We start from the raw sequence: 72,089 nt of genomic DNA, 5'->3' as shown, positions 1-72,089 counted from the left end.
TCAGCCTGGATAGCTTGACTCCAGTGGTGTGGAGAGCCTGGGACTCACGTCTGAGTATACCCAGCACACTCGGGGTGAAAATTGCAAAAAACACAGTTGATGGACAGAATGTAGAACAATGTCATACATTCACCCCAGTACAAGGATCTGGGCTTAAATCCATCGTTTTTTTGCACTCCACACCACCCTGGGTTAGACACTGGCTATATGCAAATCAGCTCTGACCCTGTGCCTCATGGGAACAGTCCACTCCGAACTACCAAGCCATGTCTTTCCCAGACCGGAATCAAGCATCCAAGGGCCGGTTTCTGGCTATCAGCCTTCATCAGCCTGGATAGCTTGACTCCAGTATAGAGCCTGGGACTCATGTCTGAGTATACCCAGCACACTCGGGGTGAAAATTGCAAAAAACACAGTTGATGGACAGACAAGCCGGGCTGAAGACGGCTGGAATGCCAGAAACCGGTCCTCGGAAGCTTGTTTCCGGTCCAGGGAAGACATGGCTTGGCAGTTCGGGCTGGACTGTTCCCATGAGGCACTGGGTCAGACTGATTTACATATAGCCATGTCTGAACTGGGGCAGCAGAGTGGGCTAAAGAATGGTGATGGATTAAACCCAGATCTTTTGACTGGGTGTGAGTGCTTGATTGATACAGATGCTCCGTCCATCACCAACCCCTTTTGTACCACTTTTGGCCGCCATAAGTGTGGCAGGGTATGCTCAGACTCGAGTCCCTTGCTCACTTTGCCACTGGATTCAAGCAAGCCGGGCTGAAGACTGCTGGAATGCCAGAAACCGGTCCTCGGAAGCTTGTTTCCAGTCCAGGGAAGACATGGCTTGGCAGTTCGGGCTGGACTGTTCCCATGAGGCACAGGGTCAGACTGATTTGCATATAGCCATGTCTGAACTGGGGTGGCAGAGTGGGCTAAAGAACGGTGATGGATTAAACCCAGATCTTTTGACTGGGTGTGAGTGCTTGATTGATACAGATGCTCCGTCCATCACCAACCCCTTTTGTACCACTTTTGGCCGCCATAAGTGTGGCAGGGTATGCTCAGACTCGAGTCCCTTGCTCACTTTGCCACTGGATTCAAGCAAGCCGGGCTGAAGACTGCTGGAATGCCAGAAACCGGTCCTCGGAAGCTTGTTTCCAGTCCAGGGAAGACATGGCTTGGCAGTTTGGGCTGGACTGTTCCCATGAGGCACAGGGTCAGACTGATTTGCATATAGCCATGTCTGAACTGGGGTGGCAGAGTGGGCTAAAGAACGGTGATGGATTAAACCCAGATCTTTTGACTGAGTGTGAGTGTTTGATTGATACAGATGCTCCGTCCATCACCACCCCCTTTTGTACCGTTTTTGGCCGCCATAAGTGTGGCAGGATATGCTCAGATGTGAGTCCCTTACTCACTTTGCCACTGGATTCAAGCAAGCCGGGCTGAAGACGGCTGGAATGCCAGAAACCGGTCTTCGGAAGCTTGTTTCCGGTCCAGGGAAGACATGGCTTGGCAGTTTGGGCTGGACTGTTCCCATGAGGCACAGGGTCAGACTGATTTGCATATAGCCATGTCTGAACTGGGGCGGCAGAGTGGGCTAAAGAACGGTGATGGATTAAACCCATATCTTTTGACTGGGTGTGAGTGTTTGATTGATACAGATGCTCCGTCCATCACCACCCCCTTTTGTACCGCTTTTGGCTGCCTCAAGTGTGGCAGGGTATGCTCAGACGTGAGTCCCTTGCTCACTTTGCCACTGGATTCAAGCAAGCCGGGCTGAAGACGGCTGGAATGCCAGAAACCGGTCCTCGGAAGCTTGTTTCCGGTCCAGGGAAAACATGGCTTGGCAGTTCGGGCTGGACTGTTCCCATGAGGCACAGGGTCAGACTGATTTGCATATAGCCATTTCTGAACTGGGGTGGCAGAGTGGGCTAAAGAACGGTGATGGATTAAACCCAGATCTTTTGACTGGGTGTGAGTGTTTGATTGATACAAATGCTCCGTCCATCACCACCCCCTTTTGTACCGCTTTTGGCCGCCATAAGTGTGGCAGGGTATGCTCAGATGTGAGTCCCTTGCTCACTTTGCCACTGGATTCAAGCAAGCCGGGCTGAAGACGGCTGGAATGCCAGAAACCGGTCCTTGGGAGCTTGTTTCCGGTTCAGGGAAGACATGGCTTGGCAGTTCAGGCTGGACTGTTCCTATGAGGCACAGGGTCGGACTGATTTGCATATAGCCATGTCAGAACTGGGGTGGCAGAGTGGGCTAAAGAACGGTGATGGAGTAAACCCAGATCTTTTGACTAGGTGTGAGTGTTTGATTGATACAGATGCTCCGTCCATCACCACCCCCTTTTGTACCGCTTTTGGCCGTCATAAGTGTGGCAGGGTATGCTCAGACGTGAGTCCCTTGCTCACTTTGCCACTGGTTTCAAGCAAGCCGGGCTGAAGACGGCTGGAATGCCAGAAACCGGTCCTCGGAAGCTTGTTTCTGGTCCAGGGAAGACATGGCTTGGTAGTTCGGGCTGGACTGTTCCCATGAGGCACAGGGTCAGACTGATTTGCATATAGCCATGTCTGAACTGGGGCGGCAGAGTGGGATAAAGAACGGTGATGGATTAAACCCAGATCTTTTGACTGGGTGTGAGTGTTTGATTGATACAGATGCTCCGTCCATGACCACCCCCTTTTGTACCGCTTTTGGTCGCCATAAGTGTGGCAGGGTATGCTCAGACGTGAGTCGCTTGCTCACTTTGCCACTGGATTCAAGCAAGCCGGGCTGAAGACGGCTGGAATGCCAGAAACCGGTCCTCGGAAGCTTGTTTCCGGTCCAGGGAAGACATGGCTTGGCAGTTCGGGCCTGACTGTTCCCATGAGGCACAGGGTCAGACTGATTTGCATATAGCCATGTCTGAACTGGGGTGGCAGAGTGGGCTAAAGAACGGTGATGGATTAAACCCAGATCTTTTGACTGGGTGTGAGTGTTTGATTGATACAGATGCTCCGTCCATCACCACCCCCTTTTGTACCGCTTTTGGCCGCCATAAGTGTGGCAGGATATGCTCAGACGTGAGTCCCTTGCTCACTTTGCCACTGGATTCAAGCAAGCCGGGCTGAAGACGGCTGGAATGCCAGAAACCGGTCCTCGGAAGCTTGTTTCCGGTCCAGGGAAGACATGGCTTGGCAGTTTGGGCTGGACTGTTCCCATGAGGCACAGGGTCAGACTGATTTGCATATAGCCATGTCTGAACTGGGGCGGCAGAGTGGGCTAAAGAACGGTGATGGATTGAACCCAGATCTTTTGACTGGGTGTGAGTGTTTGATTGATACAGATGCTCCGTCCATCACCACCCCCTTTTGTACCGCTCTTGGCCGCCTCAAGTGTGGCAGGGTATGCTCAGACGTGAGTCCCTTGCTCACTTTGCCACTGGATTCAAGCAAGCCGGGCTAAAGACGCTGGAATGCCAGAAACCGGTCCTCGGAAGCTGGTCTCCGGTCCAGGGAAAACATGGCTTGGCAGTTCGGGCTGGACTGTTCCCATGAGGCACAGGGTCAGACTGATTTGCATATAGCCATGTCTGAACTGGGGTGGCAGAGTGGGCTAAAGAACGGTGATGGATTAAATTCAGATCTTTTGACTGGGTGTGAGTGTTTGATTGATACAGATGCTCCGTCCATCACCACCCCCTTTTGTACCGCTTTTGGCCGCCATAAGTGTGGCAGGGTATGCTAAGATGTGAGTCCCTTGCTCACTTTGCCACTGGATTCAAGCAAGCCGGGCTGAAGACGGCTGGAATGCCAGAAACCGGTCCTCGGAAGCTTGTTTCCGGTTCAGGGAAGACATGGCTTGGCAGTTCAGGCTGGACTGTTCCCATGAGGCACAGGGTCAGACTGATTTGCATATAGCCAAGTCTGAACTGGGGTGGCAGAGTGGGCTAAAGAACGGTGATGGATTAAACCCAGATCTTTTGACTGGGTGTGAGTGTTTGATTGATACAGATGCTCAGTCCATCACCACCCCCTTTTGTACCGTACTTGTCAAAATGGCATAAAGGCATTGTCCTGATGTGGGTAGATTGCTCTTGTATACCCTTTGACCAGATTCCACCAGCAGGTAATTGTATGTCACACAAGATGCAAACCGAATCATACCCAAATTCCTTAGTCCGTCTCCTGATCGTACAACATAACATGGCAAGTGCGCGATCTGTAAAGACCTCAAACTGTGAGCTGTATTCGCTCAAACCACTCAGATGTCCTAATACCATAACCTGAATCTTACTACCGAGCGTGTGCTAGTTGCCTCTGTGGAGAACCACGTTGCACCACTAGAAACATGTGCCATTTAACGTCGTGACTCGAACATATCAACTTGTGGGCATTTGTTTGAATACCGCTTCAGTGGTTCTTGTTATTAATAGAAGGATATTGACTCATACCTGTGTGACGAAACAGCAAGCTCAGGGGTTGACGGTACCTCGGAGCATACTATTTGAAATTACCATTGCTAACTCTCAGAACATTCAATTAATCAGTACCGGCAAAGAGAACTCTCCGATTTTGGTGAGAGGGGAAAACAGGCATCCTAGCTTAAAGGAATAGCTGTTTCTGATTTAGCCCGTGATGGAGGAGGAAGCAGAAAGGAGGAAAGCTACACAAACCCTGTTCAGTAGGAAACCAGGCAGCAATATTAACAAGAGAGGAGAGGAAAACACTAATACAACAATACAATCAGTGGAGGAGAAAATTAAGAAATTAGAGAAACTCAGGCGCACAGAAATATCGAAATGGTGGGAGGCGATCTCACTTCAAAATTATGTCGACCAGGCCATGGCACAGAGAGGCCTAAGAATTTTTATAACCCCCACTGTACGAAGCACCTAACCCAAAAATGTTACAAGAATGGTCTGAACATTCCGCAGCCAGTTCAAGGACAATGATTGAGATATTAATTAAAAATGCGTGGCAAGACAGAGAGGAGTTGTTGAAAACAATTAAAGAGATCATAGATGAAATAGCACAGTCAGTAGACAGCACAACACTGAAAAAAATAATGGATTCAATGAAAGAACGCCTCAATAAGCATGAGGAGGAAATTAAAGCCAGAAAACAAAGGAAAATGAATCGGAATTACGCAGACTACGAAAGTGGAAGAATACTAACTTTCAGTAGTCAGTATGATCATCTATACAAAGCCCAAAAAGCGACAACCTCAGGAGTAAACACTACTGTCTTGTCAACTGACGTCCCCATCATGAGTGACACAGAATCTGATGTCTCTGGAGGCAACATGTCAGGAGAGGATCGCATCCCTAGACAGGTCAATTTTTCGGGTGATGCAGAAAGATCGACAAAAAATGAGAGTGAAAACAACAATGAGAACAAAAGGAAGAGGTCGAGGACGGGTCAGAAGACAAGCAAATGATGAAACCGCAAAAAAAGACTCAAACAACGCTGGCAATACAGGCAGAGAAAGGGGCGCAATGGGAAACTGCAGAACATGCTCCAACAAGGCCTATTAATGGACATGGACACGGTAAATCGCACTGTTGTGAACCTATCTAACAGACCCCTAAGTGAACTAGAGAAAAGAACACTCTGTTTAGGCCTTTCATTCTGTCCTATATCTAATTTTAACTACACTGACACCCGCATAGACCTTTTTAAATTTATGAGGAAAGTAAAACTTAAGAAATAGCACATAACCAATTCAAAGAACACAACAGCAATGTCAATGAGAATGATTTTGTAATTGGGGATGTGGACAACTTGATTGCTATAGCTGAACTAGATACAGAAAATTATCCTAATACCACCGATATGGGTACATCACAGGCCCTGAAAGAGATGGGATTTGAAGTAGAGGCGGCTGCCAAAACTGATTTCAAAGTCAAATCTACTTTTATACCATTACTACCTCATGATAATATAGATACCTTTCACAACTGCACCACTAAGGCTTTAGGGGAGTTGAGACACAAGAACACACAAGTCAGAAACACTGCCAACAATCTAACATATGACCAACGACAAGCCCTCAAGTCCATCAAAGAGGATTCTAACATTGTGATACGTCCAGCTGATAAAGGGGGCAACATTGTCATCCTTAATAGAGATGATTACATAGCAGAGGCCTCACGTCAACTTAATGATAAGAAATTTTACATATTAATCACACAAGATATATACAATCAAAGAATCACCAATATATGGGAAAAGCTGATCACAAGAAGGGACAAGGGACTATTAGCTTGGGAGGAGTTATGCTATTTGAAAAAGATCATCCTATACTCCCATACTCTATCTGATCCCTAAATTGCACAAAAATATGTGGTAGTGTGAGCGAAAACATTTCCAAATACGTAGATCATTTTTTAAGGGAATTTGTGGTAGAATTACCCAGTTACCTCAGAGACACCAAGGATTTTATGTGCAAAATAGAAATCCTTAGTTGGGATCAAGAATTCCTGTTCATAGTGCTTGACGTACACTCACTGTACACAATCATTGATCACGAGCAGGGCTTGGAGGGATGTGAGTTTTACTTACAACGTAGGCCCCTCATACTACGCGAGCATAGCAAAATGATAATTTAAATGTCTGATTTTTGTCTCAAAAACAATATTTTTGCATTCAATGGCGCCCTCTACAGGCAGGTCAATGGTACTGCCATGGGTTCTTACTTTGCTCCCAGTTTTGCAAATCTATTCATGGGCTACTGGGAGCAGGAGATCTTTGGCAGTGCCACCCTGAAGGAGGATCTCCAAAAAATTGTCACGTGGCTACGCTACATAGACAATCATGTGGACAGGTACCAAGGGGGAGGCAGAAAGATTCATTGAGAAACTCAACACTAACAAGTATAACATCATGCTGTCAGGGAACATCAGCAAGGACAAAATAGACTACCTAAATGTATGTTTGGAGATCCTACAGGGCAAGGTTTGCACCTCCCTCTATCGTAAGTCCACTGCAGGAAATAGTGTCCTACATGCCCTCAGCAGTCAACCTGAGGTACTCAAATGGAGTATACCCTTTGGAGAACTGCTGAGGGCTAAAATGAACTGCAACAACACTGAGGCATAGGAGAAGGAGAGAGACAACATCATTGACAGGTTTCGGTCTTGGGGCTATAAGAATTGGGTATTGAAGAAAGCAAGAGAAAGAGCTGAGGTCATTGATAGATCAGATACGCTTAAAGACAAAGAACACACATACCAGATGAGGACATGGATTCAACACGGGTGATTCTCACTCACAACCTAGAATCACAAAAAGTCAAGCAGGTGCTCGTCAAACCCTGGGACATTCTCAGGAATGATAATATCGTGGGTAACATAATGCCAGACAGACCGAGCATTACATACAGACGCAATAAAAATATCTGCGATCTGATAGTCAGAAACTGCATCGCACATTATCCACCCAACACTGGACATGAACTTGAAGGTTTCTACCCCTGCGGTCACTGCAAGGCGTCTAGAAATAGCAAATACAGAAGTGATCTGACATACAATGGTGTAACCAAGAAAATTCCACAGTTTCTAACCTGCAGCACCAACTTTGTTATTTATGCCATTGAGTGTCCGAGTAAGCTTTGGTACATCGGTAGCTCTACCTGCAGTGCCAAGAAAAGGGTACTCGAATATCGCAGGGCTATCACCAATCAAGACCCCAAGTACCCGTGGCGCACCATTTTGGTGAGAAACACTTATCCAATGCCACAGATTTAAGCTTTATGATCATAGAACAAATCCAAAAGAACCCTAGAGGGGGGGATAGAGAACTTACCCTCAGGCAATGAGAATCCCGACATATAATACATTTTCAAACTAAAAGCCCAGGGGGACTCAATATGGATGAGGAACTTTCCATACATTTGAAGGAAGGATCTTACTTTTGTCTATGTAATGTTTGCTCTCTGTTGCTCTATAAGCAGTGTTCTAGAACATACTAACTGTTAAGAATTTTTATCTCCTCTTCGCAAGTGGATGTATTGCATTGTAAAGTATACATTGTGTTGGACAGCAATTTTAATCATTTTTTCTATATTTGTTTGCTTTTTAGGAGAAAAGGAAGGGGCCCACTCACATGTACACATCAGCACGGGCAACCTACACTTTTCATTTGATCTGAATGCACGTATAGTCACATCCCGTAGGTTTGTACACCAGTATTATTATGGCATCACTTATAGTACACGATCACTAATAATGTATGGGAATGCTTTATTCTGGCACTTGCCAACGTAAGATTCAGGTTATGGCATATAGACATCTGAGAGGTTTGAGCGGATACAGCTCACAGTTTGAGGTCTTTACAGATTGGACACTTGCCATGTTATCTGTACGATCAGGAGACCGACTAAGGAATTTGGGTATGATTCAGTTTGCATCTTGTGTGACATACAATTACCTGCTCATGGAACCTAGTCAATGGGTATACAAGAGCCATCTACCCACATCAGGACAATGCCTTTATGTCATTTTGACAGGTATAGCGCATGCATGCAGTGCAACTTACAGAGAGCTCCCGCCCAGTTGGCCTTGCAATACTTGTTGTTCACGCGATGCACGTTATCAGCCACATTTGCACAACCTCTAGTTTATCCCTTAACAGCATGAGATTTTGAACAAGAATAATACTGTAAGTAGCATATTTGCACACTTAGACTGGTACATGACCTTTCCCAAGATGTCTGCTGTCACTGAGAAATCGGGACACAACACAGCCCTATACCGTAACTTCTGAATATGTACTATGATCATGATGACATACGTATGCCAATCATGGCCTGCACAGCTCTGTTCTATTTTTGCTTTATAGTGATTTACTTTGAGTTATATTGCTTTTGCTGTTGGATGAATATACATATGACATATTCGTTTTTGCACTGTGGTAAATAACCATTTCAAGATGTCCGCCATTATCGAAAGAAAGTAATGTAACATTGTCCTTTGTCTATGTTTATTATTAACTCGTGAAACTTTACTAAGTGAATGTTATGACGTGCACTTTTACACTTCATTAAGGCTCTCCGCCGAAACGCGTTGTGTGGATTAAATCGGAAACTTCATAACTTTGGGCTGCCTGTTTATTCATGAGCGGTACAAACGGGGGTGGTGATGGACGGAGCATCTAAACCAATCAAACACTCACACCCAGTCAACAGATCTGGGTTTAATCCATCACGATTCTTTAGCCCACTCTGCCACCCCAGTTCAGACATGGCCATATGCAAATCGGTCTATTCCTACTCCTGTCTGTGCAACAGGAGAGAAAGCATTGAACTCAAGAGGGGTGCAATTAATTTATTCCTACTGCAACATGTGAAACAATAGGGAAACCGCTGGACACAGGAGGATTAAAATGTACTATTCCCACTCGAGTGGGTGAAACAGTAGGGAAAACGTTGGACTCAGGAGCGGTAAAATGTACTATTCCCCCTCCAGTCAGTGCAACAGTACGGAAAACATTGGACTCAGGAGGAGTACAATTTACTATTTATCACTCCAATATGTACAACAGTAGGGAAAACGTTGGACACAGGAGGAGTAAAATGTACTATTCCCACTCCAGTGGGTGAAACAGTAGGCAAAGCGTTGGACTCAGGGGGGGGGGGTGGTAAAATGTTCTATTCCCACTCCAGTCGGTGCAACAATAGGGAGAGAGTAGTTCACTTCAAACAAATAGTATATTTTAACAACTCTATTAAATAACAAAAAATATAAATTTTTAAATTGTAAAATTATATGTCTAAATGTTAACAAATTAAACAAATTACATAATTATTTTTTTTTTTAATAGTTAGTATCAATGAAAACAAATAATATTAATCAAATTAAAATCCCACACTATAATCTCTTAAATCTCACAATCATAACAGCCAACAATTAAAATGTGATTTAAATTGAAAAGCATAACATAATTTTATATTACAAAATGAATACCACAATTTGTTATGAAGGAATACATAATTTTAAATGTATTATCATTTAAATAAATTCCCACCCTATACCTGTACAAACTAAGCAACACACACCTAAAATATAATTTAACACATATGATAATTTCACAATTTACATAATTATCAATTAAATAACAGTTTAATAATTGATTAGCAAAAAATAGTTCTTAATTAACTTCCTACCCTGTACCCCTAAAACCCAACAACCCACACCAAAAATATATCTTAAAAATTATAACATTTACATAATTTACATAATTAATTATCCATTTAACAATGAATCAGAATTATCTAATAATTAATTCCTTATTTTAATTACATTTCCAACCTTTACTCCTACATACACAACAAACCGCACCTGTAATATAACTTAAACAATATCTTAATTATGCACCTTATATAACTAATTATCAATTAAATAGTTATTGTTAATTAATTATCAATTAATTAAAACATAACTTAAATTAATTTACTTTCTACCCTGTACTGCTACAAACCCCATAGCCTACACCTCAAACGTAACTTGAAAAATAAATTAATGACACACTTTACATAATTATAAAAAAAATATTAATAATTATTAATAATTAAAAAAGAAACCATAAATTAATTATAATTAATTTACTTCCCACTGTGTACCCCTACACGCCCCAGAATCCGCTATGACACTAAATAGTACAATAAACAATTAAATTAAATTTATAAACAACTCAAAATGTACAAACTATATTAAAAACATTTAACAATAAATATACATAGAATTTACAACATATACAATTAAAACGTACTAAAATCTATACACATAATTAAAAAATGATATTAACAACACTTTTTTGTAAATGATAATTACAACATATTTTTAACTCTGACAGTGATTAGGATGAAGGTAATGACCCAAGGCATGGACTTATTGAAAACATCTTTTCCTGTTGGTACATGACCTAAAGGAAAAAATATTTTAATAATCAAATGGGAATATATTCTTTTTTAGAATTTATGATGCTAATCCACTAATTACTTTCCAGGTACTGTTAGACCTGGCATCGCTGTGATGCTATTCTCCCAAACTTTTTGCCTTCATTCCTTCTATTTTGCTTTTTTTGTTATTGAGGTTGGCTTTAGGACTCTGCACACTTTACCACTGCTAACCAATGCTAAAGCGCTTCTTCTCTCTTCTTCAAACATGGTAAAATTGGCATATATCTGATTGTTACATTTCATTTACTTGTAAGTCCCTAGTAAATGGTACTTCCTGTACACAGGGCCTGTAAATTCACTTCTACTAGTCAGACTGCAGCACTCATTGATTCACCCACTAAAGTAGCTTTTTAAAACATGTCTCAGGCCTTCCACTGAAGACTGTAGTCCAGGCTTAAACCTTCCTGTTTTATTACATATGTCACCCCAAAGGAAGGCCCTAAATGCTCATAGGGCAGGGTGCATTGTCTTTAAAAAGTAGGACATGTGGGTTTAAGTGTCCTATCAATTAAAACCTCCTAAAGTCATTTTTCACTGTTATCTCTCCCATTGGCTAACATAGGGTTACCTTAGTACATTCAATATGTGATAACTTTGGATTTGAAGCTGATGGAAATATACTGTTTACACTCAAATATTTGTAATATAAACTCCCCTTTAATTGTCAAGTCAGATTTTAAGACACAATTCTGAAAATACCACTGTTAAAAAGTTGGCATTTTCCTGTTAAAACCATGTGTCCCTTCCGCCAGTATCCTGGCCACATGACTGTGAATGGCTCTGGTGTTGGGATTTTTGTATACCTTCCAGACAGAGACACAAAAAGGACTAGGTGTGGGCAGGCTAGGCTATCCTGCCAGAATGGTTGGGGGAAGAGGTATGCCCTGCCCCACATACAATTCAAAGGGTTTTGCCTTGTGCACACTGTCTTTTGTCACCCTAGACTTTTTGCAACCTTGACAGGGGAGGGAAATAACTTTCCGGGACCACATGAGGAGGTAGTATACGGAATCTCCTCACTTCAAAGGCTGGTCCAGGTATAAATAGTGGATCTCCACAGCCACTTTTCGATAAACTTCTGGATCTGTGGACTTTACTGAAGAAGTTCTGCCTTGCTCCCAAGAGGACCTGTCCTGTTGCTTGAGGCCTTCCTTGCTCCTCAGAGGACTGACCTGCCGCTACAAGAGGACTGTCCTGCTGCTTGAGTACTGCCTTGACCCCAGGAGGGATGCCCTCATCTCAAATTAGACTGGAGCTGTTCCTTTCAACTGAAACTAACCTGAGTGACACCAAGGGTCAGTTGGTTGATCTCCTGGGTGAGCTACAGTGACAAAACAAGCTGCGGAGGCCTCCCTGCAACTGCCAAACTGACCTGCTGCACTGGACTTGCATGAACCTGCAACTGGACCAGCCTGAGCCCTACTGTCCTCTGCTGGTAGTGAGTTCCTGATCTCCAAAAGGTGCGTCCCCAGGTCCTGGATCATTGGCTGGCATTGGTTGACCTGCTTGTGTGGAGAAGGTTAAAATACTGAAGTTTTGGTCTTTCTGTGAACGCAAACAGGCCCTTTCGTGCTGAGGTTCTGCCTTCTGTGATAGTGAGCACAACTATTCATGCTACAGTGACTGTTAAAGAGCAATGCAAGATCCACACTTCATGCTACAGCAGCAACAGCACACAATGACAGCCAATGCGGTGCTCCAGCAACAATCGTATGCGATGCCCAACCAGATCTTTGCGCTACAGCAACGAATGTTCATGATGCTCTCCCTGCTTCTCGCAGCCCACTCCACTGCAAAGAGATCTCTTGACGCCAGACTTTGAAAACGTAATTTGTTCAGCAGGACTAATCTGGTCCCTGCATCCGGCCTGTGCTCCATTGCCGTCAGCCTGAACTTGTAACATTCCCCAGTCTAGCATGACTAGATGACTGAGAGTAGCGCTTTGTGGTTTAAGGCACTAGATCTATTTGAGATTTAAAATCTTGGGGCTTATTAAGATGTAGGTCGGAGTTGCCTCTGTTCAGTCGCATATTCGCTTGTGTTACAGCTGTAAACCGGCCATACTACAGGCTCTTATAGAGAAATGTGAATGTGTGTAAAACCCTGCACCCTGTGGCAGGCACCCCAGGAGGCCTGCCACACAGTGCAAGGTTTTACAGGGGGACACCCTAGGTAACCCCTCAATCACCAGTCATAGGCCACAGAAGCTAGGGGGCCCTGCTAGGAGCCCCCAAAGTTGCTTTCCAACAGCCTTTCCATGATAGACAGGCCAGAACGGAAGGGCTGTGGAAAACTGTCATCGTAATCCGGATGGCAGAAACACCATCCATAGGGGATTGCGGTGTGGTTCTGATGGGCATGAAGATTCTGAGAGCTGGTCAGAAACATTTTTGAATTACCGACCGGTTTACATTCCGACTGCCGACATCATACTTGGGCAGTCGGACCGCAAACCAACTGTGTCGGTTGGAAAGCCTCTGACCACGGTCGGAAAGCTACCGACTAGCATTCGGAGGCTTTCCAGCCAAGATCGTAATTGGTTTCTATGGGGGTCATTAGGATGGCGGGCGGACTTTGCCCGCCCGCCATCCACGTGGTAATAGGGACCGCCCGCCATAAGGGCGGGGCTCCCGTGGACGGTATTAGGATGTGCCCACCACAGTGGCGGGCACATCCTGCATGTTAAGCATTGTGGCGGGCGGTGCTCTCAGCACTGCCCGCCACATTGCTTAAAAAACACTTTTGCATTTGCATAATCAAACCGGCAAGCACTGCGCTGTGCCTGCCGCTTTGATTATGCAAATGCAGGGGGGTACCACAGGTACCCCCCGTGTGCACCCCCCTACTCTCCTTTACTTTGGGAGACCGCAGGGGGCCCCCAGAGTGAAGTCCGCATGCGCCACGGAAAGGCATTGAAAAATGCCTATCATAATATGGCTGGCGGTGTCTGATAGACACCGCCACCATATTATTCCTTTTCCACCCCGGCCGCGAGGCGACCGGGGCGGAAAAGCGGCGGACAGTCTTTCCGTCCGCCGAGGTCCCCCCGCCATACCAATATGGCGGGGGGAAATCAAGAGTGGATGTCGGGCGGATTGCCCCCGCCAGGCTGGCGGTGGCCACCGCCAGCCTGGCGGGGGCAATAAGCCTGACATCATAATGGGCCCCTAAATGTCTATGGGTTTGCTCATTTTATTTTTGTTGTTGCAGTAATCATTCTATTTATTAAAATATGTTTTATTGTTCTAAATTGGTTTGGGATTTTTCTTGTATTGTGTTATCACCATATTACTGTTTTTGTGCTGCATCAATACTTTACACTTTGCCTCTGAGTTAAGCATGACTGCTTTGCACCAGAGAGTTAAGCACAGGTTAATTTAATGACTTTTGTGGTTCGCCTTGACAATGATTGTAGTCGTTGCTTGTGAAGGGCTCTCAACCAATTTCTTGCAGGTACTGTTGGCCATTATCTTCAAAGTATGTTTTGCATAATAGTATATAGTCAAAATCTGACACATAATGATGAGCATGCTATGCACGAATGTAATTGTTACAGTTGTTGATGTTTGATTCTCAGAACAAAGCTACATGTTTGAATGAAATATTTTAAAAACATATTAAGATGTCTGCCCAAACCTTCCCAGATAATGTTCTCCTGTCATCTTCTGGGGCTTCAGCAAGCCATCAGTAGATACTTTGTATTCTTGCACAGATAATGGTGATGGAGAGCTCTGCAGTGCAAGTTGCCTGGCCATTGATGGAATGTTTCTGAAAAACAATATTGGCACAATTCCTCTCAGTCACACAGTGATGGCAATGTAACTGAGTTTCACGTAAGCTACCTGGCACATGATGTATGTGTTAATATCTAGACTTGTACTTGAAGAGGTCACCTGTTGCACATCTGTTGAAATTGGTAGTAGTTTATGACTGCTTCTGAGCATAGTATCTTTATAAAATATGAGGACATCCCAAAATGTGGCCTTAGACTACTTGTGTTACTAATGTATTTGAAGGTGCAGTTGCTAATAAAAATGTAACACTGAATTTAAATCTTAGTAATAGGTGGATTCCTTTCTTACACTGCGTGGTAAAAGTCATATTTTATTTTTCATTATGCTGCATCATACTTTTTGATTGTGTACTTAATGTTGTCTTCCCTGTATGGTTTCATTTTAGACAAGTGTTTATACACATTGTTGACATATCCTTCTTCCTTTCTGGGCTTTTGGTTGTAAAAAAAATGGATTATACAGAAAATGTAACAAAGCACTGTAGATGTGGTTGTACACTAGGAGATGATAGTCATTTAAATTTTGAGTTGTGTTGACATGTATATTGTGTGTATCTAATGGAATTGGGTAAACAGTTTTTCTTTTTGTATGTGCTATGTCTGTTTCAGTATACATCAGTGTATTATTTAATTATTTTATGTGAAGGTGATAATATGCAATATTTGTATTCATGATTTTAATAACTTCAATTCGATTCAATAAGCTTTATTCGATTAAAACAAAGCAACCATAAAAGCACAATACATGATCAAAATACATCAACCAAAATCGATAAATAAAAGTCAGCAATCAAATAAAATGATCTAATTTCATTAAAACATCATACATCAAACAATTCCCAGCGAAAAAAACTTAAAATAGATGGTACCACATCAATTCTCTTAGTGTAAACAATAAACCCATAGCAGCAATTTATAAACATTTGTTTGGAATATACAGTTTTTAGTGGCAAGATCGAAACACATGGGGTTAGAAAGTGCAAAGTGCTCTGTTAATGTAACTATCCCCAATCTTGGGGGGGACTCGTCGATTTCATTAGAACATCATACTTTTCCTAGCATTAATTGAACTTAAAATAAATGTTGCGGCATAAAAACAAATCTCAGGTTCTCTTAGCGTAAACAGTAGGCTCATAGCAGTATTAGTGGTTTTAGCATCATATTTTTTAAACAGTGGTTTAAGATAAGCAATTCTAAAAGTCAAATACAGATCACATAAAAGTAAAAAGTGCAAGGTGCTCTGCTTAGTGTGCCCATCGCAAGGGCTTGGGGAGACAGGGCGCTGTTTCATAGTAGGGAACGCTACTAAATGGTGAGCAAGGCCTAACCTCATTCTTGTTAAGACAGAGGTGGGAGGGTCTCGTTACAAGTGATAAATAAGTTTGGAAGCCATCGGTATCTATATGCAGATGGTAAAGCTGGTACATGGCTTGCTTCCCTACTGTTTTCAGCCTGCATTCCTTCTTATGACAGGGGGAGATGCTTTTTATCTCCTGTTTGGAAAATCCTGATACTTCATTTCGGTTTTCCAGGATTGTTCGATTGAATAAGTCTCTATAAGTGTTGGCTAAATATTTGAGCCAGGGGATCCTAAGAAAAGTATTCCTATCAGTCATTAATAATAGATTTAGTAAAAATGGTCTCCTCCTTTGACCATATGGATCTCCATAACAGAAAGGGTCTTAATGCAGTTAAATCTGTCAGATAATTAAGGCCCACTTCACAATGAATGAGTTCGGAGGAAGCTGAAGCCGGCAGACATAAAAGCTTTTCTTTAAATGAATTTTCTTCAGTTAGCAAGTCATAACTTGGGTGGTGTCCCCATACACCAGCCCCATAAAGTGCAACAGAGGTACATCGTGCTTTGTAAATAAAACCATGTCTTTAATGCTGCGATCCCCCAATTTAGATGCAAACTTAAAAAGACAATACGCACTTTTGGTCATTTTGGCCCGCACATTAGACAATTCACGGTTCCTTTTCCCATCACAGGAGAAAGATAACCCTTGATAGCAAAAATTATCTACATTTTGCACTTTATTACCATCAATAAAAAAGGGTTTCATACTCTTGAGTTTCGGACCGCATACCATTGTGAAGGTTTGGGCCTTATTGATCATCAGCTTCCTCTTACTAATAAAATCAGCAAACCAATCAATTAGCCTCTGGAGGCCTACCGGCGTTCTGGATAGGAGCACAGTGTAATCCACATAAAGCAGAACTGGAACTTCCTTGCCCTCCACCCTAGAATCCTTCTAAGCTCAAAACTCAGATGAGGACTAACCATCGTCATTGGCAGAACCCTATAAGTGGTATCTCCAAATCATCTTAGCTTCTTACTGCTGTTAAGACCAAGGCTGCCCTGTCTCCTAAAATCACCCACATTACCAAAATGTGCATGCACATCTCTCCATACACCTCAGAATAGCTTTCCTGACTTACTCCTCTGTAGATGTTAGGCCATGGTGTGCATACCATTCCCAATTACCATGCTTTCATTCAGCTATCATGAACCACTTGCATGATGCGGGCATACCTATTTATACAGTCACTATGTCAAGTCAGAGGGTGGGATGAGTTGGGTTGGGGTTGTCTGTCTTAGATTAAATATTGCTGTTTCTCCTTATTTTTCTTGTAATACTCCGTACAAAACCCGCCTTCTGCTCACAGCGCATATATTGGTAATTGAGCTTTACATTGATTTCACCAATTTGTGGATTATATGGATACTATGTTTCACTACTCGCTGCCAGATGGTAGAGCTTGCTTGTATATGGAAATGCAATAAAGTTTGTGTTAAAAAAAACTGAGGATTAAGTAAAGAGTTCACCCATCTGTTTCTGCAATAATGGAAGATTAACACCTTGGCTGTGCAGGATATTCCTCTGCTGTGCTGGGCCATAATGATAATGGGTGTGGTCATGATGAGCTTAGCTCGTCATGAGCACACGAGCACCGTGCCTCATGACGAGCTGAGCTCGTCATGAGCACCGAAGGGGTTAAAAAAGCCAGAAGAAATTCAAGAAACCAAACGGGCTGGCTTCCCTCAAATGGTACCATATAGCTACTCTTCATTCTCATTAATCTACATGGCAATCTCCTAACTCTTCCCTCCTTATATAATTGATATTCCTCTAGTTATTCTATGTTATGTTATGTTTATGTTATGTGGATTCTTATGGCGCCGCTTATCACCCGTGAGGGTATCCAGGCGCTGGAGCAGGAGCGTAGACCTAGTGGTGTTTCTAGTTAGACAGCCAGGTCTTCAGTTTCTTGTGGATGTTGAGTGGTGGCGTAGCAGACCTGGTGTAGAGGAAGTTTGTTCCAGTGTCTGGCAGCAATGAAGGAGCAAGCATCCCATCCTTTCTTGCTTGTGGTGATGCAGGGGATTTGTGCGAGGTAGCGAGAAATGCAGAGTTGGTAGTTGGATTTGGTCGTTGAGGAAAGCTAGTCCTGTGTAGTGGAGGACTTTGTAGGCGTGGATGAGCAGCTTCAATTTGCAGCATTTCTGGATGGGTAGCAAGTGTAGTTTGGCGAGGAAGGAAGTAAAGTGAGTGCTTTAGAGATGCCTAGGATGAGTCTGGCAGCAGTGTTTTCGATGGTTTAGAGTATTTGCCTAAGTTTATTGAAGATGCCTCCATAAACGAAGTTGCCATAGCCGATTCTGCTGATAATGAAGGCCTGTGTGACCATGAATCTTGTGTGCTTGGGGAGCCATTTGAAGACCTTGAGAAGCATTCTGAGGATGTGGCAGCAGGATGTGACCACCGAGTTGACCTGTTTGTTCATTGTTTGTCGTCAAGGATGATGCTGAGGTTTCTGGCATGGTCTTTGGGGGTGGGAACCAGGGACGGTACCCACCAGCAGGAGTCACAGGTGAGCTCTTACTTCTGAAGATAAGGATCTCCGTTTTCTTTGTGTTGAATTAGAGGCAGTTCTCTCGCATCAAGTTGACCATGTTGGACATGTAGGCAGTGAAGTTGGTCCTGACGTTGTTGCTCATGTTGGTGAGGGGGAGAATGAGCTGTGTGTTGTTGGCGTACGAGACAATGTTGATACAATGGGTTCTTATGATGTGGAAGAGAAATGCCATGTAAACAATGAACAGGGCTGGGCTGAGGGAGGAGCCCTGGAGACTCCACGAATGAGCTTCTTGTAATCAGAGATGGAACTGAAGTGTCTTACTTGTGCCCTTTTTGTGAGGAAAGAAGAGATTCAGCTCAGGGTGGGCTCTTGGATTCTGAGTCCTGGTGTCTGGCGATAATTATGCCATGGGAGACGGTGTCTAAAGCGGCGGAGAGATCGAGGACGATGAGAGCTGAGGTTTCTCCTCTGTCCATGATGGATTGGATGGCATCTGTTGCTGCCAGGATGGCGGTTTCCATGCTGCAGTTGCTGTGGAAACGTGATTGGGTGGAGTCCAGGAAGTGGTGTTGTTGAAGATGGGCAGAAAGCTGCTTATTGATTTCTTTCTCCAGGACTTTGGCCGGGAAGGGTAGGGAGCAAGCTGGGCCTGTAGTTGATATAATTTGTTTTCAATAATATACTCATGTACCTATATTCCTCTCCTTCCACATTATCTGCTGCCTACCGGTATTAAAATCTAGGATAGTCCCAAGGCCTTATGTGTAAATACTCCCGATTTACTCCAACGCCCCCACAAAGAACAAGAGAATCAATGTGTCCATGTATTCTACTCCGTAAGCAAGGTTCGAGATGTTGCTGCTAAGGTTCATGCATAACCATCTTCCCCACTCAGGCTTTTCCTAGCCTTTGGATTCCCTCTGGAAACACCATATGGCGAGCCTCGATCTAACAGAAAGTTGAAAAAGACTCAACAGTATCAATACATCTCTGACTCATTTAGGCTTGTTTCCTGAACCTGGGGTGGAAAGTAAAAATTAGAAATACGGATAATTTACATGAAAATCACCCAGAATACACTAAATACGCTGAGGTTGTCTTCCATGTGAACACTGTACATGAGGTATGCACTTGCGTACAAGAATCATGCAATTGACATGTTTAATGTGTTTTACTTAACAGTTTCTTAAGTAATGAGGGCAGTGTTGTTTCCCGAACATATTCTGTCATATCACTTCACAGTTTATATAAACCATTTTCTTTCCACATCAGTCTCCGGTGTCCTAAATTACGCATACAAAAGTGTAAACAAATAAAAAGGCAAGAGAGAAGGTGGGAGGGGTGGACGTTTCGAGAAATATATTTCACCGGCTCTTAGTGATGATTGGTTTTGAAATGAATGCCTACAGATAAATGTAATTCCTTAAGTTACAAGATTACACCATGACTGCTCAGTATAATTATTGAATAGTAACCGTGCCTACCAAGCAGTAACTATGGAAGTATTGATTACCATAACTAATATCAAATGCCCAGGCTGGTTATCGGAATACAGCCTCGTCAATTCCAGAGATTAGAAATGGGAACTCCTTGCTCACACATTGCACATTATTGGAGGCTGCAGCTGTCTAAAGATTGCTCAGTTTGTTTGCTTCGGAGAATGGATAAGTTTCATATGCCTGTGCGTGAAACCGAGCAGCAGGATTGCAGCAACATTAGACATAATCAAGAAAAAGTGATAGTTTGCACAGGCAGACTGTTTCATTGTTTTCAATTAACTGACGCTAAAAGCAATTCTCACACGAAAGGCCTATAAGCCAGAACTACATTTTGTCTAATGATATGGAAAAAATTCCATAAAATGGCCACATGAGAAATGCACCTAATTTTCTTTATGTGAATACAGTCAGCGAGTAAAGAGAAGACTAACGTTTCCTATTAGACCAGCTGGATTTATTCGCTATATCTCCCATTAGGGTGTGATACTGCAAGTGGTGTTCTTCAGCAGTGGGATGGAGAGGCGAGTGCAGAGGCTGTAAACTCCATCCCAGGACTAGGCACATAGCCAAGGGCCTCTCTCTCTGTCTCACAGTGTCACGGTAGCCACTTAAGGGGCAGATTGCTGGGGCGCTCAGCATCCATTTTTGTCGCTTTTGAGAGAAAAACACAAAAGCCTCTTTGACCATGGCTTTCCCTGGCAATGCCCACTGCCCTTTCAGTTTATAGGCACAGCAAGAGAACCTACCTCTATATATTTCTCAAACCAAGTGAAAGCAGGTGCCAAGAATTACTGAGCGATTTTAAACACCTCCGGCATGCTTCAAAAACATGTAATTAGTTTCTAAACATCTACCCCTTATCTGGTCTCGGTGGAATTTTTATTCTGCTCGCCGAGTTGGAGGAATTTGGCAATTCCGCATTAGTCTTGTAATGAGGCGTTCCGGTCAAATTCCACTAATCGCCAAATGGGGTAATTTTGTTCCCGTTCCAGCAATGCGATGGCCATTGGAACAACACAAGGCTCCAGAATGTGAGCTAACAAACGTGAGCGAATTTTGGCATCCCCTAGCGCAATTTCTGGTTGCTAGGAGCATTTCTAGCAATATTTTCTAACACAGGCGGTTGGGAGTGGTTTCTGCCAGTGGGCTGCTTCTCAAGTAGCTTTTGTGTGCTGTGAATTTTGCACCATTTGATTGTCTGGATCCTAGTCTGCTGACGGAGCATGGCCAGCCAACACTAGGCATTGGAGGCCTCATTTACAAGAGGCCTCCCCCTCCGGTGTGTCACTTTTAATGACGCTCTGGTGGTGCAGGCCTCTCAACCATATCTGCGAGGATACAGAAATCCATCCTGCGTGGCTTTTCATGGCCTCGTAGATATGGAGCATGTCTCTGCGTTGCCTTATACTGCGTGGGGGAGGCGTGCCATGGGCGCTCCGGTGGGTGTTCCCACTCAAGCCCCATAGTTTTTGACACATTCCCAGATTTACAACATAGCATGAATCTGGGAATGCAATAAACTCCTGTGCCTCTCCAGGGGTCCTATAACGGTTGTTTTTGTGCAGAAAGTTGTCCCCCCCGCACAAAAACAATCTGATATCAATGCAGGTACCCTTGCGCCATGGTGCAAGGGTGCCTGTGTTGGTGCTAGGCAGCCATTTGTGCGCCAGCGCAGTGTAAGAGGATAGGAATGCACGATATCTCATAGGTAGGGCCATTATTTTTCTTTTCTTTTGATGCAAGTCAAATTGTTGAAAATTATGTCCTGAGTGTACTTTAAAAAACTTTTTCTGTGCTATATGTTTTTTTTTACATCTATTGAAATATGGATGGTCTTGGATTCAATGGAAATGTGATTTTATTTTGTATTTTATGTTTTTCTGCAGCATGTTAAAGTTTATTTTAATGGGGTAACTTAATGCCTTTGGATGTTTGTGGCTGTGGAATTTTTAAAGTTGACTTAATTTTGTTTTTGGAATTGCTGAATTTATGGTAGTGGCAAGAAATGGGGTTAATAGTTGATAAAGGTGATTACCTGCTCATGGAGAAACTAAAATCCTGGTCAAGGTGAATTCACAACCATACCCTACATTAACCTGTGCTCATCCCTCAGGTAGCTTGACACAGAGCAGTCAGGCTTAACTCAGAGGCAGTGTGTAAAGTATTTTAGCAGCACTTCAAACAGTAACACAGGAAACAAAGCAACACAAAACGTTCCCACACCAGTTTAAAAAAATAGACTACATTTTAATAAATGCAAAAAGACCAGATGGCTGTATGGAGATGGACCACCTCAACTGTTTGGGATTTTCACCCCTCATTTGCATTAACCATCTGAGGGACCTGTGGTCTGTCTGAACACAGAAGTGAGTCCCAAACAGGAATGGTCTCAGCTTCTTTAGTGCGTACACCACAGCATAGGCTTCCATTTTAATCGCACGCCACCTCTGTTCTGTGGAAGTAACCTCCTGCTAATGTAGACTACTGGTTGGTCTTGGCCATCCTCATTTAACTGTGCTAAGATAGTCCCTATGCCATGCTCTGAAGTGCCTGTCTGCACAATAAACCCCTTAGAGAAGTCAAGCTTTGAGTACCGGAGCTGCACACATCCCTTTCGAGTGTCAAAGGCTTTCTGGCAGGCCTCTTTCCAGATCACCTTTCTGGGCTGCTTTATAGAAGTTAGCTCCGTTACGGGGGCAGCAAAGGTGCCATATCCCTTAACAAACCTCCAATGGTATCCTGTGAGGTCCAGGAAGGCCCTCACCCCAGTCTCTGTTATAGGAAGTTGGAGGCCAGGATTTTTCCAGATTTGACCTGGAGGGGCGCATCTTGCCCACCATTTAACCCAGATACACCATAGAACCCTGCCCTATCTGGCACTTAGTGGTCTTGATAGTCAGGCCTGTCTGCTACATGGCCTGAAGCAACTCCTGTAGGTGGTACAGATGTTCCTCCGAGCTTGAGCTGAAGACAGATGTGTCATCTAATTAGGTGGCACAGATTACCCCCTTTCACACCCGTACCCTGTTGGCAAACCTCCAAAAGGTATCAGGGGTATTTTTCTAAGCCAAAGGGCATCAGTCTAAACTGGAAGTGGCCCTCTGGGGTCAAGAATGCAAACCTCTCTTGTGCCTCCTCAGTCAGAGCAATCTGCCAGTACCCTGATGTGATATCAAAGGTACTGTGGAACTTAGTAAAGCTCAGCCTATCCATCAGCTCATCAACTTGGGGGATGGGGTGCTCGTCAGTCCTTGTGATTGAATTGAGTCCCCTGTAGTCCACACAGAATCTAAGCTCTGGAGTGGGGCTGCCTTGGGTATCAGCACCAAAGGGCTCGACCAAGTACTGTTGGAGGGCTCACCTACCCCTAATGCCAGAGACTTCCTCCTTGATACTGGCCCTCACCTTATCTTACAGCCTGTAAATTTTACTTTTTACAGATGGACTGTCTCAAGTATCTATGGCATGGGTACACAAAATGTGTAAGCCCAGGGGGTAGGGAGAACAGAGAGGAAAATTGCCCCAGCAACTGGCCACAGACGCTCTGCTGTTGTGGGTCAGAGGATTTGGGGGAAGGATTTCTTTCCTTTTCTACTCCTTCATCTGTCACCAGGAGCATGCTGACTTCGGACCTCTTGAAGTGGGGTTTGAGGCTGGTTATGTGGAGCACCTTTAAGGGGTTTCTAGGAGTCTTGAGATCTACCAGGTAGCTCCTTCACCTCATATGGGCATGTACAGTGATCCTGGAGAGTTCTGGGCTCCACAGGCTCCATAATCCACATCTGCTGGCTAGGTTGAAACTCTACCAGAGTGGCCTTCTGGTCATACCAGAGTTTCACAACTTCTTGACTGGCTTCAAGATTGCTCTGTGCCTTTTTTCAGAAGCGATGCATCTGGTTGCAGAGTGCCAGCATGTAGCTGATCATATCTTGAGAGGGTTTCTTGGGAGTGTGCTCCCCCCCTTTCTCACAAGCCAGAGAGCTCACTTAACGGGGTAGCCATAGAGGAGTTTGAAGGGGAAAACCCCATCTCCTTTCTGTGGCTTTTCCCTGTAGGCAAACTGAAGGCATACCAGGAGGAAATCCCACTTATGTCTCATGGTTTCATTTAGGCCCATTATCATGCCTTTGAGGGTCTTGTTGAATCTCTCCACAAGCCCGTTTGTTTGGGGGTGATAGGGTGTGGAGAACTTGTAAGCCATTCCACACTCATCCCTCATGGACTTCATGTATGCTGACAAGAAGTTAGTACCTTTGTCGGACACTGCTTGTTTTTTTAACCCCACATGGGTGAACATCCCTATCTGGGCCCTGGCCACCACAGCTGCAATCAAAGACCTCAGAGATAGCAGTTGGGTAGCGAGTGGCATGGGCCCCAAGAACAGGATGAACCTGTTGTCTAAAACTTTCTTGAGATCCAAGGGACTGACAATGTAGATTCCCACACTCTCAAAGGGAGTGCCAATGACAGGTAATTGGGTCTGGCACCTTGAGATTTGTCCCCAAATTCCCACTGGCCTGGCAGGCGGGACAGAACCAGCAGGATGAATCTGAGACTGTCTACATCCGGGCCCAATACAAGTGGGTAACAAGCCTACCAAAGGTCTTGTCTTGCCCCAGATGTCCTCCCCTGGGGTATACCATGAGCCAACGTCAGTAGGAAGGTCCTTTAGCACTGTGGGAACCACAAGCACATGGGCTGCCCCAGGTCTTTCCAGAGGTATCATTTGCTGCCTGGGTCTCTACTTATCACCGAGCCCTCTAAAGTGGGACACACTTTCTGCACTTTGCAGAACTCTTCCCTCATAGGCCCACCTTCAACTTTCCATCCAGCAAGCTCAAGCAGCCCACCAGGGCTATGATGTCTTCCCCTGTAGGCTCAGGTCATCTTCCTTAGGTGCCCCATCAACCCAGACCGTGGGAACTTCAGGGGCTGGTTTACCACGCCCTTCGCCCTTACTCTTCTTGCCAGCTCCCTTGGCCATTGTTCCAGGCACCAGGCAATCCCAACATTTCAAGTGTGACCTGTGCTCTACCTCTTTCCAGATAGTGTGCTCCAGGTCATTGCCCAACAGACAATCTACAGGCATGGCAGAGCTCACAGCTACTTTTAGAGAACTTGAAACCCCTCCCAATAAAAAGGAAATAGAGCCACCGGTGGATGACTCTCATGTTGTCTGTGAATATGAACTGTCCGAATGTGTTGAAGAGGAGCTGCACTGAGGACACTGGCTGACACCTTACATTAGTCTTGCTGGCTCCTGTGTACATCAGCGCCTTCACCCATTACCCATTGATGTTAATTCACTGCCTACATTTAGTAGTATTTACAGGCATATAGGCTTTTGGCACCATCTCCTTATCCCTCAGGGACATTAGGGTAACATCTATCTGCTACCCAAAGCTATCTGAGACCATCTGCTACCCAAGTGCTACATTCGCCAACCCTTAAACACCACCAGTGGGGGGATGTGCCCTGGGGGACATTTGGTGTCATCCTTGGAGTACCCAGATTTGTAGCGCTCAGTAAATTGGAGGAAACACCTCCCTGTCTGTTTATCAAAGAAACCTTTCTTCTTTCGCTCAGAATGAGACTGGTTGCCACGGTCCCTTTGGGAAATATTTTTAAGGCCTTTTGAGGACTCCTTACTTTTCAGACTTTTCCTCCCTCTTTTTGTTCTGGTGTGACCCTTGACTGCCCTTTTCACAGTTCCTTATCATTCCAGATGCCTTTTTGGACACTATGATGCTGACCCAGTTGCTCGCCTCCCCAGTAAAGCTGGTGGCACTCTGTGAAATAAATATTGAGCATATGCTACCTGAGAATCAAGTTGTAGAGCTCATTGTAATAATTAACCTTGCTGCCCCTCATTCAGTGCCTTGTTTGAGTGATCCAAGAAGTTCACCGAAGACTGATTTGGGAGCTTGTGGCAGTCCCTGAACCTCTGGTGGTACTTCTCAGGCGTCAAACCAAATGTAGCTAGAAGTATGACTTTCATGGGAGTGTACCTGGCTTCATCCTCTACTTCTAGGGCCAGAAGTGTGTCCCTCCTTGCTGGAGGCATATGTTTCCACAGGCCCAACCCCAGTGGTTCTCTGGGATCCTGTGTACTCCTGGGGGCGGTTCACCTCATAAGCAGAAAAACACTTTTCTGTGTCATCTCCCACGTAATTGAGTACATAGTCTTTAAATATGCAGACCTTCTTGGCTCCTTCGTACACTAGGTGATTGCTGCCACCAATACTGCTGGAATCTGATTACTTTGCTTTAAGTTCCAGCTCCTTAAGGCCCCTTTCATGGGGCTTTTTCTTCTTCTCTGCCTAAATTTTAAGTCTGGACATCTGTAGCCTGAACTCCCTCTCTGCCTTCCTGTCCACCAGCTTCTCACGGGACAAGTCATGTGAGGATTCACTTCTTCTTGCTCAGACAAGGACCGGCAACTCAGGGAATGGGTTTTCCCCTCCCCTGAAGGCTGCAGTTCAGGGCTGATGTCCAAGTCCTGAACCTGCTCATCCATATCATCTTCATCATCCTGCTGCTCTGTGGCTGTTATTGACTGGTGAACCTCCCACGAGGTTCTCAGAGATTTCTGCAGGGCCAACTAATTGGTACCCTCCTTGGCGAGGAGTTCCCTCTCCTTGCAGAACTGTTTAAGCTCAGCCACAGTGTAATTTTCCAAGTTGGCTAACTCAAATTCCAATGCTGCAAGTATGGTAACAAACAGGCAGGTAATTGTAATGAGAGAAGATATGGAAAAAGAAAAGAAGCCAATCAAGAATAATTTAAAAAGCGCAAAATGGTCTGATATTATTTATATGGGTTTGTAGTGAACCACAAAATTACTGTATGGCACTGCACCAACACATGTCCAAATACTCATGGCTAAACATTAGTGTAAAAAATGGGTTACTGGTTGGGGTGGGGGTGGGGGGGGGGGGGGGGGGGTAAAACCCTACTCAAGCAAAAAACACAATCCTTGTCAGGTTTGTGTCACAATCAAACCCTGAATCAATCTTTGCTCAACCCTCAGTTAGCTTAGCACAGAGCATAAAGTCTTAACTCAGACGTAATGTGTAAAGTATTTGTGCAACAGTTCAAACAGAAACACAGTGAAAACACACCATTAAAGGATCCCACACCGGTGTAGAAAAATAGAATAAATGTTTATAAATAAAACAAGACAAAAATGATAAAAACCAATCAGTAGAACCAGAGATGTGCAGGTTTAGAGGTTGAAGCAAAAATAGCGCCAGAAAGCAAAAGCGCCAACTGTGGATATCTGTTTGCGCCGGACCGGAGCAAAGTCACAAGCTTAGGCTGACTGCGATGGAGAGCGGGCTGATTACAGGGACCCAGTTAGGTCTGTTGATTGAGAGTGCCTTAATCTTGGTTGTGGAGACTTCTGATGTCCCACACCAAGGTTGCGTTGTGCAGCCGAGGTGATGAGAGATCTGTGATGTGAAGGCCTGCATCAGTGAAGTATTACACAGCAGCGATTTTGATGTGGGTTGTGAGGTTGACGTGGAGCACTTGCACTGGGATGACCCTAGCAGCAGAGATAATGCGTCGGTTCAGCTTGGGATTGCACCGCACAGCAGAGGTGTTGTGTCGGTTCTGCTGGATCCGAAGATGGGCCTGCAGGGCACCTTCAGGTCCACTTCTGCCGGTCCTGGACTGGGATCTCACTACTTAACAGGGTAGGACTCACAGCTGGCAGAGACCAGGTGCTGGGTTCAAGTTTGTTGGACCCTTCTGTCCATGAGGCTCAAGTCAGGAGGCCAGCCAACGAGCCCATGGAGTCACTTTGGAATCATGGGTTCAAAATATGCAGGTCCAGTCCTTCTCATCCAGGCAAGAAAGCAGCAGGAAATATGTCCACACAGCAAGACAGCATTTCAGCAGGTCAGTAGTCCAGCAAGGTATCAGGGCATCAGACCAGCAGAGTGGTAGTCCTTTCAGCAGCACATCAGTCCTTCTTCTTGACAGAATATCCCCAGGTCCAGAGTGTACTGCAGAGTTGGTGTCTGAGATACTGTATTCATACCCAGTTCTGTCTTTGAAATGGGAGAAGCATTTAGAGGTTTCCCTTTGAAGTCCTACCTTCCCTGTCATGGCTCCAGACTAACTTCAGGGGGTAGGCAGCCCTTTGTGTGAAGGCAGGTCACAGTCTATTCAAGTGTACGTAGGGCTGTGCCCAGCCCGCCTCCCATCCTGCCCGTGATGGCTCATTCAGACACACCTCAGCTCTCGCTTGTGTGTGGCTGTCAAGGAGGAATACACAAAGGCCAACTGTCAATTGCACCCAGTCATGTGACCCAGAGACAGGCTACAGTCACTAAACGGCTAAGGCATGAAAATGCCAACCTACTCAAAGTGGAATTTTCAAAACTATAATTTAACATCCGATTTACCATAAGGGGTGTTGCAACGTATTTTATTCAGACACCCCAGGATTTTGTGGCTTTGGGTGGCAAATTCTGCAGCCAAAAAAAGAAACAATTGTGTCCCAAAACCTCAAAATGTGCTGTATTTTTGTGGTGGCCAAAAGATGTGCCTGCCACAAAAATACTGCAATACCTGGGCTGTCACTGCTTGAAACTGCTGTGTCACAATCTGTAACCTCACAGAGTCTCCAGCAGCACAGCGCCTTAAACTGGATGCCAAAGAGAGCAGGTTACATTGTGAATCTGCTCTTTCTGTCATCATGCAACCTGCGATCCTTGCGCGTATGCAGGACAGCTGAGGCTGGGAGAGAGGAACAGCAGTGAGGCATATAAAAACAATCCCATGTGGCATGCTAATAGTCTAGATCAGGTTCCAGTTGTACACTATTTGAAGGTGTGGGCTGAGGGAGAGGAATGCAGTGGAGGGTGGTGTGCATGAGGGCATTTAAATTGCCTGCAGATTCCGTAGGTGGCTTACAAACATGTGAGGTGGTCTGCAGGCTATTTCAACAGCAGTGGCAGACTTTGTGCATTTGAAAGGCAGGCAACTGAGGAAGTTAAAAGCTCTTATGCCAGCTAGCCTGTTGCTCACACTTCCTTTACTGATGCAGAGCAAGTAAAGACGAGTGAGTCAACCCCATGTTTTTTTTATTGCACACATTTTTTCGGCACTTTTGTAAAAATCGGGATTCCTACAAAAGCGCCGATTTCACAATATTTGTGCAACTTGCGACAACACAATATCCTGGGTGGTCTGTTTTTTGTAGTTTTATGATCTATTGTGTCGATCGACTAAAGTTTTCTTGGCTTGTCTATTAGCACTTGTCTCCATGCCCCAGAATTTTGCATGCTGGAGACATGCCGGGTCCCAGGAAGGCAAGCATAGAGTGCAGATTAGTTGATTTTGACTTGCTGCTTGCCAAACCACAGATTTCACTGACCTGAAAATCAGTGACCCATGGTTCTGAGTGGAGTTCATAAACTAAAAGATGGGTCAAAGCTGAAATAACTTTCATGACATCCCAACACAGGGAATGGGTTGAACTGATGCTGTACTGCTTTGGGACTGTTGCAATTCCCCACAGGAGATCGACTACCACCGTAGATGAATGTATAGAGACAGGAGGTGGGTTGACAGACTTGAGAGGAACAAGTTTGGAGGCTGATTGTTAGGGTTAGTTGAAACTCCTTGGTCATTCTTGCAATAGAACAGAGACAGTTATTAGTGGCTACAGATTCTACTGCTTTATTTATCTGATTTTGGTGGAACTCTGTTAGTAGCTCAAATTAACGTAGAGTGTACCCTCCCAAAAGAATTCAAGTGTAGTAATAGTCCTGTTCAAATCACGTAAGGAATTCTTTTGTGATTGCAATAAGACAAAATGTGCCTTTTTTTTGCCCATTAGGTTGCTTTTATTTGCCATAAGTGTTATCATAAATTACATCATTTGTGTTGAACTATGTTAATTTCATGATTTATCCCACATGATGTGCTCCCATTTTGGTTCATTGGTGTAATATACAAGATGTATTCAGATTGTGCCAAGTACCTTCAGGTTGTACCAACATGTATTTAACCGCCTTTAGTAGCCAGGGGCTTTATCAAGACTCGTTTAGACATTTGATTAATCCTCCAATTTTATTTATTCTAAGGGGCAAGCATAGAGAAATCTCTCTTGTATAGTTTGCGGATAGTCCTCTAGCTATATATAATCAGTCACAAGCACAATTCCCTTTGTAAACTCTATGTCTCTGCAGTGCTTTCAAAGATCTTCTAAAACAGGCGCTATTTTTGACAAAGGCAAATGACGTATTATCCGTACTTGGATTTAAACTGGTGTTCATAGCCACTAAAGGGGGCAAAACATGTAGTGGCACAATCTGAATGTCCTTGACACAATCTGAATACAACTTGTATATTTTATCAATCAATCAACATGGAAACACGTAGAAGTCGAATCCGATTTGGGAAAAAACGTTCTGAGTAGCCGTTCAGAGCGTTTTTCCCGTACGAATCGTACCCTGCAACGTCCCCCGTACGTACAACGAAGTACAATTCGTACCAGGAGCAGGACTCCGTACGAATCGTACAAAGACCGTACGACTCAAATCTCCGCACGAATCTCCCTCAGAACCCGCTGTACGCAACATCTGTACGGTTCGCGGCTGCTTTTTCCGACCCGGCAAGTACGATTTGTGTCGGGTACGCAACGGACGACCCTTTATCTACGGGAGCTGAAAACAGCCGTAAAAGCAGAGTTTGCCCCAAAACAGGAACGGAATGGCCCCCCTGGGTACGGTGCGCACACCCCATGATAGCAGGGGTACGGTGCGTACCCCTGTGATCACGGGCTATACGCACCGTACCCCACGTTCTTGGGGTGTATGCACCGTATCCCATGTTCACTGGGTGTAGGGTGCGTACACCCTGCGATCGCGAGGTATGGTGTGTAAACCCCAAGATCGCAGGGGTGCGCACCGTACCCCTGCGATCATGGGTTGTACGCACCGTACTGTGTGTAGGTGGTTGTGTGCTTTTCCATACGAATCGCCCTTATCTGACGTGGACCGTACAAATCGCGTCCTCATAACCCTGTCCGGGTCATACTCGTCGGGTTGTACGCTCTGTGTATGAGTCGTACGGTTCACTGTTTCAGCCTTGCAATACGTACGGATCGTGACGATTCGGACGGATTGACGGAATACAGATCGTACTACGTGACACAGACGGACGGGTACGAATCGTACGCCGATGGCTCCAGATGAAAATCGTACAACGTTTTTTTTCCCGAATCGGAATCGACCCCTTTATGTGGAATACCTCATGAAATCAATATTGTTTAACACAAATCATATAATTTATGGTAACACCCAGGGAGAATAAAAGCAACTTTATAAAAAAAGAAAAAGCCATATTTCGTCAAATTGCATTCACCAAAGAATTCCTCACGTGATTTGAACAGAATTATTACTAGATCTGATATTTTTTGAGGTAGCAACACGTGAACACATCACGTGGAATAAGTCATGAAATCAACATTGTTCAAAACAATTGACTCAATTTATAACACCCATTTGGCCACATGCATCAAAGTCCGTTTTTGCCATTCCTAATTTTCGATTTTTACCGAATCGCAAATAAGGAATCGCAAAACGGGATGCATGATTAAAATTGAATAAAATGTGCGATTCGGTAAAAATCGCAATTTTTTCCGAATCCCAAATATTATGCGAATTCCAATTTGCGATTTCGCAATTCCCATTGATTCCTATGGGCCAAAAGGCCCATAGGAATCAATGGGAATTGCGAAATCGCAAATTAGAATTCGCAAAATATTGATGCATTCCATGAGTGCAGGGGGGGGTCCTTTGGACTCCCCCCTGCACCCCTGATATTTATTTTGAAGTGCATGTTTAAAAAACACACATGTCCTAAGGACATGTGTGTCTGTAACATGACAGTGTTTTAAAATGCAAATTAGAGCATTTTAACACTTTTTCGCAAATTACCACGAGGTTCAACCTCGTGGTAATTTGCACCCCAGATTTGCGAATTCGCAGTTTTAAAATTAATCATGCATTGCTTTTAGGGAATCACAATTTTGCGATTCCTTAAAAGCAATCGCATTTTTGGAATTCGCTAAAAATAGCGGTTTCACCAAAAATGCTTGATGCATCCCAGAAACCTATTTAGGAATCCCAAACGGCCGATTTTACCGAATCGCACCGTTTGCGATTCCTAAATAGCTTGATGCATGTGGGCCAAAGAGAATAAAAGCAACCTTATCAAAAAAAGAATAAGTCTGATTTTGTCAAATTACACTCACAAAATAATTCCTCACGTGATTTACACAGTATTATTATTATCCCTGAAATCTTTTTTTGTTGGTACACTCTCCAATCATCTCTAAACCTTTGAACCTTTAAGAGGTACGGTTGCCCTCAACCTCAAGAGTGTACTACCCCCAAACAAAGGGTATTATCCAACAAGATAGGAGTGTCGGGTTATTCTTCTTGCTCCAACTCTGTTAGTAGCTGTCCAAAGTGTAGGTAGAAATTGAAAATTGGATGTCCTAGTCTACCTGGGACATGGGTTCAGTATAATATGTAAAACGTAACAGAAGCAACTTGAATAGGAGCCGAATTAAAACTGAGCTGCATATGGCTGCTACCTGTCTGGGGCAGTGCAGTTGGCAAACAAACGATGGACTGGAATCCATCCCAGACCAATTTCAAGAAATTCCTCAGTCACCTTCTGGTGTTTTCTAGTCATAAGTTGTGAAGCGCAAGGAAGCATGACACAGGCAATGCAAATGTTTTAAATAGGTTACAAGGTATATGTACTCAGGCTATTTGCTTAGCCTGTCCATGATACTTTTCTCAGAACAACTCGTTTGTGTCATAACTAAAAAAATACTTGCACACCCTGCAATTTTATGGCATTACTTAGTGCATCTGTGCATGTACAAAAAATCTCATATCGTGGCTTTGGCAAACAGGGTGCGAATTTTACAACACTATGGAACTCCACGCCTCACCCTGCTGGAACACACCATCTTCAAAACCAGCAAACCCATTTGCAAACCCATCTTTACTGGCACTCCGGCCTACCAGGCTGGCAAATTTACATCTCTGAGGTACCCACAGCTGGGGCACCATCAAACTTGAGCCAAAGAAGCGCAAAATCAGGCCCTCTCCACCCATGCCTCTAGGATTTGGAACACTCTCCATCAGGACTGCCCCAATCTTGCTCCAGTTTAGGAAAGTACTCAGAACTCACTCACCTCTTTCAAGAGCTCTGCATCATGATTCAGCAGTATGACTCCCATCACACAGAGACTGTGTCTTTTCCCTTATCGGCTACTTTGCGCTATATGAATACCATACACTTGAACACACGTCGCATGTTCAAGAATAGGATGCTAGGTAGGAGAAAGATTTGTATGCGAGCTTACTTTCATTCTCGCCACAAAAATATATATCTAATAGGATAATCTTTTATGCTTCTGTTCAATGTTTGCTTTTCAGCCATTTTCAGTGAACCTGCCCATTACAGATATTTACAGCAGGAAAAACACCTATCAAGATATTAGGTGGCCGCTTATACCTCACAGATACGTTTCGAATTGTGAAGCGGAACTTCTAATTACCAACAGAAGTAGAGTGAAACTAATTGAACGATGCCTTCTGTATCCAGTAGAAAATGAGTATTGAATAATTCTTTTTCTTGGATCAATATGAAAGCTTAAACACCATTAAATGATTTTGCTTCTTATCTCTCCTCTAACCCTTTTCTTATATTGAATCAAGCTCGAGGGAGAATTCTACTGTCGTCCCTTAAAAGGATCTAATGGCTCTTTTTTTGCAACAAGCAATCTTGGGAGGGCAGGGAAAAAGGAGGTTAATTCACCTAAAGAGCCACTGTACGCTCAGCATTTTGTGGAAAGAAATTCCGCATTAGATTTCCATATTATTTTGCTAAAATGTGTCCATGGCAACAATCACATTAAATGGCGATAATGTAATACAATTGCGGAATTCTTTTCGTTCTTCCTACCTTTTTGACTTCGAAACGAAAAGATGTATACTTTTGTGGGGAACAAAGGAGACCTGATTATTTAGGATTTTTAATCGCTTTGAATGTAAATACCCACTTGATGCCTAGCTGCTAATAATGTATGGTTGCAGCAGTTAAGTAAGAACAGCCATTGTTGATATGCCATAATATGTAACATTCATCGTCAACACACTGAGTCCCACTTGTCCTTGGCAGAGTTTTTACAAGCTGAACGCTAGTAAGAGATACGCAACCATACCACCATCAATAATTCATAACGTGGCTTTTATATGAAATTAAAGCCCCTCCAGCCTTCTGCAATAAAACAATTTCTCTCTCACTCAAGCAATTTTTTCAACTACCAAGCAAAATAATCCCAGCAGAGCTACTTAAGTATTTTTGAACTCTCTACCCATACATACTTTCCGGCCTTCTCTTTGGAAAACATAAGCCCTCATTATGTGTGGGCCTATAAATACTGATATGCTTGGTAACTCATATTACTGCCCATATTGGAATTATGAGTTTTGCATTATTCTTCCAACTGGTACACATTGGGTGTGATAAAAATGTTTAAGTACGTCAGGTCAAACCTGCTGGAATTGAAAGGGAGAACAATGCCCAGTAATTCCTTAATTTATATTTATTTATATTTATAACACTTTTAAATAATTTAATTTAGTCTAACATTATTTCCTATGAAGTTTTATTTCATTTCCTTTCTTCCACTTTTTTCTCCAAGGGGGAGGGTTGCAGTATCAGTGGTTGGCCATGTGTAGTGCTGGACTTACTACTGTTACTTTTTGGCAGCAGTAATTAACATTTGCAAATTTGGCTCCTCCCCCATTTCAGGGGATGGACATGGTTAATTTTACATTTTTGTGTAACTTTACACTCAGGTTTTGTAAAAAGCCTTAAGTAGTAGAGTTACTCAAAAGTGTAAGAGTAAAGTTCCAGCTAGAACTTACTCACAAGCTTGACTTACTTTTGTGAATAGCCCCGATTGAGTCCTAGATTTAATTTACTGAAATATTGCCCCACTAGAGTTAATATTAGAATATCTACTCCCAATGGAGCTATATTTTTGTAAACAATATTTCAGCCAGAATATTTATGTCAGATGATTTTTTTTAATCTGTATTCCGATGCACTAACTTACACCTACAAATATAATTCACCCACATGTGTAATTTCTCCTCAGATCAGGGCACCCTGTATGTAGTGTGCAGAAAAGGATTAGGGGTGTGCAAAATTTGCATTATTTTCTTTCATATAATTATGCAAAATGTGTGAAAATGTATGAAAAATGCAGGAAATTCCATGAAATTCTATTCTGTAATTTAGTGGTATATCTTTGATTAAATTGTAATAATTTAGTGTTCCTTTCTTCAATTTTTTACATAAGGAAGTATTTTGCATGTTTTTATTAGCAATTCTGTGGTATACAATACAAGATAAAACACAGCCATTAGTACAAGTTAGGATACAATTCAAGGAATATAGACCCCTTAACAGGAATTGTATTGCTGTGCTTCTGACCAGGCTACTGTACAAGCAGGATACAATACATATCACTTATGCATCAGACTATATAATAAGGCAAATGTCAGACAAACAACCCTCCCCACTCTCCCTCCCAGCCACCCCGCAATGCTCCATCAGATGCTTAGATGGCTATCCCTTGAGGACTCATGGACATGTTAAGGTAGCTCTGCCATGTATTGTCTTATTCACCATGTGTGGCCCAGTCCCCTCTTCTCCCAGTGCAGGCCCCATCTCCCACTGTGTCTCCCCTTGGTTCCCGACAGCCTCTCCACTTGGGGAAGCATCAGCCTGTGGCCCTGTCAGGTCATGTATCATGTCTCCTCACAAAATTAGGTAGTCTGCCAGTTTCTCATCCCAACATACCTTTCTCATATGGACCTTTTCCACTCCCACCCATTCAATGAAATCACGCTGCCAGTCTACCACTAAGGGGGAGCTTCAGGCTTAACCACCTTAAAGCTATGCGCCGCTTAGGTAAAATTAAACCAAGCAGCAGACATTTCCTACTAAAGTTTCCCATTTTTTCTTTCAGGTATCAGACCCAAGAGGCATGGTTTGATCCCAAAGGGGATCAATCAATCAATCAGAGTACTTGTAAAGCGCGCTATTTACCCGTGAGGGTCTCAAGGCGCTGAGGGGAGGGGGTGCCGCTACTGCTCGAAGAGCCAGGTCTTGAGGAGTCTTCTGAAGGCGAGTAGGTCTTGGGTCTGCCGTAGGTGGGTAGGGAGGGTGTTCCAGGTCTGGGTGGCGAGGTAGGAGAAGGATCTGCCACCGGAGGTTGTTCGTTGGATGTGGGGGACAGTGGCGAGGGTGAGGCTGGTGGAGCGGAGCTGGCGGGTAGGGGTGTAGAAACTGAGTCTGCTGTTCAGGTAGGCTGGCCCAGCGTTGTGGAGTGCTTTGTGTGTGTGGGTGAGGAGCTTGAAGGTGATCCTCTTGTAGATGGGGAGCCAGTGTAGGTCTCTCAAGTGGGGGTGATGTGGCTGCGGTGGGGGACATTGACGATCAGTCACGGGGAGGCGTTTTGGATGCGTTGTAGTCGTCGTAGGTGTTTGGCTGGGATTCCTTCGTAGAGTGCGTTGCCGTAGTCCAGTCTGCTGCTGACGAGGGCCTGTGTCACCGTTCTTTTTGTTTCGGTCGGGATCCACTTGTAGATCCTGCGGAGCATGCAGAGGGTGTTGTAGCAGGAGGAAGAGACGGTGTTGACCTGTTTAGACATGGAGAGGGAGGAGTCGAGGATGAATCCTAGGTTGCGTGCATGGTCGGTGGGTGTCGGTGCTGTTCCCAGTGTGGTCGGCCACCAGGAGTCGTCCCAGGCTGAGGGGGTGGGTCCGAGGATGAGTACCTCTGTCTTGTCCGAGTTCAGCTTCCGAACGCTGTTCCTCATCCAGTCGGCGATAGGCGTGGGCGGAAAATCCGTTCCGCTCGCGGATTTTGCGGATTTTCGGGAAATCCGCAATCCGCGAGATTTGCGAATTTCCCGCAAAATCCGCAAATCCGCGAGCAGCGGATTTTGCTCGCACTGCTCGCACTGTTCGCGTGAGTTCGCGCCCCGCGAATAAGTGCAAAATTGCAGAAATACGATCTTGGCAAAACTGAAAGTAACTACTTACCAGGTTCAAAAGTTCAGGCACATCATTAGTAGCCATTTCCTGTAGTGCTTCCTGAGGGGCCCCTCCAGAGTTCAGTTGCCAGTTGAAACTATTATGTGACCCTGCTCTGAACCTCAGAATAGTTACACATATGCCACAAAGGTCCTGAATTACAGCTAAGGGAGACAAGCAGGAGCCAGGCTGGAAGTTAAAATCCATTAATCAGCCCCTAATTCATTATTGTCAGTTGGGGCAGGGCAGGTGTTGTAACTAATTTTGCAACAATGAAAGCACTTAGCAAGTGCAAAAGATCACTAATCAGGGCGCACTAAGGAAGCAGGTGCCAGCTAAAAAAATATTCTGTGACACATTAATCAGCCCCAAATTAATTCAGGTCACTTGAGGCAGGGAAGGTGTGCTTTGCTTTGCCGAAAATAATGTACACTGGACAACCAGAGGGTGTAGTGATGAAACAGAGGGTGGCATGGGTGGGCCAGAGGGTGGCATGAGTAGTCAGAGAGTGGCAGTGGTGACAGAGAGTGGCAGTGATGAAGAAGAGTGTCCCAAACAGGCTGGACACGTAGAAACAACAAGTTCGCAAAACTTGCGACCCGACAGGTAAGTTCGCAAATTGCGAAATTGTAAAAACCCTCGCGAACTGGCAGAAACACGGGCGAACACAAAAAAAAAAAAATCCGCAAATTCGCGGGAATTCGCGGATTTTGCGGATTGCGAATCCGCAAATCCGCAAAATTCGCGGATTGCCAATCCGCAAAATCCGCTCATGCTTAGTCGGCGACAGCCTTCATTCCCTCCTGGAGGTTGGTTTTGGCATTGTGGGGGTCCTTGGTGAGGGAGAGAATGAGCTGGGTGTCGTTGGCGTAGGAGATGATGTTGAGGTCGTGTTGGTGGGCCACTTGTGTGATGGGTGCCATGTAGACGTTGAACAGCTTTGGGCTGAGGGATGAGCCCTGGGGGACGCTGCAGATGATGTCGGTGGCCTCGGATCAGAAGAGCCAGAGGCGGACGCTCTGGGTTCTGCTGGAGAGGAAGGACGAGGTCCAGTCAAGGGCCTTCTCTTGGATTCCGACTTCTAGGAGGCATGTCTTTAGAGTGCGATGGCAGACCGTGCCAAAGGCAGCTGACAGGTCCAGGAGGATGAGGGCTGATGTTTTGCCATTGTCTAGTTGGTGCCTGATGTCGTCTGTGGCAGCGATGGGGGTTGTCTCGGTGCTGTGGTTTTGTCAGAACCCGGACTGGGACGGGTCCATGATGTTGTTGTCTTTCAGGTGGCGGGCCAGTTGCTTGATGACGATTTTCTCGATGACCTTCGCCGGGAACGGGAGCAGGAAGATGGGCCAGAAGTTCTTGAGGTCCTTGGGGCCCGCCTTGGGCTTTTTGAGGAGGGTGTTGATTTTGGCGTGTTTCCAGCTTTCCGGGAATGTCGCTGTTTCGAAGGAGATGTTGATGACCTTCCGTAGTTGGGGTGCGATGGCAGCGTCTGCTTTGTTGAATACGTGGTGTGGGCACGGGTCTGATGGAGACCCTGAGTGGATTGAGTTCATGACCTTGCGTGTCTCGTCGTTGTTGACGTTGGACCCGGAGGTCAGGCGGTTGGCGCTGGTGGTGTTCACAGGGGAGTTGGGGTCTGGCATAGTCGTGGCGGTCATGGTGTTGAAGCTGTCATGGATGTCAGCGATCTTGCGGTGGAAGAAGATGGCTAGTGAGTTGCACAGTTCTTGTGAGGGCGGTTTGTCATTGGTGTTGGCGCTGGGGTAGGAGAGTTCCTTTATGATGCTGAAGAGCTCTTGCTGTCGTGTGCGTTGTTATCCAAGCGGTCTTTGAAGGAGGATATCTTGGCTAATCTGATGAGGTGGTGATGTCTGCGGGTGGCATCCTTGTGGGCTGCGTGGTTGTCTGATGTGCATTCGTGGAGATATATCTTCTCCAGTTTCCAGCATGCGTGTTTGGAGGTCTGCATCTCGTCGTGAACCAGGTGGCTCTCTTGCTGGTGTGGTTGTTGGAGGGTTTCTTGAGTGGGGCGAGGGTATGGGCGCAGGCTTCAATCCACTGTCTGAGGTTGCGAGCTGGGTTGGTGGGGTCGGTGGGTAGGTTTTGGGCGAGGGTGGTGATCAGGTGGTCTTCGGTGACGAGGTTGTCGATCAGGGTGGCAGAGTTGGCATCGTTATTGTTCCCGAGGTGGAAATTCGAGTCCCCGAGGAGGATGTAGTCCATGGATGCGAGTGCGTGGGTGCTTGCGAGGTCGGCGATGGAGTCGCTGAATTGAGCTCGGGGTCCGGGGGGGTCTGTAGATCAGTGTTCCTCTGAGGTTGGTGTTGGGGTCAGTGTGGATAGGGAAGTGCAGGTGTTCGGCGGGATTGAGGGTGTCATCTGCATGGGTGGCGACCTTGAGGGTGGACTTGTGGACAATGGCTATTCCTCCTCTGGTTCCGTTGATGCGATCCCTGCGGGTGATCTTGTAGCTGTCCGGGATGGCTATGGCGATGTCGGGCGCCGAGGAGTTGTTCCACCAGGTCTCGGTCAGGAAGGCCACGTCTGGGGCAGAGGTGTCGAGCAGATCCCAGAGCTCGACGGCGTGTTTGCATGCGCATCGGGTGTTGAGGAGTATGCAGCGGAGGTGGTTGGGTCCAGTCCTTGGAGGTTTGGTGGTTCTGTCGCAGGTGAAGCTGCAGGTGTGGCAGGAGAAAGGTCTGTGAGTCTGTTTCGGGACGGCTTGGAAGCAGGTGTGGTTTCGGCCGGTGTTGAGTGCGTGGAGGGTGCTGGCGTTTTAGCGGAGTGTGGTGTTGTGGTGTTCGCGGGGTCCAGGGGTTCTGGCACTGGGCACAGTCCAGGCGAGGACGGGCGCAGACGGGCTTACCTTTGGCACACCAGAGGCGTGGCAGCTGCTCTTCCTCCATAAGAGGGGGATAGGGAGGGAGGGGCAGCTGGGAGGTGGGAGCGGGGTGGCCAATGGGTTGCAGGGGGGCGGGGCCGCAGGGATGAAGCGTGGGAAGGAGAGGGAAATGCGGCAAAACAGGCGGGCGGCAGGGAGAATGCCCAAGGCAGCTGGCAGCCGTGTGTTGGCATGGGGAGCGACCTACCTGCGAGCAGGGTCAGAGTTCGCTTCTATGCCACTGCGCGGCCTCCTTAACAGGGGGATAGGGAGGGAGGAGCTGCTGAGAGGCGGAAGCGGGGTGGCCAATGGGGAACAGGGGGGCGGGCCGCAGGGACGCAGTGGCGGGAAGAAGCGGTAAACAGCAGCAAAACAGGCGGGCAGCAGGGAGCAGGCCCGAGGCAGCTGGCGGCCGTGTGGTGGCGTGGGGAGCGACCTGCCTGCGAGCAGGGTCAGAGGATCACCCAATCCCTGGCCCTATGAAGCTGTTCCAACACCGCCTCACAAAATTTTATAACAAGGGGGCAGCTCCACACACACATGGAAGAAATCCACCTGTACGCTTCTACAGCGCATGCGTCCCAGGTCTCTAGTTGGATATACAGTATGTAACTGCTTAGAGGATAGGTAAGCAATATGGATGGTGAGAAATTGAATAAGCTTAAATTGTGTATTAATTAACATCTCATGCACTCCCTCCTGTACCATGGCCCAATCCTTTGCTGTGATAGGTTCATCACTAAGCTGTTGCCATGTCTCCGCAACATTCCCGGGTGGTACCGGTCTATTGGTCCACAGAGCTTGATATAGGTGTGTAGAAAGCCTCCACTACAGCCATTGACAATGAAGTGACTCCAACCATGCTGAACCTGACGCAGTCTGCATGCCACAGGCTCCATTCCCAGGGCAAACTGCAGGGGTAAATCTGAAGTCTGTCACGTACCTCTCTGCAATAGAAACTCATAGGAAACATAGTTTCCAGTCCACACTCGTGCCACTGGTTGAATGTATAGCAGTCTAACCCACGCAACAAACTCAGGCCCCATTCCCATTTTCTCTAATATTGGCCATATATAATCTCAGCACACAGAATCAAAAGCCTAAACTGTTTCTAGGAAGGCTAAGGCATAGTGATTTTGGTCTAAGCAGGGGGTATGAAGGATGTGCGCCAGCCACTGCATATTACAAATTGTACTCCTGTGTGGAATTAACCCAGACTGGTCAGTATGGACTGTTTTTGGGATATATCGAAGCAGCCATGCTGCCAGAGCATGGCTCAGTATTTTATTATCTATATTCAACAAAGAGAGAGGGCGAAATGAGATGGAATATAGCGGATGCTTTTCCAGCTGTGGCACTCGGATGCCTAAGGCCTCCTGCATGGAGTCTGGAAGCACTCACCGTGCCAGGGCCTCTAGATAGACTGGTGGTAACCTATCCGCCAGTGTCTCTGGAAAAGCCTTGAAATAGTTTGTCTGGCAGTCCGCCAACTGCCCCCCCCCTCCCCCGGGCCTTAGCTGTCTGAAGGGAGTCAATTGTTTGGAATATCTCCTGTTTTGTCAGCGGCAACTCAAGAATCACATGCTCTTCCCCTTCTGATGCAGCAGCAGCAACACTTCCAGTGTAGGCAGTGACCAAAGGACTTGTGGCCCGCAAGGCAAAGTATACACCCCCTGGAGGTGTTTCACAAACACCTCATTTCTGCTTGCTGAGTATATTCCTGTTGGCCTGATTAATCACTGATAGCCAATATGGGTTGTGTGCAACTCTCATGTTTTATCATCCTAACCAACATGCATCCTGCTCTCTTACCATTCATATGCAGGCGACTCCTATAGGAGAGTTGCGCATGCTTCTCCAACATATCCCATAAGGAGTAGACTTGGGTCCGAATCCTGCCCCACCCCTGGTTGACTTCCTGATCGTATGGGAGGGCTAACTCCAATGTAGCTAATTTGTCTTCCTTTTTCATCAAATCTCTAACATCTAACTGTGGTGGCTGCTATACACACTCCTCTGATCATCGCCTTCATTGCATCCCATTCCATCGTTCTACACAAAGTACTCTCCTAATTATATGCAAAGTAATCTCTTAGGGTTTCAACAACCACCCCTCTGTAGACCGTGTTATATGTGAGTACTGCAAAGCCGGGTGAGCATCTGTGAGTTTTTTGCAGGTTTCCTGGGACTTGAAATCTAGAAAAGTGCCCTAGGAGGGAAACTGCTGGACAGCAGTAAGGTCGTCTTTGAGGTGTCAGTCTGTGTGGTCAAACACTCTTCCTCTGCAGTTGTGCTGACAGTAGATATGGTAGCTTGAATGAAGCTTGGGTATTCTCCTGATATTGCACGTCATCCTCTGTTTGTGGATAAAATGTCATAATCCTCAGGCTCTCTGAGCCCAAGCCATGCGGAAGAAGGAAAACGACAGTCTGAAGTATAATATTTGAGAGAATGTAGAGAAAAAAACAATATATATTGCACTGTAACTTTAAGGCATAGGTGAGGGTTCAAGAACGACAGATGAGACATGCCATTGGCCTCCATGGGTATCTGTTGTGTATTACATGTTTTAGGACATGAGATAGGATAGCATCTTACCAGGCATGCTTGGTTTTTGATGGAACCCTTGAAGTCATATGCTCAATCAATAGTTCCTGAAGGTGGCTGTTCCAGATGTCCCTTGATGTTGCATTTATAGAAAAGAGTGATTAAAAACTTTAGAATTCTGAAAGTGTGACCGAGGACAACTGTAGTAGGTATGACACTTGATGATAAAGATGTAGATAAATGTCATCTGCATGGACCCATGTTTGCTAGAAATGAGAAAAGAGGTTGTAGAGGGCATTGTGTCACTGCATCTGTGAAGAGAGACACATACAGAGTACTGAATTATCAAACCCAAATATTATTAAAATATGAGAATATGTTAGCTGTCTGTAGTGATTAAAGATCCACAGAGTCATGTCCTGGGTGACAGAACATGGCAGAATGGTGTCAGTTGGAAGCAAACATGGATGTGACATGTCAGGTACTGTGGCAAATGACATATCGGTTAATGCTACACTTAATGTTTTATAAATAGCTTGCATACAGTTCGTAGTGTTATATATGTCCATCCATCTAACATTGCGCCTATTATTAGTTAGCACTATTGTTTCAGGAGGAAATGCGTCTGTGCATGTAATGACTCTGATCTGAGTCCCTTTTAATCCTAACATAAGAGGGTCATGATTGCTTTCAGTTCATTCAGTGACCTTCATATCGACCATTCCATGTCAATTCTAAAATCAATCAATACATAATCAAAATTACTTTTGTATTCACCTCTACTAAAAGTTGTTTTGGCACATCGATCCGATGGAGAGTGGCCATTACAGGTTCTTAAACCATGGCACTCTACTAGGTCTACTACTTGTAGAATAGCGACACTCATCCTTATATTTCTCCTCTGGTGGTGTAGTAGTGGAATTCCCCAGCTCTTGTCCTCATATTTGATCAATTCGAAAATAGGGTCATAAGGCTCAAAGTCTTGCATTTAATTTCTGGAGAATGGCCACATTCATAGTGAATGGCTCTCTGGTTGAGTACATAATCCCTGGCCTATATCGGAATCCCGAAAAGAGAATTTGTTAGTCCCTTTTTGTATGCGCTTTATACCTGTGACAAGAACAGCTTACCTCATCCACAGAGCAGGATAAGGAGTGCACATGCCTCCCATGCCACAACTAAAAGCCCAGAAACAATTGTTATTTTCATAAACACTGGCTCGTACTAGCAGGAAAACAGTGATGCATCCTCAAAGTACTCCACAAACAACAGAATTCACACTTAGCATGTTAATGGGGAAAGCAGTTTGATCACGACCACTATTGAAAATGTGAGTGATAGCATGGTGACAATAGCCTCTGAAGTTAAAACAATCCATGCAAAACTTACACTCTTTCAGACTAGGCTGGACGCGACTTACTGCTGGCCAGTAGGTGTGTAAATAAGAGAATTATCTAGTATCATGAGATCTGATACCTTCGCAAAAAGGTTGTGGGCTTGGAAGTAAGCATGAGCGAATTTTGCGGATCTCGCGTTCGCGAATTTTGCGGATTTGCGGATTCGCAATCCGCAAAATCCGCGAATTCCCGCGAATTTGGGGATTTTTTTTTTTTGTGTGTTCGCAATTGTTTCTGCCAGTTCGCGAGGATTTGGTACTAGTTCGCAATTGCGAACTTACTTGTCGGCTCGCAACGGTCGCGACTATGTTGTTTCTACGTCTGGTTCATCATCACAGCCTCCCAGCACCCTCTGTTTTACCACTGGCACCCTCTCTTTGACCCATGCCACCCTCTGTTACATCAATGCCACCCTCTGGTTCATCATCACTGTAGAAGATGGGGGGGAAAAGCAAGCCCACCTGCCCTGCTTGAACTGACATGAATTAATTTGGGGTTAGTTTATTAACAACACCTGCCCTGCCCCAACTGACAATAATGAATTAGGGGCTAATTAATGTGTCACTGAAAGAATTTAAAGTTCCAGCCTGGCACCTGCTTGTCTGCTCCTTTAGCTGTAAATCAGGACCTTTGTGGCATACAGTTAAGGTCAGAGCAGGGTCACACAAAATAGTTGCAAGCAGGCAACCGAATTCTGGAGGGCCCCCTTAGGAAGCACTACAAAGAATCGTTACAAATCATGAGGTTGACCTTTTGCACCTGCTCATTGCTTTTGCTTTTGCTGAAATCGTTTTTCGTTTTTTTTCGCGCTATTCGCGGGGCGCGGCGTCGTGCGAAACCGACCGCGGAAGCCGCCAATTCGTGCGAATGAGCATTTTATTTTTTTTGCGGCTTGTTGTTTCGCGAGTTTTTTTGCAGTATTCGCGAGCCGCTTGCAGCGCAACACGCGAATTTACCCCAAGGTCGAGTACGGGCGCGGCCATTTTGTTTGCGTGACGTATTTCCGTTTCCGCTCGCTATGTATAATCTCGCGCAGTAAGCGCATTGCGAGTAGAGGTTCGCACGAGATCGCGCGGAAAATCTAGAGGTTCGCACGAGATCGCGAGGAAAATCTCGCGCGAACATACTTTCGCGCCTGTGAACGGGCGCCGGCCATCTTGTTTTTCATTCATTTCCTGTGTCTGGGCATGGTGTTTAATCCTCTTGGTATCTTTGCCATCCTTTGCTTGTTTTCAGTTTTTTTTTTACGATTTTGCTTCTTATCTATCCCTCTCTTTTCCTAGCTGTATATTTTTGTCTTTTCTGCTATTTTTCTTTACTTTTAAACTACTTTTTAAAACTCTTTTCTTTTCTTCTTCCCTATCCTATTCTTTCTTAATTTTCTACTTCTTCCTACCTTACCTGCCCAGACCATGGTCAAGCCAGGCGCCGTGAAGCTGCCCAGGCACTTGAGGGCCGCAGCGGCGGCGGGGAGTAGTGCTGGACCCAGTGGCAGGACAGCATGCGGGAGATTGAGGGGGGAGCAGGTGACGCGACGGGAGATCTTCAGCCCGGAGGAAGTGGGCGCGCTGGTCTACTTCGTCCAGCGCCGCCTGCCCAGGACCATCGCGGGAGGCGGCAGGATCGCGGCCGGCGGCTACAACATGCGGGAGCGCCGGAAGCGGTGGGAGAAGGTGTGCTGGGCCATATCCCACCTCTACGGGGTCCAGCGCACCTACAGCCAGGTCACCCATCGCTGGACGGACCTCCTGGACCGCGAGCGCGACCTGCTGGACCAGCTCGGCTTGGAGATCCCCGGGCTTGGTGAGTAGTAGTAGCCATTTAATCACTCACTACTATGATGTTTTCTCCTGCTCTGTGTTGTTGTATTGCAAATATTTGTTTTTTACATGGAGCAAGCCAATAATGCCGCTGATGACGATTACATTGTAGTTAAATTATATTTCAAAATCTTCTGTGCATTTCAGGTGCACTGCTCTCCTTCTCAGTGGCGTTGCTACTATGCTTATTTGTTTTCTATTTTGTGGTCTCATTGGCCTGAGTAACAATTATGTATGAGTGTACTTTACAGAACTGCGTAATGCTAGACACTAGGGGGCAGATTACATTTACAAGCCCCTTGCGCCACGTTTACGTTGCCTTGCGTGACGCAACAGCGGCGTAAACGTGGCGCATCCCTGAGAGTCATTTACAGCGTGACGCATCTAGGGAGATGCGTCACGTTATAAAGCCATGGGCCTGCGCCACAATGGGTGCGTTCCTAGTATACAGGGTGGGCGGTCCTGCAGCTGTGCGCCTCGCAAAAGTGCCTGCGTGAAATCTACAAGATTTAACGCAGGCACTTCGGCGACGCTGCTACGTCAATTCAATTCCTTATGCCTGCTTGAAGCAGGCGTAAGGACTGACACAGCATGTTAAGTATTGGGTGGCCCTGAGCATTACTGGAGTTGCATTGCGTTGGCGACGTGACTCCAGCGATGCGCCGCTCTTACGTGACGAGATGCGTAACGCAAGTGCCTACCCTTGCGCCAGGGCGCGCCGCATTGTAAATGAGGCGCATCTGCCGTGTCGCAAGGGTAGTTTTGCGTGACGCATTTGATCTGGCGCATCTCTGGAGATGCGCCAGAACACGTAAGTAAGTATGCCCCTAAGGGGCAGAATTGCAATTACCGTCGCATCCCTGCAAAGTAGCAGGGATGCGCCAGTAATTGTGCGGCCCGCTACCACCACCAAACATGGTGCGCCGTATTTGCAATGCGGCGCACCATGGGCCCAAAACGTCACCGAAGCTTTACTGCTGGAGTTGCGTCGCAACGATGGCGCAGCTCCATCAATGCTCTGGGGTACCCTATCTCCCCAATGCTGGGTCAAGCCGTACGTCTGCTTCAAGCAGGTGCAGGGTTTGTGTGACGCATCATTGTCCTAAAGGTGACTGATTGATATTTTGTAGATTTCCCTCAGCCACTATTAGGATGTGTTCCAGCGCAGGAATGCCCTCCCTTGCGCCGGAACGCCCCCTGATGGCGCAGGGCTGCATCTCCCAAATGCGTCACGTTGTTATAATATTATACGCCGCACCATGGCGCCCTTTTTTGTTTAGCTGCTGCGTCACAAAAGTCACGCAAGAACGGCGCAAAAGAGCCGCAAGGGCTTAAATCTGCCCCTTCCTTTGTACCCCTGACAATAAGAAAAATAGTGGCGGTGGATTGATAGTTTGACTATTTAAATGACTGGTAATGTAGCACGCAACTGTTAGTGTTGTCACTGATCTGACTGAAATCACAATGGAGTTTGTCTGTCACTTTGCGTCTTGCCTGCGGACTGCTGCCTGCCAGTCCTAGGTGAACGTTTCAGTACTTTGTTTAGTGAGTTACGTGACTTTCGAAGTCACAGGTCCGCAAATAAATGAAAAGTAACCATAATCAATATAATTTCGCGGAAATATTTTGTTATTGTTCTTTTGAAATGTTTGATTTGGTTGACATTGACAAGCAACAATCATCCATGTTTTCTGTTCTTTCTTTCATGTTGTACGTCAGCTCCCCCCAGGGGCGAGAGGAGGACACAGGAGCAGCAGGCGGCGGATGCTGTTCATCAACAGGGCCAGGATCGGGCAGGCGAGGGCTCCTCTGCTGGCCCCAGTAAGTTTTCATTTTAGACTAGTACCTATTTTTCCTAGCGTTCCTCATTTGACTTTTTTCAAAATTGTCTTTGCTCTTCTTGTAGACTGTATCTAAATTCTTATCCTGCCTCTACTATGACTCCCTGTGGTATTACTAGATTATTCTTATTAGTCTGTCTGTGTAGCTAACTAAGATTGCACGGTTGGCGAAACTCCCATGATTCTAGTCAGCAATAGCTCTATCAACTTAGTGCAGTCCTCTGGGATTGTCCATAATGTCTTTTGAAGTGTTCTATCTGGACTCATGCTTGCAAAAATTGCAAAACCTTTCGCTCAGTCACTCTAGTCTGGACCAAAAAACACAGATTGTATTTAAGTTTAAAAGCTTTATTAAAAGTAAACACATTTATTAAAATGAAGTCATAATAAAACTAAACGTTTAACTGATAATGGAAAAGTGGTTAGTGCTGACGATTAATTGAAGACATTTCTTGTGGTCGAGCCGAGCTCTCACCTGGTTTCAACTTGATCTTGTTGTTAGAAGTCCATCTTCTGTCTGTGTAGAGAAAAATGGTGCGTGTTAAAAAAACAGCCTTCATCAGTTGTGCCAAAAAGTGCAGCAAGACAACCTTCCCTGGAAAAAGGGACATTTTTTTTAACTTTAACGTAGACAGTCACAAATTACATTGTTTTCACATGTCTTCATTCCTAGACCAAATACTAGTGACTACTGAGTGCTTTATTCTAACATTCTTAAATGTACTTTGTAGGTGGAACATCTGGTGGCGGGGCCAGTGTGGAGGTGGTGGTGCTCGACACGGAGGCGGAGGGCGATTCTTCAGGGGAGGAGGCGGCGGCTGTGAGAGTTGAGACGGTGGTGGTGGCGGCCAGAGGTAAGCTCTTATATATTCCTTACTTATTGAGATTGAAGACTAGCTGGGAAGGCAAGAATATGAGATGCATGGCTGGGTGAATGATGAAGCAATGATGGGTGGAAGGACAACAGCCTGGGTGGGTGACACAGAAACTGTATGTGTCCATATACCTGGATCATGCTACTATCTGACTCTTAGATAGCATATGTGTATCTAGAGCAGGGGTACTCCTAGTACGGCCCGCGGGCCGGTGGTGGCCCGGCAAGCCTTCCTAGGCGGTGCGCAGACCTTGCAGACAATCACTGCTCCCCCGGCCCCCACAGAGCAGAGGCTTTTTTGTATTTCACCTGTTAGCGCCCCTGCATCTCCACTCTGACAATCACTGCTCCCCCGGCCCCCACAGAGCAGAGTGGAGATGCAAGGCCACAAAGAGGTGAAATAGAACAAAGCCTCTGCTCTGTGGGGCCGGGCAAGCAGTGATTGTCAGGGTGGAGAAGCAGGGGCGCTAAAACAAACAAAGCCTCAATAATATGTTAATGGTCTTTTAAAGACCTGTTAAGTACTTTGGTGTTGTTGTCTGTGTGTGCGCGTTGTGGAAGCGGTCTCAACCCGGGCTGAAGGCTGACACAGATAGACACACACACAGTGAGATGACAGAGGGGGAGGGAGAGGGAGGGCAGGAGGGAGAGAGAGATGGAGGGAGGGCAGGAGGGAGAGCAGGAGGGAGAGAGATGTATGTAAATGCTGGGTCTGGTGGCTCAGTGGATGAGGGCATCTGCTGCAGGGACCTGTGTGCAACCTCATGGTCACAAGTTATTGTTTTGCTTTAGCCCCGCCCCCTCTGACTCCGCCCCCACCAGTGCGGCCCTCGGCCCCAAACTACACTGTAAATGTAGCCCCTGAGAGAAAGTTTGTGAGTACCCATGATCTAGAGAGAGTAGACGGTCAGTGGATGAACTAAGTGTAACTTTGAAGAGCATGTAACACTGCACCCGCACGTCCGTTCCAGTGTAGGAAAGGCAAGGAAAAGAACTTTTAATTTTGTCCAAATACTACCATAAATAGTAGCAGTAGTTTGTATTGCAAGCACTGCATAGATCCGGTTATTATGGTGGCCACTCCCTACCTCTCTTAATAAGTTTAGTAGTACTCAGTCATTCATGTGTGGATGTATCACTGGTCACTCAATAAAAAGCAAAGCACCTAAAGTCATCCCATATATAAGCAAAAACATCCCATGTGAAGTGATAGATAATCAGATTATTTATCTTCTTCAATTTTCCATTTCTAGTACTCATTTCCACTGTAGGGTGAAAGTTAAATTAATTAAGCAGTAGCCCTTGAGTTGTAACAGAGTATTCTCAGTGCCACCCGTAATAGAAAAGTAAGAGCTTCACCACCTGCATGTACTGGACGGGTACAGTAACGCAACCAACGGCAACGCAAGTCTAGGTCACTCCTCATGGCTTGCGTCTCTTTTTCTCGGGTGCAAGTTTACTGCGCTGGCATTATGCCGGCTTGCAGAAAATAACGTACCAATTTTCCAAAACAAGAGATAAGAAGAAGAATAAGACTGGTGTACTTTCATAGTCGACTCCAATGGAAGTCCACAGTGCTCGTAGAATTTGTTCCTTAAACTCCCACTAATGTTAGAGCAAGGATGAAGAAGTGTGAGGTTAGATAGATACTGGCCTCAATAGTTATGTAATGCGCTTGCAAGTTGCTAGTTGTACTGCAACACAAATTTCTGCTGAATGATTGAGTTAATCTAAAAGAGCATTGGTTACAGACTATGTCTTTCTTTCTTCATATAGGTTCTCCTTCCAAACGGACAAGGAGGAAGGAGCTGGCTAGAGCGGCCCGGCAACAGAGGATCGAGGCCACTGTTGCGGAATATCGGCGGCTGGTGGCCCTGGAGGACGTGGAAAGTGTGCAGTCGACAACTACAACAACGTCGTCTGCATCGGCCTCCGTGGCCCCACGGGCTGCCACCCAGCACAGTGGTCCACCCAGACTGAGCCGGGCTGCCAAAGGCAAACGCCACCACCGAGCAGCAAGGCCAACAGCTGCCTCTCACAGGCATTGCACCTGCAAGGCAGTGAAGGCACGCCTGCGCCGCACCACCCTGATGGTGTCCCGCCTTCAGCAGGAGCTCGCCTTGCTCCGCGAGGAGCATGATGCCCTGGCCCAAAAAGTTAACAGCATCCACCCATAGTGTCCCTTGCCCCTTTTTTAGAGACTTTTGGGGGGTGGGAATTGGGAGTTGGGTTTTTGGGGACTTTTGAAGGACAATCGTTGGGGTTAGGGAGGGTCTTGCGGGAGATTATTTTGTTAGGGATATAAATATACTTTTTCAAACTTTATCTGAGCATACCTGTTTTTTACTGCTTGCCTGGTGGGTGGGGGTTTAACGTTGACTGTTTTCCTGAAAGTTTAGTTCCATTTTCTTCCTTTAAGTGTAAATGCCCAAATGTTTTCAACACTAAGTGCCTCTCACAGACTAAGTGAAGTGAATCCAAGAGTCCTAGAGGACTTTAGTAGTACTACCTTCAGTCTCTCGTCTCTCGTACTAATACTCCATTATACCCCCAAACCACCAAACGCTTATCTTACCTGTAATTTGTGTTTGAAAGTAGGGCTAGACCCAGGGCTGGCTCCACGGGAAACACCGAATAAGGTTGGCATTCTTGGTCGGATAAAATTTCCTCATAGCGGTGGTACTAGTGGTGTGACACAGTGGCAGTTGCATGCCTATGAAAAAAAAGAAAATGAAATCTGGTTTGTCCTCCTGAGCAATTCAACGGTACAACTGAGAATATAGCAGGTGACAGAAGTACAGTAGAGCAGTGCCACATTGTAGCCTAACAAATGGTAAAGTATAACTACTAATTCGGTTGAAGTTCTTTCACATTAGCAATGGTTCTTTGTCAAGCAGAGTAAGAATATATCCTCGGATTTCTTCACCAGCCTGTTGCTATCACCTTATCCTCCCCACCCAGCAAGTGTGTTGATTTATTGCTGTAATAATAATTTAGTCACACATCAATCAAAACCACACAGCCCGGGGGAAGAGGGTTAGGGTTTGAAAAATGGATGGGTACGGGGGTTTTTGGGAAAGGTTTTGGGAGAAAAGAAAAAATAGCACAGCATAGACAAACTATTGTGAACATAAACAAATCTTTGGGTACAAACCTATCCATCAATCTTTGAAAGTGCATGCACTACTGCATGCATGTCAGTGAAAAGTAAGTAGTACATTCGACAACTGTGGAAAGAAAGAATGCGACAGTACAGGGCCTGTGTGGAATTATTGATAACGATATTCAACATAAGGTCTCTGTAGCCAGATACCCGAGAGCCTTGCTGGTCACTATAAATCCATTCACAACAACACTCAATGGGGTTGGTCTGGAAGGTGTCAGGTTTACTCCCCGTGATCCAGTCGATGCAAATATGGTTCCACCTCCAAATGTCACCAACACCCAGAAGTGTAAACACAGGGTGTTCGAGCCATTAGGCGGGGGAGAAAAATAACAAACTAAAATAAAAAATGTGGGATGGGTAAAGGTAGGGTCAGCAGGGAAAGGATACCTGTAACAGAAGACAAGACAGGCATCAGTGAAGTGCTGTCCTAACATACAAGGGTACTCTCATATAGTCTCACTAAATAACCAAGGAAGTAGACAAGTACCTGAGCACCAAGAAAACATTACCTTGGATAGGAAATACTATAGCCCTTCTGCCACAATCTGTGAGGAAGGCCTAAGAAACACATAAACATATAGTTAACGAACACACTCCTGTCGCACCAAACACACTCGCGTTATACTAAGACATCAAACCCACTACTCACAACATACCACAAACATGGAAGAGGACTCAATGTACAAAGGGGGTTCCAAATAGTCAAAGCAAAGATGTATGGTCCAACAAAAAGGAAGAGGGAAACGGTAGTGTGTAGGAAGCAAGAACTACAACACTGCGCTCTCTAAGTAATGACCCAGTAGAGAATCTTTGGTGAAGGTCAAACAGAAAAACGTAGTTGCTGTTGCCACCACCACTGAATTCTGCCAACAACACACCCCATGGTGCACTACACAAAGAGAACTGGGGTAGCCTGTAGTTACCTCACTACATGCCCAGTTATGGAGGTCCTTTGAAATACACAGTTATACAACGGAGACGCGTAGTTGTCCTTACTACCGCGCTCCGTTTTAATAGTACAAAAACGATCCCCGATGTGAAAGCTAACACGTGGTATAGACCGCCACTGTGCTCCGCCACACACAATTCAACCAAACAGGAATTCATCAAAGGTAGAATTCTGTTAGAAAACAGTCACAGAACCTCCCTTAACAATCCGTTCAGGCAGTAATCAGCTGACCGCACGGGCGGCCGAAGAGTTTAGAGCGGCTTTACCTGAAGACGCGTGAAGTCCGTCTACCGCCAAGGACAGAACACGGAAGCGCTCCCCACTGAGCCTCAGGGGGGGGGGGGAGGGGGGAAGGTGATAGTCCACAGGAGACACGATAGAAAAGCATGCAGAGCGTCCGCTCTCATGCCGGTGCAGAACAGAAACCAGAATAACGCGCAACAGGAAGCGCGTCTGTTCCCCAGATAAACTTCCTGCAAGTCTCCCGCCTACTCATGGGAAATGTAGTTTCATAGTACGGTAGGCGCTTAGGGGCTGCGTAACCTGACAGAAGGTATAGTAGATAGAAAAGGAGAAATTGCTTTTTTTCTAGGTGTCCCCTCACTCACCAGGGTTGCCCCTTGGTGACATGCTTCATCATTGGGGCCATCTACGGCCTGGGGCGTGCTGCAACTTGCGAATTACGTAGGAGCACTTACAAATGACTATGTGTGGTGCAGATGTGATAGTGGAGTGGACTAAGTGATGTGTTAAGGGATCAATTTAGAAACCTAGAGAGAGCCAAGAAATGCAGTCACAGTCAGAGAAAAAGGCAAGGGATACTGTATGTATGTGGTTGTAGTGGTCCTGTTGGAAGTGGTAAGTAAGTTGCCTGCAGAAAAAAAATCCTCCTATTAGCGGCACTCCATTGCAGCCGACGCTTCGTCCATCGATGTTGGTCACCAGAAGACACCCTGTAAAAAAAAGCACAGCATAGACAAACAATTGAACATAAACAATTCTTTGGGTACAAACCTATCCATCAATCTTTGAAAGTGCATGCACTACTGCATGCATGTCAGTGAAAAGTAAGTAGTACATTCGAAAACTGTGGAAGAAAGAATGCAACAGTAAAGGGCCTATGTGTAAATTATTGATAACGATATTCAACATAAGGTCTCTGTAGCCAGATACCCGAGAGCCTTGCTGGTCACTATAAATCCATTCCCAACAACACTCAGTGGGGTTGGTCTGGAAGGTAGAGTAGATAGAAAAGGAGAAATTGCTTTTTTTCTAGGTGTCCCCTCACTCACCAGGGTTGCCCCTTGGTGACATGCTTCATCATTGGGGCCATCTCAGTCCTCTACGGCCTGGGGCGTGCTGCGACTTGCGAATTACGTAGGAGCACTTACAAATGACTATGTGTGGTGCAGATGTGATAGTGGAGTGGACTAAGTGATGTGTTAAGGGATCAATGTAGAAGCCGAGAGAGAGCCAAGAAATGCAGTCACAGTCAGAGAAAAAGGCAAGGGATACTGTATCTATGTGGTTGTAGTGGTCCTGTTGGAAGTGGTAAGTAAGTTGCCTGCAGAAAAAAAATCCTCCTATTAGCGGCACTCCTCCATTGCAGCCGACGCTTCGTCCATCGATGTTGGTCACCAGAAGACACCCTGTCCACTGCCTGCCTGATGCTGAATTGTGGCTCGCTACTGTGAAGCCTGACTCCATCCTTTTTTCCCCATTGCAGAGACTGAAACCCGGCCTGTAATTATTCAACGAAAAACAGGAAGTGATATAATATTACAACACCACTGATAAATAAATATAAGGTATGTAGGCTGTGGAGTGCAAAAAGTCACAAATTGTTTTTCCTAGTAGACAGTACAATATTTTTGAAAGTGCGTACTCTGAGTCACCTTTTGAAGGATAAATAAGTATGGGCAAATTAATGTAGCGGATCTTGCCCCTCAAGCTAGGTGTACTGTAAACTGTGTTTTAGAACAAAATTAGATCTTCCTAGCAGTGCTCCCACCCAGACCCTTACTAAAGCCAGTCGCAAAAATGTAGAAGACCCCCAATCAAATCTCAAAAAACGAGGCCTAGCAGAAAACTGGTGACAAAACTTACTTTGAAAGTAAAAGTAGGCCGAAGTACCCCCTTCCTAATTACCCATTACCCACCGTGGATTGCATTCAAACCACTTGCAAGCAACCAAGCAAAAGTAGCCATAGCCAGCATCGCTCCAAGACTCGAAATCCCCCCCACTCAAACACATGCAATAGAAATACTGCTAACCCTAACGAACCCTAAGTTAAGAATAGTGGCAAAGGCTTTCTTTAACTATGCCAAATCCCCCCTTTCCCACCATGGATTTTCTTCAAATGACTTGCAACCAAAATTACACATTCTCACGAGTGCTCTAAGACCCCAGAACTCAGTTGGAAAAATCTAGAACACCCCGAAACACATGCAATCCTGCTGCTAGGGCTAACCCTAACGAACCCTAAGTTACAAAAAGTGCCAAAACTAAAGGCTTTTCCGCGCGGATTTTGTCCCAACCACTTCTACCCGGTATTAGACCTTCCCAGGAATGCCCCAAGACCCGTCAACCCACCCGCCAAGAAGCATAACACCCCCAAACAGGCCAAAAGCAAAATCTCATACTTGCAATATTTCTGGGCCTTCGGTCCAAACGCGCTGCGTAGCTAGGCCATAAGTCGGGGTTGGCACGACGGATTTCCTGAAAAGCAAATGCAATCAAGATTAGAGTGTCCCAGCAGTGCTCCCAGACCACGAAACTCACCCACAAACACCAGGAAGCCCCCCAAACAGGCCCCCGAAAACGCTACATAGAGCAAAATGTCAGAAATAGCAAAAAAAAATATCGGCCTGGATTTTGTCCCAACCACTTCTACCCGGTATTAGACCTTCCCAGGAATGCCCCAAGACCCGTCAACCCACCCGCCAAGAAGCATAACACCCCCAAACAGGCCAAAAGCAAAATCTCATACTTGCAATATTTCTGGGCCTTCGGTCCAAACGCGCTGCGTAGCTAGGCCATAAGTCGGGGTTGGCACGGCGGATTTCCTGAAAAGCAAATGCAATCAAGATTAGAGTGTCCCAGCAGTGCTCCCAGACCACGAAACTCACCCACAAACACCAGGAAGCCCCCCAAACAGGCCCCCGAAAACGCTACATAGAGCAAAATGTCAGAAATAGCAAAAAAAAATATCGGCCTGGATTTTGTCCCAACCACTTCTACCCGGTATTAGACCTTCCCAGGAATGCCCCAAGACCCGTCAACCCACCCACCAAGAAGCATAACACCCCCAAACAGGCCAAAAGCAAAATCTCATACTTGCAATATTTCTGGGCCTTCGGTCCAAACGCGCTGCGTAGCTAGGCCATAAGTCGGGGTTGGCACGACGGATTTCCTGAAAAGCAAATGCAATCAAGATTAGAGTGTCCCAGCAGTGCTCCCAGACCACGAAACTCACCCACAAACACCAGGAAGCCCCCCAAACAGGCCCCCGAAAACGCTACATAGAGCAAAATGTCAGAAATAGCAAAAAAAAACTATCGGCCTGGATTTTGTCCCAACCACTTCTACCCGGTATTAGACCTTCCCAGGAATGCCCCAAGACCCGTCAACCCACCCGCCAAGAAGCATAACACCCCCAAACAGGCCAAAAGCAAAATCTCATACTTGCAATATTTCTGGGCCTTCGGTCCAAACGCGCTGCGTAGCTAGGCCATAAGTCGGGGTTGCCACGACGGATTTCCTGAAAAGCAAATGCAATCAAGATTAGAGTGTCCCAGCAATGCTCCCAGACCACGAAACTCACCCACAAACAGACGGAACCCCCCCTAAGAGCACCTCAAAGGCAAGCAAGTCATCAAAAACACAAAAAAAATTCCGCCTGGGATTTGGTCCAAAACACTTTTATCCGGTATTAGAGCTTCCCAGCAATGGCCCCAGAGCCGTCAACCCAGGAGAAAACGAGTAGAAGACCCCCAAACAGCCAAAGAGCAAAAGTACAAAAATGGGGACTTAGTCAATTTTTCACAAATTTCCCAAATCACTCCGCGCGCGCTCTGCAGCTAGGCCCTAAGTCCCCTCTGCCACCATGGATTTGCTTCAAACCTCTTGCAAAGTAAAGTATATATAGCCAGCAGTGCTCCCAGACCACGAAACTCACCCACAAACACCAGGAAGCCCCCCACACAGGCCCCCGAAAACGCTACATAGAGCAAAATGTCAGAAATAGCAAAAAAAAATATTGGCCTGGATTTTGTCCCAACCACTTCTACCCGGTATTAGACCTTCCCAGGAATGCCCCAAGACCCGTCAACCCACCCGCCAAGAAGCATAACACCCCCAAACAGGCCAAAAGCAAAATCTCATACTTGCAATATTTCTGGGCCTTCGGTCCAAACGCGCTGCGTAGCTAGGCCATAAGTCGGGGTTGCCACGACGGATTTCCTGAAAAGCAAATGCAATCAAGATTAGAGTGTCCCAGCAATGCTCCCAGACCACGAAACTCACCCACAAACAGACGGAACCCCCCCTAAGAGCACCTCAAAGGCAAGCAAGTCATCAAAAACACAAAAAAAATTCCGCCTGGGATTTGGTCCAAAACACTTTTATCCGGTATTAGAGCTTCCCAGCAATGGCCCCAGAGCCGTCAACCCAGGAGAAAACGAGTAGAAGACCCCCAAACAGCCAAAGAGCAAAAGTACAAAAATGGGGACTTAGTCAATTTTTCACAAATTTCCCAAATCACTCCGCGCGCGCTCTGCAGCTAGGCCCTAAGTCCCCTCTGCCACCATGGATTTGCTTCAAACCTCTTGCAAAGTAAAGTATATATAGCCAGCAGTGCTCCCAGACCACGAAACTCACCCACAAACACCAGGAAGCCCCCCAAACAGGCCCCCGAAAACGCTACATAGAGCAAAATGTCAGAAATAGCAAAAAAAAATATCGGCCTGGATTTTTTCCCAACCACTTCTACCCGGTATTAGACCTTCCCAGGAATGCCCCAAGACCCGTCAACCCACCCGCCAAGAAGCATAACACCCCCAAACAGGCCAAAAGCAAAATCTCATACTTGCAATATTTCTGGGCCTTCGGTCCAAACGCGCTGCGTAGCTAGGCCATAAGTCGGGGTTGGCACGACGGATTTCCTGAAAAGCAAATGCAATCAAGATTAGAGTGTCCCAGCAGTGCTCCCAGACCACGTAACTCACCCACAAACACCAGGAAGCCCCCCAAACAGGACCCCCGAAAACGCTACATAGAGCAAAATGTCAGAAATAGCAAAAAAAAACTATCGGCCTGGATTTTGTCCCAACCACTTCTACCCGGTATTAGACCTTCCCAGGAATGCCCCAAGACCCGTCAACCCACCCGCCAAGAAGCATAACACCCCCAAACAGGCCAAAAGCAAAATCTCATACTTGCAATATTTCTGGGCCTTCGGTCCAAACGCACTGCGTAGCTAGGCCATAAGTCGGGGTTGCCACGACGGATTTCCTGAAAAGCAAATGCAATCAAGATTAGAGTGTCCCAGCAGTGCTCCCAGACCACGAAACTCACCCACAAACAGACGGAACCCCCCCTAAGAGCACCTCAAAGGCAAGCAAGTCATCAAAAACACAAAAAATTTTCCGCCTCGGATTTGGTCCAAACCACTTTTAGTGCTTCCCAGCAATGGCCCCAGACCCGTCAACTCACCTGCAAAGAGGTAGAACAACACCCCCACAAGTGCTGAGTCTTTCTTCATTGGGCGTAAACCAGCCCTCTGCTTTGATGGAAATAGGAGTCTGGAGGAGGAGGATAGAGGAGCATGTTCTTCTGAACTTGTGAACCTGAGGAATGCAGACTGCGGCACCTTCAAATAAATTAGCAAACAAGTGAAGACAGTTCTGCTGATGGGCTTGTTTTTGTGATTATCTGATTAAAGTTTGAATTATATTAACTGTGCACAACAAAGAAAGACAGACACACAGGAATAAAAGTGAATAAGGATGAAAAAGAAAGTTATTGATTCATTGTCTCTTTTTCAGGGCTCGAAGTCGGTATCACGGTCCACGAATAAGAATAAGGCTTCGTCATCATACTCTGCAAATTCAGACAGGGAGAGCTCAGTGTCACCTGACAGAGTAGAAATTCCCTCATCTATGTTGCTGCCCACATCCTCTTCATCCGGCACGCTCTCTCGTACTCTGAAATCTGGTGGTATGAGGTGCTGATTCATCTTGATCATTGTTAACCTCTCCACATTTTTGGGCGAGAGGCGGCTCCGTTTGGGAGTTACAATCCCACCAGCCGCACTGAAAACCCGTTCAGAAGACACGCTTGCGAGTGGGCAAGACAAGTAGTTTAAAGCCAGGTTGGTGAGCTGTGGCCACAATTCTTTTTTCCCATGCCAATACGCCAATGGGTCAGAATTAACATAGACCTCTGTTGAGTCATTCAGATAGTCCTTCACCATCGACTCAAGGTCCTCATCCAAGGTTCCTCCACTTTGCTTAGCTCTTGCTGTGCCTCTGACCTTTTGAGAACCAAACCCACGCAGAGCTAGCCAATCCTCTTCAGCCTCCAATGTTTCTGTTGTCTTTCGTGCAGATGATCCGGTTGCCGGTGTCTTTAACGGCTGAGAGGTCAATTGTGCCACAGCCACAGGTGCAGAAGTGGATTGTTTTGACTGGGGATGGCCTGCTGATGTACTGCCATTTCCTTCAATTTCCAGCCGTTCTGTTTCAAACTTCTTGGCTGACAAGGCTAGCCAACGTTTGTACTTTAGAACATGTTCATCATCAAAAGGAAAGAATGCTTGGCCTGCCAGCGCCTTTTTGTAGCGTGGATCCAGAATAGTAGCACAAATGTAATGCTGTTCTGAGTGGATCTTTTTAAGACGTTCATCACCTTGTAGGAGCTCTAATAATTGCTCGGCCAGAAGCAAAGAGTCTTGGTTTTTATCTTTTCTAAACACAGAACACACCTCCTTCAGTTGGTCCTCCAGCATGTACAACAATGGGATAGCTTTTCCCAAATTAGAGTCCTCCTTGCTGACTGCACGCGTGAAGAACTCAAAAGGACGAAGCATGCGTGTCAGGCTTTCAACTATGTTCCATTGCGGCCCACCCATCCTCAGCTCCTCTGCACCCTCTTTAAAGAAATATTGATCGAGTTCCGTATACTGCTCATACAGACGCTCAAGCATGTAGAAGGTTGAGTTCCAACGTGTTACCACCTCCTGGATGAGTGCTTTCACTGGCATTTGATGTTGATATAGCAGGCTCCTCAGCTGCTTCCGGGCCTTAAAAGAATGGCTGAAATGCTTGCACATTTTTCGGCAGGTGTCCAATACACCGTACGCTGCACTGCCTTTATTACCCAAGAATTTTTGGACAACCAGGTTTATACAGTGCGCCAAACACGGCACTCTGAAATAGTAACCGTCCCTCATGGCCTTAACTATATTGGAGCCATTGTCCGTGGAAACATAACCAACCTTGCGTTTTAGTGGGGACAGACAGTTAAGGACCTTTGTGTTAAAGACATCCAAAATGTTTTCTGCTGTGTGACGTTTCTCCAAACCAAACATGGATAGTGTTGCATGTTTCCGAGCACCTTTAAAAACAATGTTAGTGTCAACACCTGAGTTTAGCTTTGCTTTAGCCCCTGAAAAAGAGACCCAGTGTGCAGTGATGCACATGTAATCAGCGCCTGCGCCACTGGTCCACATGTCTGTTGTCAGATGTCTAGTGTGAACAGCACTCTTCTGCAAAGCTGCCCCAATCACCTTCAGAACATCTTCATGTAGTGCTGGAACCGCAACTCGTGCAAAATAGAACCGGCTAGGAACCTTCCATTTAGGGCAGAGCGCTGTCACTAATTCTAGAAAACCAACCCCTTCTACAAAAGAAAAAGGGAGAAGGTCCAGAGCTAGCATTTTAGCCAGCTTAGTGTTATACAGACGGGTCATTGGGTGGTTGCGTTCATATTGCGCTTCTGTAAACAACATCTTTTTAATGTTGCCCTGGACCAAGGATTTACGGGATGATGATGATCTCTTCGACCCAGTTACGCTCGCTGATGAACTTTTCCGCATTGATGTCTCACTCTCTCCCACACTCTTAGTGTGGCTCCCATGGGGTGTGCTGCTGACAGGGGAACTGGGTTTAAGTGAAGTGTTTGAATCGTCTTCTACCTCCTCGTCATCACCAGATGAAAAAACAACGTTTTCATTGCGTGCAATTGCGGCTTCCTTGATCGTGTGTAGGTGCGCAAACCATTGGACATCGTGCGTTCTCCTAAGATGACCTCTCTGGCCTCCGGTACCATAGTTGGAACCCAACTTACCACGACTAACTCGAAGCTTACAAATGCTACAAATGGCTATGTTTTCATTTTTTGGGCAAACACTAAAGAAGTCCCAAACTGGAGACTTGAAATGTCTTCGGGGGCGGAGGAGGCGGCGATACTGGTGGTGGTGGTCCTGTTGCTAATGCCAGATGAAGTGGAGGATGTGGATTGCCGAACTTCAGTACGTTTTGCACTTTCACCACCACGAATTGAGGTCGAGGACGAGGTGGGTACCTTCTTGCGAGGAAGAAATATGGAAGCGGTAGGTTTTGGTGTACTACTTAACTCCAAATCTAATGATTCCATTTCCATTGCCTCCTCGCCGACATCATCATCACGCTCAGCAGCTTCTCGGGATAGGGTCAAAATGTCTCTTTGCTGCATGCCCGGTGGGGCTGCAGTGACCTTTGTGATGACTGGCTCGTCGTCATCGTGAGAGGCTTCATCACCAGCAGTATCTGTCACTTCTTGTTGAGCCTCATCACACTCCATAGGTTTGAGTTTTTGGACGACCTTCCTTTTACGCTTAGGTACCGGTGTCAGATCATGGTGTGCCTCACTGTCAGACCGCAGTTGTGGTTCCCAAGACAGATCACTTGCATCAGGAGGAGGTGGGCTTGAAGAAGATGTAGACACCCCCCTTGATCTTTTCCTTGCTAGGGATGTGGAAGACAATGAATGATCATCAGGAGGAGTGGCTTCCAATGATACCTCGGCTTCATTGTCGATTTCCAAATGTGCCCCTACTTCGGGAGGAACAACTATTGTGGGCACTTGTGAACCTCCATGCACCTTTGCTTGCGCATCTCCTTTTGCTGCCTCTCCTTCCACATGTACTTGGGCGTGTACTTGCACATGGTGTTGTTGTTGCGGCTGTGGTTGTTCAACACTTGTCAGATGAGTTACAACAACCTGTGTTGATTCAGGGACATTGCTGCTACTTTCTTGCGATGAGCCAACATCACTGGTCGATGGTGATTGGAGAAGTACACTGACTGCCTCTGAAGCACTCAAGGGCTTTGACTTAAGTTGGCGTGGTGGTGGAGGCACTGAACCCAATGGAGCAGGGGTGCTGCTCCCAGCTTGGTCCCCAGCAGATCCTGCTGCTGCAGGCGTACTTTTTTTTTTGCTCCCAAAAAAAGTGGCGGGTGGCACACCAGCCTCCTTGGTAACTTGCTTCTTCTGCTCCTTACTAGCAACTTTCTTGCTAGAGGAGCTACGGAGAACTTTCTTTGGGGGCGGGGCCATTTTCTTCAGAGCAGGTCAGACAGCAGGCCGCAGTTGCACGAATTGTAGAGTTGTCTGAGGCCAGACGTGACGTCGCGTGACGTTATGCTGCACACACACACCGCTGCAGGACTTCTTCCAGGCGCTGGTGGTTCTCTTGAGTCTTGTGCACCTAAAAAAAATGGAAGACAGAGGAACATCAGTTCAGTTATAGAGCACCAAAAAATCGAAAAACACTGCAAAATCAGCACAATCCCAATCCATCCAAGCCCTCCATAATGTTTAAATTCAAGACAACCCACAGAAAGACTAGGCCCATGCAAGACTCACTACCCCTGGGCATAAATAAAGGTTGAAAAGTAGGCAAAATGGTTGGAGGCCTAACAACAAAGCCTGCATTTAAAATGGCCACTTGCCTGCCAGCACATGGCCAGTGCCTGTAGCTGCACTCAAAATGGCCACCAGCCACATGGCATGTCCCTCCCCATGAACACCCCCAAAAATCGAAAAACACTGTAAAATCAGCACAATCCCATTCCATCCATGGCCTCCATGATGTTTAAATTCAAGACAGCCCACAGAAAGACTAGGCCCATGCTAGACTCAAATACCCCTGGTGAAAAGGCCACAAGTACAGGCCCAAAAAACGAAAATCACTGAAAAATCTGCACAATCCCATTCCATCCATGGCCTCCATGATGTTTAAATTCAAGACAACCCACAGAAAGACTAGGCCCATGCAAGACTCACTACCCCTGGGCATAAATAAAGGTTGAAAAGTAGGCAAAATGGTCGGAGGCCTAACAACAAAGCCTGCATTTAAAATGGCCACTTGCCTGCCAGCACATGGCCAGTGCCTGTAGCTGCACTCAAAATGGCCACCAGCCACATGGCATGTCCCTCCCCATGAACACCCCCAAAAATCGAAAAACACTGCAAAATCAGCACAATCCCATTCAATCCATGGCCTCCATGATGTTTAAATTCAAGACAACCCACAGAAATACTAGGCCCATGCAAGACTCACTACCCCTGGGCATAAATAAAGGTTGAAAAGTAGGCAAAATGGTTGGAGGCCTAACAACAAAGCCTGCATTCAAAATGGCCACTTGCCTGCCAGCACATGGCCAGTGCCTGTAGCTGCACTCAAAATGGCCACCAGCCACATGGCATGTCCCTCCCCATGAACACCCCCAAAAATCGAAAAACACTGCAAAATCAGCACAATCCCATTCCATCCATGGCCTCCATGATGTTTAAATTCAAGACAGCCCACAGAAAGACTAGGCCCATGCTAGACTCAAATACCCCTGGTGAAAAGGCCACAAGTACAGGCCCAAAAATCGAAAAACACTGCAAAATCAGCACAATCCCATTCCATCCATGGCCTCCAGGATGTTTAAATTCAAGACAGCCCACAGAAAGACTAGGCCCATGCTAGACTCAAATACCCCTGGTGAAAAGGCCACAAGTACAGGCCCAAAAATCGAAAAACACTGCAAAATCAGCACAATCCCATTCAATCCATGGCCTCCATGATGTTTAAATTCAAGACAACCCACAGAAATACTAGGCCCATGCAAGACTCACTACCCCTGGGCATAAATAAAGGTTGAAAAGTAGGCAAAATGGTTGGAGGCCTAACAACAAAGCCTGCATTCAAAATGGCCACTTGCCTGCCAGCACATGGCCAGTGCCTGTAGCTGCACTCAAAATGGCCACCAGCCACATGGCATGTCCCTCCCCATGAACACCCCCAAAAATCGAAAAACACTGCAAAATCAGCACAATCCCATTCAATCCATGGCCTCCATGATGTTTAAATTCAAGACAACCCACAGAAAGACTAGGCCCATGCAAGACTCACTACCCCTGGGCATAAATAAAGGTTGAAAAGTAGGCAAAATGGTTGGAGGCCTAACAACAAAGCCTGCATTCAAAATGGCCACTTGCCTGCCAGCACATGGCCAGTGCCTGTAGCTGCACTCAAAATGGCCACCAGCCACATGGCATGTCCCTCCCCATGAACACCCCCAAAAATCGAAAAACACTGCAAAATCAGCACAATCCCATTCCATCCATGGCCTCCATGATGTTTAAATTCAAGACAGCCCACAGAAAGACTAGGCCCATGCTAGACTCAAATACCCCTGGTGAAAAGGCCACAAGTACAGGCCCAAAAAACGAAAATCACTGAAAAATCTGCACAATCCCATTCCATCCATGGCCTCCATGATGTTTAAATTCAAGACAACCCACAGAAATACTAGGCCCATGCAAGACTCACTACCCCTGGGCATAAATAAAGGTTGAAAAGTAGGCAAAATGGTTGGAGGCCTAACAACAAAGCCTGCATTCAAAATGGCCACTTGCCTGCCAGCACATGGCCAGTGCCTGTAGCTGCACTCAAAATGGCCACCAGCCACATGGCATGTCCCTCCCCATGAACACCCCCAAAAATCGAAAAACACTGCAAAATCAGCACAATCCCATTCCATCCATGGCCTCCATGATGTTTAAATTCAAGACAGCCCACAGAAAGACTAGGCCCATGCTAGACTCAAATACCCCTGGTGAAAAGGCCACAAGTACAGGCCCAAAAAACGAAAATCACTGAAAAATCTGCACAATCCCATTCCATCCATGCCCTCCATGATGTTTAAATTCAAGACAGCCCACAGAAAGACTAGGCCCATGCACCACTCACTACCCCTGGTCAAGGCCCCAACAACAGGTCAAAAATCGAAAAACACAAAATTTTACAAAAAAAAAAAATCGAAAAACACAGAAAAATCAGCACAATCCCAATTCATCTATGGCCTCCATGATGTTTAAGTTCAAGACAACCCACAGAAAGAATCAGTCCACCCACCACTGAGTACCCCTGGGCAAAAGGCCCCAAAACAGCCCAAAAATCGAAAATCCCAAAATTTTAGTTGCAGCAACTGTAATGCCCCAAACAAACTTACTTGTAAAATTTCTAATCCAACAGTGATCCAAAGAAAGTCAAAAAGGCCTCAAATCCAAAGATCCAGCAGCATCCACAAAAAGTAATCCTTCCAGGTCCACATCCAAATGAAAAGTGACCAGGAGATGGACAAAGCACTGGGAGGAGCCTGCTGAACAGGAACAGGAAGTTGAAGACTATGGGGCACTTCCTTCCTCCCACCCCCCTGCCCCCCTCCCCAAAATGGACTCCTCGCTAAAAAAGTGCAGGCAAATGTCAAACTAAGGAGTTATTCACATAAAAATCATCATTTCTAGAAGGTTTATGCTGCTTGCTGGTGGATTTCTTGTGCAGAATTGCAAATTTATATTTTCGCTCGCCGCATCTCAAATCTCGCAATTGCGAAGTACCGCGAGACGTGATCTCGCCGTACTCGCGTTGACAAACTATCGCTGGCAAGCCGCGATGACGTAATCGCGCTCGCCAATTCCCGCGGGATCACACAGCAAGATCCAAAATGGCGCAGCACTCGCAAACTATCGAAAAAAACAACTCGGCAAACGATGATAAATGCCGCGCGCCGCAAAAATTGTATCACCAACGCCGCGCGCCGCCAAAAAAATCCGCTGCGTGCGAATTTGCGGATTTTGCGGGAAATCCGCAAATCTCGCGGATTGCGGATTTCCCGAAAATCCGCAAAATCCGCGAGCGTAACGGATTTTCCGCCCATGCTTACTTGGAAGACAAACGTTGTCATATTAATGTGTCTATTATGGGCATTCCAGAAGGCCTGTATAATTTGGACATGTTACCAAGTTTACCTACATTCTTCCGAGATGCCTCAAAATGTGAATTGTATCCCCCAGTAGATTTGAGAAAGTGCACAGAAATTATGCAACTGGCTAAGTAATAGAAAGCACCATTTACGTTTCAGGGTCAGGATGTGCTAATTCCAGGGGATGTTTCAGCAGACATATCAGCAAAATGCACAAGATTCCTGGCACTTCATCTGTGACATCAGAAAAAAGAGATAACATATATCTTGTTGGAGCCCTCCATCATGTTGATTCTGGTCAATGGACAAAACTAAGAATTTAAACAGCAAGAAGACCTGGAGTGGGTTCTATACTCTTTAAATGGTTTAAATATGAAATTGACACCAGAGACTGCAGAACATGGAAATAGGGTATCTTTGAGTCAGAAAGACAATGCCCGGTCTGATTGGAAAGATGTTCCGAAACTGGGCTTTGACAGGATGGAGGTAGTGGTAAGGAAGATGTGTAAGATCTCGGCTATCTACAAAAACTTTGAAAACTAACCATCCACCACAGATAGCATGAACCAACTCATTCCCATGAACACAAATGCCAAACATCTGCTCAATCACTGAGAACTCCTCACCATGCAAGACACTAGTCCTTCATGAACTCCGTGCACTCAAGGGCGCTCACGGACACATACCCCCACACAGGTTCAACCTTGGAAGCAAGACAATCACCTCACCTGAGCTCAGGAAGGTCTTGAACACCTCCATTATGGCCTCCTTCCCTGAGAACTGGAAACACGCTGAAGTGAGGCCTCTCCTGAGAAAACCTTTAGCCGAACCTACCGATTTGAAGAACTACCGGCCCATTTTAGTGCTCCCCTACCCACCCAAAGTCCTCAAGAAAGCGATCAACCAGCGACTCAGCAAATACTTAGAAGACCCCAACCTGCCAATTCAGATTTTGCACTAACCCCAGCACAGAGACATCCCTGATTGCAGCCAACGACATCAGAGTTCTCCTGGATCGCGGGGAAACAGCATATGTCATCCTCCTAGATCTGTCCACCACGTTTGACACCATCTCCCACCACATCCTGAATAAAAAACTTCACAACTTTAAGATTCAAGGAAACCCCCTCAAATGTATCACCTTCTTCCTTATTGGCAGAACCCAATAGATCGGTCTCCCACCGTTCACCTCAGAGCCCAAGAAAATCATCTGCCAAGTCCCCCATAGTTCATCCCTCAACCCAACTCTCTTCAACACCTACATGACCACCCGGTCAACACCGTCAGATGAAACAGACTCAACATCATCTCCTACGCCGACAACACACAGCTCATCCTCTCTCTGCCCAAAGAGCCTTCCTTCACAAGAGCTAACTTTCTCCTACTCAACTCAGAGGAAACACAAGTCCTCATCTTTGGGAACAAAAACTCGCTGTGGAACGACTCCTTGTGGTCCAAGGAGCTAGACACTGCTCCTGACCCAACAGATTATGCCCTTAACCTCGGTATCATCCTGGATAACAACTAGCCATGAAGAAACAAGTCAACGCAGTCTCTTCCACCTGTTTCCACACCCTTTGCAAGCTCTGCAAGATCTTCAGGTGGCTTCTGGTAAACACCAGAAGGACCCTCACGCAAACCCTCATCACCAGCAGACTGGACTAGGGAAACACACTTTAGGTAGGAATTGCTGCATGCCTCCTGAAGAGACTCCAAACAATACAGAACTTATCAGCAAGACTCATACTTGACCTCCCCAGAAGGACCCAGATCACACCCCATCTCAAGAAACGACACTGGCTCTCAATACAGAAGAGATGCCAGTTCAAGATGCTGACCCATGCTTACAAGGCCCTCCACAAGGAAGCACCAGCTTACATCCACAAACATCTAACCTTCCACTAACTGTTCACGCATCTCCGTTCAGCCTCCTTCTCTAGCACAGACACCTCATGGACCTGCAGAGCCAACAGCGGAGGACGGCCCTTCTCATGCCTGGCAGCCAAGGCTAGGAACAACCTCTCCCTGCACCTCAGGACCACACCATCACTCCAACAATTCAAGAGAGATCTAAAGACCTAGTTGTTTGAATAAATAACCTCCTCTCAGCTACGAACAGATCCTACGCCCCAAGACCCTCACAGGTGATTTGCCGTGCTCTATAAATGACTGATTGATTGAATGTCAGGGATACCTAGAAGAAACAGAGACGAGTCAAGATCAGCTCTAAAGACAAACATCTTATTCTATCTGGAGAGGGCCCATAGTTTATTTCATGAAACTGTATTTTGAGACGTGACTTCCTCAAAGACGGTTGTATATTTTCAGACCTGGGAGCCTGTTAAGAGCTCCTTACTCTTGCTTTTTAAGCGTGTCACTTTTCTCTCTCTCTCTCCTTAGATTTCTTTTCTCCATACATTCCTTGACTCATATCATACCTTCTCCTTCTCTCTCTCCCTCATGTTCCCTTTAATTCTGTATTTATTTCTTTTTCTTCTTTTAGTTTTAAATTGGTCATTATATGAAGTTATATTTTGATGTCCAACTGGTTCCACTACATGGTACAATAGTTGAATAATTATACTGAACCCTAATTGTAAAGAAGCTTCTGATGGTGTGAACTGCTAGATCAGGAACAGTATTACAGAAAGTGCCACCGCTTCAGTAATAGAGATAGCACTGGTGGCCCCATGTAAAAGAGGGAATCTGCACCTGTGCCACAATATGGATGCAGTGCTGCTGCAACAAATGATGGACGGAATGCTGAATAAATCAAAACAAAGAAAATTCCCAATTTAAGAGATCTGGGTTAAATCCATCTTTCTTTTGGTCACTACTCCATCCCAGTTTGGACCCAGCCATTTGCAAATCAGTGTTGACTCTGCTCCTCATTGGAACAGTCCAGCCCGAACTGTCAAGCCAGGTCCTCCCTGGACCAGAAACAAGCATCCTGGGAGGGGTTTCCGAGTATATCACCCCTCATCAGCCAGGCTCGCTTGAATCCAGTGAGACAGCAATCAAGGGACCCATGTCTTGGCATACCCATCCCACTTAGGGTGAAAAGTGCTGCTGCAACAAATGATTGAGGGAATGCTAAATAAATAAAACATTTTCCCCCAGTCTTTTCACAATATGGATGCAAGTGCAAAGGTAAAAAAGCTGTTTGGAGGTGCACTGAAAGTGCACCACAAATGGTGGCACACAGTGGATGTGTGCTCTGATATCAGCCCTCTGTGTGGGGACAAGGGAGTCCTATGGACAACCCCATCATCTCTGTGCTTGCAGGTGCCTGCAAAGGAATCTCTAATCCCTCTTTAAAGTGCAGACGGTCTGCCGCCTGCACAGTGAAACACGGATCGGCTTTGAAGTAGCCACTCCGTATTTCATTTGAATGTGCTGCGCCCAGAGCAACACATGTTCACTGCTGCCCTGGGGGCAGCATATTTACTGTAATAGGGCACATTTTCTCTGTTTGTACACAGCGTTTCTGCTTAAAGGTGTGTCATGGCGCAAACAGGAAAACTGCACCCTCCGTGTAATAGGGCTTCAGGTGTAGAATACTTTGGAATTAATGGGATAATATCTTGACACCAAGGGGAAGGATTACAGGAGGCAGGGTTAGTACTTAGCCATTTCAAAATACTGCACAAATGGCATTGGTTTCAGCATAAATTGCACAGACCTTATCTGAGCTGTAATGCAAACTGTTGGCTCTGTAGTGTTTAGGGCAGGTTTGTTCTGCTTATTTTGTCATCATCTTCCTTGCTTTCTACCTACTTGAAAGAAATACAGGCAGAACTGAGACGGGCGGTTGAGAATAATGTTTACCACACTGCCCTTATGGCATTATTAGGTGACTTAAAAGAAATCTCAGGTTTAATGAGCAATAGACATAAATGGCAAATCACGTCTTTATCGGTGGATACTTTGTGTATTTTGTGACATTGCAAATCTGTTATGCCACGAGGTGAAGATGAATAGTAGAAGAATTTAGGGGCATATTATCAAGAACGGCCATAAAATTATCGCCGCTTCAGCGGCCGGAAACTGCCGCTAAAGCGGCGATAATGGGTTTGATAATATGTCCATGTGAATTCCCATAGCAGCCCAGGTTAACACCAGAACCTGGGCTGCTATGGGAATTCACAAGAGCATATTATCAAGCCCATTATCGCCGCTTTAGCAGCAGTTTCTTGCCGCTAAAGTGTCGATAATTTTTATCGCCGTTCTTGATAATATGCCCCTTAGTCACTAAGGACGAGCACGAAGGGCTATTTTACAAACTTAATTATCTGTGTTTGAAGAAAGTTGGAGTCAACTTCTACCTGTAAGATAGTTGCTTTTACATCTTTTGAACATAGAATGGAAGGCAGACAGTCATAATGTCAGGTTTAATCCTATCACTGTACTTGTTATTTTGACTGACCAGAATGCTTTGTGAACCAGAGGACACCCTCCGAAATGTTTCATAAGCTGTCACTTTGGTGAGAGACTCTCATTTTAGGTATTATTGTCAGAATGATGAGTGGAGGGCTGCTGTAATGGAATTGGATACTCCAGCTAATGAAAGGACAGGCCCACAGGCTGCTGTATGTATCTTATTGGACTGGTTTATATTTATAGGTATGTTTTTAGATGAATCCAAGTATGAGCAACAGCGTATAGACACATGTTGGACTTGGCCCTTTTTGCAAGTGCATGTGCTCGCTATGTTAAACTTGGTAAGATTGGCCTACACCTATTTGACAAATTTATTACAGTACCTTGTACAGTGGTTTCTCATATACCCAGGGCCAGTAAATTAAATGCTACTGGCGGGCTTGCAGCACGGCTTGTACCACCCATCAAAGTAGCCTTTAAAACTTGTCTCAAGCCTCTGCCGCTGCAGGGCCTGCGTGCTGTGATGTGGCACATAGAGTGGTTGCCACGTCTGTGACTCTCCTTTTACTGCATATCAGTCACCCCTAAGGTAGGCCCTAGCTAGACCTATGGGCAGGGAGCAGTGTATGTAAAATGTAGGACATGTGCCACAACTGTGTGGCATGTCCTGGCAGTGACAAACAGCCTATCTGGTTTCTTACTGCTGTGAGGCTGCCCTCCCACAGAAATGCATTGGGGATTCCCTGATATGTGCTTCAGTGGTAATTCCTGACATGAGAGGGGTAGAGTGATCAAGTTTGGTATGTTTGGAATAGCGGTAATAAATGCTGCATATTAGTGTTAGCGGATTTATTATTACTATTTTAGAAATACAACTTTTAGAAGTAGTCATTTCTGTGTGCTATGTGTCTTGGGTCCTCTGCTAGGATGTGTATTGACGGTCTAGATTTGGAGATACAGGGGTTGGGGATGTGCAGTGGCTCCAGAGAGTCTGGATGAGTCAGCGCTAGGCTGAATAGGCCTGGTCTGCATTTGGAGTGGTGGAAGGAGTAGCACCTGCACCTGAATAGGGCTGTGCCTTCCTTTCACATGATGACTCAGCCCCCCTGTGGTGTATCTTACACTTTCAATGGGGAGTGTTGTGCACTGTAAGGATATTTTTAAGTGCCCATCAGAACTGGTTTGGACTGGGCTCAGAGCCCTGTGCCAGCAGAGAACAAAGACTTTATGCACTATATTTACTGGTGCTGTGACCCCATGTGAACTGACCTTACTTGAAATGAGAAGACACAGGGTGCATTGCTGTGTGCCAGGAGGAACCGGAGCTGGGAACTACCTGCTGCCTGCTAGGTAGCTGAAGTAAAGTGCCCTCTGCAAAGGGGCCCTGCGTACTGGCCTGCCTATACCGGTATTTCAGCTCCTGGGGACCGCTCTGTGCACTTCACTTCCCCTCTCTGGGTCTCCCCGCTGGAGACAGGTGGAGCACTCTGTTTTGTATGGCCTGGAGCACATAAGGAGGAGTTCATTTACCCAGCGCTTTCCTTAGGCGTGGTAACAGTACGGTGTCTACACAACAGAAGCTCGTTGTGGGCGCTTCACCTTTTGCCTGCTGAGCCCGAGGAGTGGGCTCTAACTTTGAATGTGGTGAAAACATCTGCAACATGAGCCGGAAGTCAGGCGGAGGAAGCCTG

This window comes from Lissotriton vulgaris, chromosome 3_1 (assembly GCF_964263255.1).
Source record: "Lissotriton vulgaris chromosome 3_1, aLisVul1.2, whole genome shotgun sequence".
NCBI classification, from domain to species: Eukaryota; Metazoa; Chordata; class Amphibia; order Caudata; family Salamandridae; genus Lissotriton; species Lissotriton vulgaris.
Note: the sequence above shows the minus strand (reverse complement) of the source record.